Here is a 59,645-nt window from a genome sequence, read left to right as displayed (position 1 = left end):
TCACACTCCTTGATTAATCTCTACTTTTGTGCAATAAAACAATTCACTTCACCCTTTACAGTTGCTTTTACAATCAGCAACTTGTTCAGCCTGTTACGGTAAAAACAGTTATCTTCCCCAATCACTGGGATTCCCGTCAATAATCAGAAGAACACAAGTGTAACATTGCCACCTCCCACTTCAACTTTCCCTGTGTTACATTTTAGTAACCTGCCAATTCATGTTCCTGCTCTTTGAACCTCACTGTGCAACAGTCAGTAAAACCTTATCAAGGCCAATACACAATGTTGTCTTTTGTGGATATTTTCCTGTAAACTAACTGCGGGTGGGTCTCCAGACTTTGGCTTAGGAAGGTTGGATGAGGCTGAATGATCTCAATCTTTCCCTCCTTAAAAGGAGGGAATAACATAAGTCCCATCTGATTTCAAATTACTTGTACTTTTAGCGAAAGATAAAACGGTGCCATTCTGTTAATAATATTAATATTTAAATATAATGGAGTCCAATTTACACTGAATGAAAGCACTCAGAAAGATCGCAGTCTCAGCGAAGAGGAATTGATTGCTTCTCAATCCCTGTTAATTAGTGACTCTTTATTTGGTTTAGGTGTTACCTAAATGCTACATGATGGTGTATTCATTGGCTTTTGATTCATAAAATGAAGTTGAATTGCATTATTGTGGAGTCCTTCAGTGTAGTGGTTATGAGCACTCGCCTCACAAGCGAGAGGGCCGAGGTTTGATTCCCAGGTAGGGCGAAACATTGGGCAACTTTCCTGACTCGACATACTTCTGTCTACCAACCAGTAAGTTGAAGCAATTTAGTCAGTCGATCGGTGGATTGTTTTTCCGGGGATAAAAATTTTACAATTCTTTAAATTTTTTAACAAGAAATAAATTCTAGTCAGTCAATTCACGATTGTTTGTAGCATACTCTTTTGTGCAATTGGCTGCTGCATATCACCCACAAAATATATCGTCAATTTTTTCATATTTTGTGAAGAGCTTCGAAACATCTCAAAGACGTGATTAGGTGCTATATCAAATGCAAGGATTATTTTACGATTTCTTCACGGTTGTGGTCATTAAATTCATTTTACAGTACGTTCTGTGAAGCGATTTGAGACGTCTTGAAGATGGGATCAAATGCTACATCAAATGCAAGAATTGTGCTTTTTATACCCACGGGTTCCAATTCTTGTGCTGAGCCCTTCACCTCTGGTGTAACAGGTCTCCTGAGCTACACTAAGCTTAGCTGAAGGCAGCTGAGCTGAGGATAGCTGAGGGGAGTTGAGCTGAGGGAGGTAAGCTGAGGGAAGCTGAGCTATGGTGATCTGAGCTGAGGGGAGCTGAGCTGATGGGAGCTGAGCTGAGGGGAACTGAGCTGAGTGGAGCTGAGCTCAGCGGAGCTGAGGGGAGGTGAGCTGAGGGGAGCTGAGCTGAGGGGAGCTGAGCTATGGATAGCTGAGCCATGGAGAGCTGAGCTAAGGGGAACTGAGGTACGTAACACCGAGCCTAGAGAACTGAGCCGAGGGAAGTTGAGCTGCGTGGAGCTGAGCTGAAGGGAGCTTAGCTGAAGGGAGATGAGCTGCGTGGAGCTGAGCTGAAGGGAGCTTAGCTGAGGGGAGATAAGCTGAAGAGAGCTGAGCTCCGGGAAGCTGAGCTGAGGGGATCTGAGCAGAGAAGAGCTGTTCTGAGGGGAGCTGATCTGCGGGGACTTGAGTTGAGATGATCTGAGCTGAGGGGAGCTGATCTGAGGGCAGCTGAGCTGAGTGGAGCTGAGCTGAGAGAAGCTGAGCTGTGGGGAGCTGAGCTGAGGGAAGCTGAGCTATGGAGATCTGAGCGAGTGGCGCTGAGCTGAGGGGAACTGAGCTGAGTAGACCTGAGGTGCGGGGAGCTGATCTGAGCGGAGCTGATCAGTGGGGACTTTTGTTGAGATGGTCTGATCTGACGGGAGCTGATCTGCGAGGATTTGAGTTTAGATGATCTGAGCTGAGGGGAGCTGAGCAGACGTGAGCTGAGAGGAGCTGAGCTGAGGTTAGCTGAGCTGAAGGGAATTGAGTGGAGCTGAGAGGAGCTGAGCTGAGTGAAGCTGAGCTGAGCACAGCAGAACTGAGTGGAGCTGAGCTTAGCTGAGTGGAGCTGAGCTGAGTGGAGCTAAGCTGATGGTATCTGAGCTGAGGGAAGCTGAGCTTGAGGGAGCTGATCTGAGAGGAGCTTAGCTGCGGGGTTATATGGTGTGGGGAGCTGAGCTGCGGGGAGCTGAGCTTCGTGGAGCTGACCTAAATGGACCTGAGCTGCGGGGAGCTGAGCTGCGGGGAGCTGAGCTGAGGGAAGCTGAGCTATGGAGAGCTGAGCCAATGGGAGCTGAGCTGTGAGGAGCTGAGCTATGGAGAGCTGAACAATTAATTGCTGAGCTGAGTGGAGCTGAGCTGCGGAGAGCTTGGCTGTGGAGAGTTGAGCTGTGGAGTATTGAGCTGATGGGAGCTGAGCTGAGGGGAGCTGAGCTGAGAGGAGCTGAGCAGAGTGGAGCTGAGCTGAGTGGAGATGAGCTGAGTGGATCTAAGCTGATGGTATCTGAGTTGAGGGAAGCTGAGGTTGAAGGAGCTGATCTGAGAGGAGCTTAGCTGTGGGGTTATATGGTGTGGGGAGCTAAACTGCGGGAAGCTGAGCTACGTGGAACTGACTTAAATGGACCTAAGCTGCGGGGAGCTGAGCAGCGGGGAGCTGAGCTGATGGAAGTTGAGCTATGGAGAGCTGAGCCGATGAGAGCCGAGCTGTGAGGAGCTGAGCTATGGAGAGCTGAACAATTAGTTGCTGAGCTGAGGGGAGCTGAGCTGCGGAGAGCTTAGCTGTAGAGAGCTGAGCTGTGGAGTATTGAACTGTGTGGAGCTGAGCTGAGGGGAGCTGAGCTGAGGGGAGTTGAGCTGCGTGACCTGAGCTGAAGCGGGCTGAGCTGATGGGAGCTGAGCTATGGAGAGCTGAGCCATGGAGAGCTGAGCTGAGGGGTGCTGAGCAATGGAGAGCTGAGCTGTAGAGAGCTGAGCTATAGAGAGCTGAGCTGAGGGGAGCTGAGCTGCGGGGACCTCAGCTGAAGGGGGCTGAGATGATGGGAGCTGAGCTATGGAGAGCTGAGCCATGGAGAGCTGAGCTTAGGGGAACTGAGTTGCGGGATGCCGAGCCGAGAGAACTGAGCCGACGGAAGTTGAGCTGTGTGGAGCTGAGCTAAAGGGAGCTTAGCTGAGGGGAGATGAGATACGTGGAGCTGAGCTGAAGGGAGCTCAGCTGAGGGGAGATGAGCTGAAGAGAGCTGAGCTGAGGGAAGCTGAGCTGAGAGGAACTGAGCTGAGGGACGCTGAGCAGAGGGAAGCAGATCTGAGGGGAGCTTTGGGGAGCTGAGCTGAGAACAGCAGAGTTGAGGGGAGCTGAGCTGTGAGGAGCTGAGCTGAGGGGAGCTGAGTTGAGGGGAGCTGAGGTGCGGGGAGCTCAGGGGCGGGGAGCTGAGCTGAGAGGAGCTGAGCTAAATGAGTTGAGATGAGTGGTGCCCTGCATCATATACAAGGATTACTATTATTATTAACTCTGCAAGCCAAAGCAAAAGTGGGTAGTGTGTTCCTTGGGATTCGCCTCCCAGACAGTCTTTTCTACGATAAATTGTTTGGTTGTAGCTCGTTAGATTCCGGCAACGTGCTCTCACTTCCCGCCTGGATTACTCCAACGAACGTCGCACCTCTCCAGCTTCATCATTCACAAGATGCAACTCATTCACAAATCTCCTGCCCAAAGAAGGACCTGGACCAAGCTCCATACACACATCTCACCAGTTCTGGCTCAGGCTCCACTGCCTACCCTTCCTTGCAAGGATCGACTTCAAGATCTCACTTTCGTGTTCAAATCCGTTCAATCCCCAGCAGCTCCCTACCTATGCGAAACACCTCTGCTCGACTGGCACCGGCCTCCCAACAACAACAACAACAAGATTCCATTTATAAAGCGCCTTTCACGTCAGGAGGACGTCCCAAGGCGCTGCACAGTTGGGTCATGACCCGAGCAGGGGGGAAATGGTCAGGGTGAGGGGAGGGAAGGGAGCGAGCGAGGAGGGGGGAAATGGTCAGTGTGAGGGGAGGGAAGGGAGGGAGCGAGGAGGGGGAAGAGAGTCGAGAGCGGAGCTGAAGGCACGGTCAAAGAGAAAGGTTTTGAGAACGGCCTTCAAGGAGGAAATGGAGGAAGCAAGGCGAAGGCACTGGGGGATGGAGTTCCAGAGCCTGGGGGCTGAGAGGCTGAAGGCCCGACCACCGATGCTAGGGCGGTTGGGGCGGGGGACGTGTAGCAGACCGGAGCCAGAGGAACGGAGGGTACGGGCAGCTAGGTAGGGGGATAGTAGGTTGCAGAGGTAGGAGGGAGCAAGGCCGTGAATGGCCTTGTAGGTGAGTATCTTGAAATCAATCCTCTGGGGGATGGGGAACCAGTGGAGGCGAGCGAGGATGGGAGTGATGTGGTCCCGAAGCCTGGTGCGGGACAGTACACGAGCTGCAGAGTTCTGAATGACCTGCAGCTTGTGGAGGGAGGTGGCGGGAAGGCCGGCGAGGAGAGAGTTCCCGTAGTCCCACTCATCAATCGCACCACCCTCTGCCCCAACGTCGGAGGCCATGCTTTCAGCCACTGTGCAGCAAAACTATGAAATATTCTCCCTCAAGCTCTCTGCCTTGCCCCTTCTCTCCCCACTTTCAAGACCCACATGAAGACTTTCGTGTTCGACTGTGCTCAGGGCTAACTCACCCTTAGCTGAATTCGGAGTCAAACGCCGACGCTGTTAAGCGCTCTAACAGGCTAACCTAATACGCATGTAGGGCGCTATATAATTGCAAGCTGTTGTTGCTGTTGTTGGGGACTTCAAGCCTTGGCTCTTGAAAAACAATGCCAAGTGCTTTACCCGATCCCCTTCCTCAGTCCATCAGCCTTGCCACTCTTTACACTGATCACTTTTCTCTTGAACCGAGGCAATGGTCCCCTCCAATTTTCTCCAGCTCAATGTCAATCAGTGCTGTTGTTAAACATTCTGAGATGCGACTGTACAAATGGGCCGAATGTGCTTAATATCTGTGTTCCTTTTGCCTTCAGGTGTCTGTCCCTTCAAACAGCAGCTGGTCTGTGATCCCCACCCACAAAGCCACTTGTTGGTTTGGGTAAAGGTGAAAGTACCAAACAGAGCAAAGAGCTGATGGTGAAATGGCGTCTGTGCAGGAACTGAAGAACCTGAGATAGGAAATACTTGTTCAATCTGTCTGGAGTTTTACACGGATCCGTTGAATATAAGCTGCGGCCACAACTTCTGCAGAGACTGTATTTTATATTGTTGGGGCACAGGGCAAGAAAGTGTGTCCTGTCCACAGTGCAGGCAGCAGATTCTCCAGAGGGGTGTTCGGCCCAACAGAACTCTGTCTAACATGGTTCACTGTCTAACAGTGTTCAGAGACTGAGCTTGAATCAGAGGCTGGAAGAGATGGGAATCCAGTGCGAAGAGCATGAGGAGAAGCTGAAACTGTTTTGTGAAATGGATCAAAGAGAGATCTGTGAGGTCTGTGCGATGTCCCACGATCACAAGAATCACACAGTCATTCCCATTAAGGAAGCTGCTGAGCTCCACAAGTCGTGGAATTAACATTAATCCTGACATTTCACACAGCGTCGTGATGATGTCTGAAAGTGCTTCAGAATACATTGAAAACATAGGAACATAGGCATAAGAGGAGACTATTCAGACCTTCAAGCCTGTTTGCCATTCTTTTAGATCATGGCTGATCTGTACCTCAACTGTAACTCACCAACTTTGCTCCATATCCCTTGAAACCCTGACCTAACAAAAATCTATCCACATCAATATTAATCCACTGACTTTTGGGGGTAAATTTCCAGATTTCCACATCATTCGGTGTCGAAAAATATGCTTCCTGATTTCGCTTATGAAGGCCTATTTCTAACTGTAAATTTATGCTACTTTTTTTGGATTCCATCACCAGAAGAAATACTATCTCTGTAGCTGCTCTACTAAAATCCTGTATTATTTTAAACACCTCAATCAGATCACCCCTCAACCTTCAAAAGTAAGGGAATACCGGCCAGGTTTATGGAACCCTAAATTGACCTGACTGTGAGTATAGCTGCCGATTTGAACACAATGTCCCAAAACCTCCTGGCTCAGAGGCCACAATCTGTTCAACTGAACCACTTGTTGAATATGAAAGATTGGTTTGATGACCAAGTTAAAGTTTAGTCGACCAGATGAAACTTTGTCAGTGTGCAGTTACACTCTATGTGACATATTGGGAAAGACATGATATTGTGTACAGTTGGTCACGGAGCAGCAATCTCACTGGCCTCTGGGTCAGAATGTTGTGTTCCCAGAAACTTGCTGTGTTGATGGAGTGGAATGCAATATTACAGCCCTGTCACACATGTGGAATATGCTGAATTAGTAACAATGACTCTGTCCCTTCTCACTGTTAATTTACATTCACTTGCTTTCAGCAATAGCTGCAGGAAGCACTGGAAACTCTTCATAAACAGTTGGATTAAATGACCCAATGTCAGAGAGAAGAATGAGCTACTCAACTGGAAGTGGAGGTGAGGGGTTGGTATATCAATTCTGAGCCAATCCCATTGATATTGTTGTCTCCAGCCAGGAACACACTACCAGGTATGGCTTGATATTGCAGGGTTATCAGGAGATGAATAGATTTACTCACAGTGACTTGTGTGCCTATCCAGGTCCTGTCGATGAGCCAGGCTGGGCTGTGCTGTTATCAGCAGTGCCCTGGATACTGTGGACCGGCCTGGCTCAGGAACTGGACAAGAGACCGTCACAGAGTCCCTGCTCGATGCCGGCATTTCATTGCCAGGCAGTTCACCTTGGAGCCAGTTCAGTTCAGGAGACCTCACTACCCTCCCCCTCAGGAGGATATCACCAGGTTCACGGGCAATGTAACCGTGACTGACAGGCCGAGCCCCTGTTCTTGTGTCGGGTAACTTTAAACTTGTGTTTATTGTAACAGAGACAAGCCGAGCGTCTGAGGAAGAACATCGACGCTGAATTTGCTTAAAGTGACTCGCTGCTGACTGAGGAGCATCAAGACCTTATCACCAAACTCAGAGAGCAGGAGGAGGCCATCTTTGGACAAATACAAAACAATAAGAGTGACACTTCCAAGCAAATTACTTCTATTAACCAGAGAATAGCGCAAATCCAGACAAGACATCTACAGAACACCGAATTCCTGAAGGTGCATAGGCTGTGTGTCTGGTGTGATAGACAGACAGTGAGTGTGTTCATGCTGGTGTGTCTGGTGTGATAGAGAGACAGTGGGTATATGTTATTGCGATGTGTGTATGGTGTGATATTCAGACAATGAATGTGTTACTATTGGTGTGATGGGCAGACAGTGAATGTGTTAATGCTGGTGTGTGTCTGTTGTGATAGACCTATAGTTTATGGTGTTATAGCTGAATTTATAAAGATATATTGACGAGGGGGAAGGATGATTTTTGACGTGAAGTGATTGGGTTACTTAGTACAATCTGTGTGACTCACAAGAGAAATTTAGTTTTAATTCACGAAAACAGTACACTTCCGATAACACGACACTGGCTTAACATTCACGATCATTTAAGTCATCATGTTGTCATTATTCTGGCCACATTGCTTTATGTATTGATGCCTTACCCACCACTCCTGAGACCTGTTGCGTAGGAGGGATGAGTTATCAGTTTATCTCAACTTAACTCGAACCAAAACATCAATCCATCTAATACCCGTTTAAGGTCGTCTCGATCTGTGTACAAGATGGACTATCACTCTCCTTGTTTACATTTCCTTTGTAGGACATCAAATCCATCATTGACAGGTACGTAAACGTTTCTTGCATTCATCTTGTTCGTGACGTTACTAATCTCAGCATGTAACAGAACATGATATAAGTTACAGAGAAACATATGTGTGTGAGAGCTCATAATATTATATCTGTCCAGTCTATCTTCAAATTCTCTAGGAAATTGTGATGACGATAATAATCCTATCATTCCATAGATAACTTTATCGCAACGTTGAGATGTCTAAAAGCACTTAGTAGAATATACTACACCCTCCTCGCTCCCTCCCTTCCCTCCCCTCACCCTAACCATTTCCCCTCAGCTTGTGTCCTGACCCAACTGTACAGCGCCTTGGATCGTCCTCCCGACGTGAAAGGCGCTCTATAAATGGAATCTTGTTGTTGTTGTTGTGTACTGAAAAGGGAACTGACCGTATATTTTGAGGGACAAACACATCAGAAAATTTCGCCCTGCAGTGTCCCAACTCCATTTATTTTCATGCGATTATTACCGACGGAAAGTTGCTCCATCAATCGACTGGGAAACGGGTTACTACTTGCTCGGTGTAAGAATGAACGTACTGACGTGTAAACTAAGGAAACATACATAATGTTTCGTCCTACCCGGGAATTGAAACAGGGTCCTCTGGCTTGTCAGGCGAGTGCTCTAACTACTGAGCTATAGGATTCCACAATAGTGGCGATGGTGAAAATCTCCACTGTGTCATCGATGTTGAGTTTAACTAAACAAATCTCTATCTGTGCCCAGGTCTGGTGTTGACATCAAGAAACCCACAAAAGTGTCTGTTGATGTGGCTGAGAGGGACCTCATTGGGCCTCTGCAGAGCAAAGAGTGGAAACGGTTGTTAAAGGGCATCACTGCAGATAGCACTGGCTCTTACTGTGTTCCTGTGATCTGAGTCTGAATTTGGGAATAGATGTGGTGTAAATGTTTTGTTTTCATTCCTCATCCCTAAGTCGGGAATGCTAAATAAGATCATTGGGAGCTCAGCCCACCTCAGCCCTGCGGTGGCAGGGCCCCGGGTCACAGCCAGACATTACTGGTGTCCCACGTGTAACCTGAGACACACAGAGCAGGAATCCAAACCTCACTGAATGAACCATTGAAATATAATAATAATAAAATTATAATCCTTGCAGCTGGTGTAGCGCTTTTCACGTCGAGAGGACATCCCAAAGCGCTTCACAGAACACACTGTAAAGTGAATTGTCTGTATCTTTGTGGGCGAACGCGGCAGCCAATTGCGCAAAGCAATGTCCCACAAACAGTCGTGGATTGAAAATATAATGTCAACCGTTCAACACACGATCTCAAACATGTCAACCTTCTCTGTTTCAGCTCCAGCCTATCTGACTCTGGATCCAAACACAGCCCATCCTCTGCTCATCCTGTCTGAGGACCGGACCCGAGTGAGACATGGTTCAGAAATCAGCAGGTTCTTGACCATGGAGAGGATCAGTCACAGGCCCAGTGTACTGGGATCTGAGGGGTTCACATCAGGGAGACATTACTGGGAGGTGGCGGTGTGGAGCAGCACATACTGGTTAGTGGGGGTGGCCCGAGGATCTGTGCCCAGGAAGGAGAGTTTCACACCTGGAACTGAGAGTGGAGTCTGGGCTGTGGAGCTGTACAATGGGGAATATGAAGCTCTAACATCACCTCCTATCCCCCTCCCCCTGAGTGTGAGCCCCCGGGTGCTGGGCGTGTACCTGGACTATGCGGGAGGACAGGTGTCGCTATACGACGCCGACCACATGTCTCATCTCTTCACTTTCACCCACACGTTCACTGGGAAAATCTTCCCTTACTTTAGCACATGGCTGCGCACCGACCTGACACTGACCCCTGACAGGGGTGAGGGCGATCAATCAGAGAGAGCGTTCGGGGGTTACTGGGCAGAGAGTGGAGGTGACGTAGGAACATAGAAACAGGAGAAGGCCATTCAGCCCCTCGAGCCTGTTCGGCCTTTCTTTTAGGTCACCTCTGAGCCGTACCTCAACCCCATTTAACCGGCCTTTACCCCGTATCCCTTAACAACCCGACCTGACAAACATCTCACCACCTCCGTCCGGACCACGTGAATGGATCCAACCATAATCCGCAGCTGTTGGGGTAGAGAGTTCCAGGTTCCCATTGGCCTTTTAGTGAAAAACCGCTCCTAATTTCACCCCTAAATGTCCCGACTCTAATGTTAAGATGATGCCCCCCTTGTTCTGGATTCCCTCCAACAATGAATTAAGTTTCTCTCTGTCTACACTATCGAATGTCTTTATTATTTTGAAATCCTCAATTAGATCACCCCCCGTCCTTCTAAACTGACGCGAGTAGAGACCAAGTTTAAGTAACCTGTCCTCGTGATTTAACCCTTTATTACCCGGCACATCCTCCTGATGTGAAAGGCACTATATACAAATGTCATTTTGTTTGGTGTTGAGTTGGTATCACAATAAAATGGACGGATGTACAATCTCTCCGTGTGACATGTGAGCCTGTGATGTCAGGATTGGCTGTGATGAGATGTGAGACACGACACAGAATGAGGAGCAGATCCATGAGACTCCGGACTGCGGTGTCACAGGGCGGGACAGTCTACAAAGTTGTGTCACTTTTAATATCAGGTGTCTATACTGAGGTGTCTCTCTCCATATCTCTTTATTTCTGACTCTCTCTCTAACTGTTGTTCAGTATCTCTGTCTCTCTCTGTTACTATGTCTTTCAAGGTCTGTGTCACTGCCTCTCTCTCTGCTTCTCTGAGTCTCTCTCTCTCTGCCATTCTATGTTTCTCGTTCTATCTCAGGCACTCTGCCTCTCTATCTGCCTCTCCAGGTCTCTCTCTCACTCTCTGTCGCCTCGGTGGATGGTAGGGTCTCAGATGTTAATAGTGGTGGAGCTTGACTACAAGTCTGGCGGCCGGTAAGGGAGGTGGTCCTAAACGCTGTCGAAAAAGAAGGTTTTCGGGTGGAATTTGAAAAATGGGAGAGACGCGGCAAGATGAAGAGATTCAGGGAGAGCGTTCCAGAGTTATAATTATCATTATGTTGTTCTATGTCAGGTATGCGGCGCTATTGAAAAATAAGTTATTGTTCTTGTGTTGTTGTTAAATGTAGTGTTTGTTCAACTACTTTATTCTGTCGACCATTCTATTCTTCTCCACCATTCCTCTGAGCTCCAGTTTCACAGTTCTGTACTTACTTGTTACCATTCTTATGTATCCCAAGTCTACACATTATATCGGCCAATGGCTTCACTTCCTCACCCCGCACTGTCGTATGTGGCATATTTAGGACGCCATCAACTGCCCTATTCTCTTTAATATCTCCTGCTCAGTAATATCATCCGCAGGAATGGCAATAATTTCCGAGGTATAATAACCACGACCAGATATAAAAGGGTTCAGGAGGAACTTGGTTTTGCACCCAAAGCGTCATGTAAGATAATTGAAGAATCTTCCCCTCCCCTTCCACCTCCCCCAGCGTCGTGCTCCATCAGTGGCAAACACTTTGGGACGCTCCCTGTGTGAAGTGCACTATAGAAATATAAGTTGACCAAAAAATGTTGACCAAGGGCAAAGCAACATTTCTCCCAGAGAAAGTACTGATCACATGCGTAAGCACACAACCATTGTTAGCAAATCAGGTAAGAGACATTATCAAGGTAAAAGACAAGGCAGTATCAAGCCCCAATTCTCCCATTCGTTCTGATTCTGCTGCTCAACGCGCTGACAGTGAGGCACATAGTGGTGGCCATTCGAGCCCGCAGGAGATTGCGGGGACACAGTAATGGGGACAGGAATAGAGAAGCGAACCACAGTGATGTGGAGATGAAGAACCGAAAGAAATCCATCATTTTACTCTTTGCTATTTCCACCAGTTTTGTATTTTTATGGATTACGTATGTTGTATATTTCTTATACTGGAGGTTTTCAAAAACATATACCTCCACAGTCCCTATGTATATTGCGTGGCACACTGGTGACATGCTGAAGCTTTTGATTTCATTGGGTGACCCAGACGAAATTCAGGGAGGATCTAAGCAAAGTGGTGACATTTCCATTCATTCGAATTGTTAGTTTATTTCATTAACAAACGTTGCTGTCGACTCCGATAACATGTCAGATGCATGAAAATCTGGAAATGGTATAATGTCCGTCCACACTCCCAGATGAGGGAATAGATATAGTAAAATTCCCACTGCACTGTGTGTCCACAGTCTCGGGTCACAGTTGGAGACAGAATAGAGCGCTTTGGACACATTCCCTCTACAGTCCCGGGTAAGCGAGGTTTCGGGAGATATTGTGAGAGGATTAATCCATATGTCTGCAAATGTATGTCTCTCTCTTCGCGTGTTCTGTGTGCTTGAGTACAGCTTTAAGTTTGTGTCTCTTGCACACTGTGTGTGAGAGTGTCTGTGTTTTTGTATAGCTCAGTTGTGTGTGTTTGACTTTCTGTGTCGCTGTGTGTGCGCATGTGTTGGAAATTGGAGCCCTCGATGTTTGCTCACTCTTACCACTATTGCTTGAATATCAGCAGTGCTAATATCACATGTATTTGCGTGCGTGTATCTTTCATTCTCTCTCTCTGTCTACCACCATTCACACTTGCATCACTCCCCACTCACCAACGCCTCCACATCCACCAGGCTGTTGTCATATGAACGAATCTATACAATTATTAACTGTTAAAGAAAAAAATTAAGCACTGTTTTTCATTCACTGCAACAAAATCTATGAGGATTTATTCAAAAATATCCGATAGCAAATCAAATATTTTGCAATATTAATAATTATATTATTAATAATTCTTGCATTTGATATAACCTATCAGCTTGTTGAGACGTTTCAATGCACTTCAAAGAATATATTATGAAGTGGATTGACGGTATATTTTATCGGCGAAGCGTGACAGACAATTGTGCACAGCAGTGCCTCACAACCAGTTGTCGACAAAATGACCAAGGTATTATTATTAACAAAAACAGTCTAGATGTGATGAATGCGTGGATGATGGTTTCAGCGGCCTGATGGTTGAAGCAGAGCTGGAGCCTCAATACCGTTATTTGTGTACAAGCTGTTTTATTAGGATCAATATTTTGTTTTCAGATTTTGGCAACTAATGGGCCAAATATTGCCACATATTGATAAATGGTGAAAGTCACGGTTAACCATACAGAAATTGTGGATGCAGCAGAAAACAGGATCATTGTGAGTTAACACAGAGAAATGATGGACGTGAACATATTTGAGAAGCAATCAGGAAATATGCAACTGCCAATCAACCACTGACATGGCCACCAGATAGAGTGAGATACTTTTGGAGAGACCGCACCATCCCCGAATCAGATCACAATTGGCACTAAGCTATCTACAGAGAGCGAGAAAGGGAATGACCTGTTTCTCATGAAAAATGATCTATTCGTACATTTGATTTAATGTGAAAACTGTGGACATTTTGCTGGCACAAGGGTGGAGGTGGCCAGATAGAGTTTGGAGTCTTCCACAACGATAGGGAAATTGACTCCATGCCTGCGGATGACATCCCAGACCGGGAGACGAAATCATAGCGACGTAAACAACGAGACAGATAGATACAGGAACATAGCAAGAGAGAGATACAGAGAGAGACTCAGTGAAAAATACACACATACACACAGACGGAGAAACATACACAGTCAAAAAGATATGCACGGACAGAGAGAGGTAGAAACAACAGCAAGATTGGAGAGAGGTGTCTAGCACTTCACTGGAGTATCCAAAATTAGAGCTTCAACCCATAGTCTTTTGACTTTATATATTGTGTCTGAAACCGCAATTAATATCACAATGTATGGAGTGAAGGGAAATCATATTGGAATTGCATGTTTCGCTCACAAAATGTACACTCAAATCACTTGGCAATATATTCTGTGAAGCATTTGAAGACGTCTCAAAGATGTGATAACTTGCCACATCCAATGCAAGTATTATTATTATGGGTGTTATTCTCTGTTGCAAACATTTACTGATTAGCTGTTTAATATCCAACAGGACCTCAGCGCACATAGTGGGGTCCCAAAGCATTGGTCCCAGATGTCCTGTACCCAATACTCTCCAGATTTAGTTAAGTCAGAGAATGAGCCTTTATTCCAGTTTCGAGGTAATGGCTACAAATATGGATCATCTCATTCTGGTTTTGATATTTTAACAACAATATATTGCAATAATTTCGTGCCCTCCACGCAGGGTAGCCTTCTGCGGGTTGAAATCACGGCGATGGGTTTCTGAAAGGATGAGGCAACAAGCTGGCAAAAAAAAATAATTGAGTTACTTCGCATGGCTCAGGAGAGTTCATGTTTTCCACATCGCTGAAACTCATCCATGTTCGTGCAGCAAATCTGCTCAATGAAGTGTCCACGTTTGTATAAATCACACTGTGTGTTTTACTCTTGGATATCATCTGTCAGTGTGAGCTGCTGTGTGTACCAACAGGAGGCATCATCAGTTCTCTGCGAGGATGGCAATTGCGCCAATTCACAGGATGCAACAAATTTATTATCCGGTTCTCGCCGCATTTGGAGTTCCTGGCGAGTGGTTTAACCATTTCATTAGTGAGATAATTTTGCAGTAAAGTTTGTTGCCTGATTTAGCCGGAAGCACTTTCCCCTCTCAATCAGGGAGGCGTGTATTCCAGCCACATGTCGGGATATTGACCCTGGTTGAATGAGACGTGATTTGAATAAGAAATTAATAACAAAAGTCCGACTTGCCTCTTTAGACATTAAAGGACTTACGGCACAATACACAAAGAAACGGAAATCCTTTGGGTGTGTGGGGCAGCAATCTCCGAGATAAAATTGATAAATCACTTCCTGGCAGTTTGTGCACCATTTAGCTGCCGCGTTTGGCAATCAATATACTCTTTGCCATGAAATGCTTTAAGATGTTTGGATGACGCCAGATGTCGCAATATGAAATGTTAGTTAGTCTGTGTAGTGCTATTAATATGCATATATACATATATATATACAGGTGTTAATAGACTGCTGCAGCTCAGTGGTTAGAATACTATCAATTTGCTTTATAGGATGTTTTGTAGTCACTTTGAGGCTTCACAACAACTTGTGAAGGCACTGAATCCGTCTGCATGTGTTTCTGTATCACTCTCGGTCTCTATGTCTCTGCATCTCTTTCTCTGTCTTTGTATGTCTCTGTATCGCTCTGTCTCTATGTGTCTCTGTTTGTGGGTGTCTGCGTGTGTCTCTGTGTATTTCTCTCTTTCTCTCTTTGTTTGTGTATCTCTCTGTCTCCATGTGCCTGTGTATCTCGGTGTCTGTGCGTGTCTTTGTATTTCTCTGTCTGTCAGTGTCTTTTGCTGTATGTATCTCTTTCACTGTCTGTGGTGTTCTCTGTGCCCCTCTCTTCGCCTTTGTATGTCTCTGTATTTCAGTTTCTTTCCCTCTATCGCTCTGTATCATTGTATGTTTCTATGTCTATCACTCGCTCTTGCTGTGTGTCCCTTTTTATCTGTCTCTCTCTCTATCTCTCTCTTTCTCTTCCTGCACGAATATTTCTTTCTCCCACTGTATCTGTATCTCTCTCGCTGTGTGTATGTCTATCTGTGAGTATCTCTCTGGTCTCTCCGTCTCTGTTTTTGTGTATCTCTCCCTCTCTGAAGTTCACTCTTTGTATCTCTCTCTCTCTCTCTCTCTCTCGGTCTCTCTCTGCATCTCACTCTGCCTTTGTTTATCTCACTCTGTCAATGTATCTCTCTCTCTCTCTGCAGCTGAATCTATTTTTGTGTCTGTGTTTCTCTTTATCTTTCTTCCAATCTGTGTATACTTAGCTGTCTGTGTATCTCACTGTATGACTCTATGTTTTTATGTATCTCACTATTTTTGTATCTCCCTGTCTGTCTGCCAGTCTGTGTGTATTTTTCTGTATCTCCCTCTGTTTCTTTGGATTTCACTCTCTCTCTCTCTCTCTCACACACACCACTCTCTCTGTCTCTCTGGCTCTCTGCCAGTCTGTGTGTATTTACCTGCGTACCTCACTTGCTCTGTGTTTCTTCGTATCTCTGTCTTTAGGACGTTTTCTCATCGTGAAAGGCGATATTCGTTCGAAATGCCTTGTCGTATTACTGTCTCTCTGTGTATAACTTTCTGTGTATTTCTCTCTTTCTGTCGAAATGTACCTCTCTCCGTGTGTTTCAGTGTACCTCTCTATTTGTGTCTCTGTGTCTCTATTTGTGTGTATATCTGTCTCTTTCTGATTGTGTTTATCCCTATGTATGAGTTTATCTCTGTCTCTGTGAATCTCTCCATGTGTTTCTGTCTCTATCTGTATTGTCTATATCTCTGTGTTTCTGTTGCTGTCTTTCTAAGTCTTTTTCCCCTGTGTGCGTGTAAGTTTATCTCACTTTGTGTCTGTGTACGTGTGAATCTCTCTCCTGTTGCTGGTTTGAAAGTGATTGGCAATATTTCCTGCTAATATTTTGCCCTCGGGTTCATACCAGGCCTGGAATACAACTGCAAAAACAACAACTACTCAGATTTATATAGCGCCCTCCACGCCGGATGGCGTCTCAGAGCGCTTCACAGTAACAGATCCCGGGGCCGAGCCAAGGGGAGGGGGAGGAAGGTGAAAGGTGCGGTCGAAAGAAAGTTCTTCAGCATGGAACTGAAAATAGAAAGAGAGGAGATGAGCCAAAGGGATTGAGGAAGGCAGTCCCAGAGCTTCGGGGCATAATGGCTGAAGGCACGGCCGCCGAGGGCGGAGCAGAGGACTACATCCAAACATACATACAAACAGTGTGGGAGGGCAGCGTGAGCATAAGCCTTCTCATCTGACGTTGTGTAACTGCAATTGGTTGCAGTTCTTGTATCTGTATTCTCTCTTTGTCTTTCTGTTTCTCTGTATAGTGCTTCCGTTTGTGTGTATCTGTATCTGACTCTCTCTCTCTTTCCCTATCTCTGTATCTTTCTATCTGTGTGTATCTGTATCTGTCTCTCTCTCTCTGTTTTCCTGTTATTGGGTCTTTGCGAGGCAGGTTTGGAGACGCCTCGCTTTGAATGCAAAAGATTAGGATTTGAGCTGGGACAGATTTTGCCAGCAGGAAGTCCAGTGCGTTCGATTTACATTATGTCAACTGTAGTAATGGATTCAGTGAATGCAAGTTGTTGAATTGTGATGGTTAGCTCTCTTTCTTTCTCTCCGTAGCGAACCTCGTGTCGATTGTGATCCTGTCTCGAAGGCGCTGTGGTCTCTCCAAATGTATCACTCACTATCTGGTGGCCATGTCAGTGGCTGATCTGATGGTGATCATCACATCAGTGATTCTCTTTCGAGTTATTCCTTCTTATTTCCGAATTTCGTTCGTGTCCATCACACCTGTGTGTCGAGTACTGATGGTCCTGGCTGCTTCAGCAACGTCAATTTCTGTTTGGTTAACTGCAGCTTTTACCTTTGATCGATATGTGGCCATCTGTTGCCAAATACTGAAAACAAAATATTGTTCCAAAAAAACTTCTGGTACAGTGGTAGCGATATTGAGTGTGATTTCCTTTGTGGTGAACATTCCCTGGGGTTTTATAGTTGAGCCACAGTACATAGTTAACAATATACCATGGGGGTGCAAACCTAAACCAAACTATTTCACTTCTCACACATGGGCAGCGTTTGACACACTTAATCATATTTTAACCCCAATTCTCCCATTCATTATGATTCTGCTGCTCAACACCCTGACTGTCAGGCATATACTGGTGGCCAGCCGAGCCCGCAGGAGATTGCGTGGACACAGTAATGGGGACAGGAATAGAGATGTGAGCGACAGTGATCCAGAGATGAAGAACCGCAGGAAATCCATCATTTTACTTTTTGCTGTTTCCACCAGTTTCATATTTTTATGGATGACATATGTTTTATTTTTCATATATTGGAGGATTTCAAAAACATATAATAACAAAGGCCCAAATGATCCTTTTTATATTTGCCGACAAACTGGTTACATGCTGCAGCTTTTGAGTTCCTGCACAAACACTTGTATTTACGCGGTCATCCAGACAAAATTCAGGGAGGAGGTTAGCAAAGTGGTCACATTTCCATTCATTCTAATTGTTAGATTATTTCATTGATAAACGTTGACATCGACTATTATAACCTGTCGGATGCGTAGAAATCTGGAAATGGTAGACTTTCCATACACATTCCCAGGGCAGGGTCAAAGACATAGTAAAGCTTTCTCTACACTGTGCGTCAACACTCTCGGGACACATTTGGAGATAGCATAGAACTCATTCTGCACTGTCGCTCTACAGTCCCGGGTTAGGGAGTGTTGGCAAGATGATTTGAGAGGGTTAATCCCATATGTCTGCAATTGTCTGACTCCCTGTTCACATATTTGTTGTGATTGAGTACGGTATTATCTTGTCTCTCTTTCCACCTGTGTGAGTGTGTTCTGTTTGTATTCTTTACAGTTCAGTGTGTGTATGTTTGACTTTATATATGTGTGTATGGGTGTGTTTGTGTGCTTGACGTTGTGTATCACTGTGTGTGCGTGTGTTGGATACTGTAGCCGTCGCCATTTGCTCACTCTTGAATATCAGCAGTGGAAATATCACCGGTATCTGTGTCAGTATATCTTTAATTCACTCTCTCGGTCTACCACCATCCCCCTCCCGACCACCCTTCCCCACCCACCAGGACTGATCGTATGAACGAATCTATACAATTATTAACGGTTAAAGAATGGAAAAAAACAACATTTTAACTCACGATATCAAAATCTGCACGATTTACAACAACACCAACAACAACAAGATTCCATTTATAGAGCGCCTTTCACGTCGGGAGGACGTCCCAAGGCACTGTACAGTTGGGTCAGGACCCGAGCAGGGGGGAAATGGTCAGGGTGAGGGGAGGGAAAGGAGGGAGCGAGGAGTGAGTAGAGAGTCGAGGGGGAGCTGAGGCACGATCAAAGAGAAAGGTCTTGAGACCGGCCTTGAAGTAGGAAAGGGAGGAAGCGGCGAAGGCACTGGGGGATACAGTTCCAGAGCCTCTGGACTGAGAGGCTGAAGGCCCTGCCACCGATGGTAGGGCGGTTGGGGCGGGGGAAGTGGAGCAGACCGGAACCAGAGGAATGGAGGGTACGGACGGGCAGGCCCACACCTGGCTTTTCAGTGAGCGGAGGTGGGTGGTGAACCAGGGGAAGGAACGAGAGTAGGAGACAGTACGGGAGTCGATGGTGGCAAGAGTACCGAGTGTGGAGGAGAGGCTGTTGTGAAGGAGGGTGAGAGGAGAAGAGGGGTCAGTGAGGTTTGAAGGCCAGAGGGAGATGAGTTCAGAGGACTCCAAGGCAGCGGTTAGAGATTGTGGTGGTAACTTCTTCCAGGGGCGGTAGAAGATGGTGGTGGGTCTGGTGGAGGTGGGGAGGGGGGTGGAGGTGGTTAAGGAGATGAAGTGTTGGTCGGAGACGGCCTTGTCGGTAATAGTGACATCAGAGCCACTGAGGCCCCGTGTGATCACCAAGTCGAATGGGTGGCCGTGACTGTGAGTGGTGGAGTTGACGTGGAGGGAGAGGTTGAGCGAGGAGAGCAGGGAAGAGACGTCTGAGGAGATGGAGCAGGAGGGGGTGAAGTGCAGGTTGAAGTCGCCCTGGATGATGAGGCGATCAGAGCAGTGGCAGCGAGATGTAAGAAGTGTCGAAATATCGGAGATGAAGGTGGGGCAGGTTTTAGGTGGCCGGTAGAGGAGGAGGATTTTGAGCGAGAGGAACGAGGGGTGGGAGATGGTGAGGTGCTCGAAAGAGGAAAAGAGCCAGAGGAGTAGGGGGATAAGGCAAGTCGTGTCCTTGAGATAAGGCATACACCAACGCCACGGCGGTTGGGGCGAGGGATGTGGTGGAAGGTGTAGGCGGGTGGTGTGGCCTCCGTGAGGGGGAAGGTGTCGCCTGGGGTGAGCCAGGTTTCCGTTAAGGCCATGATGGCAACGCTCTCATCAAGGATGAGATCGTTGATGACCAGGGCCTTGTTACAGAGGGAGCAGACGTTTTGTAGTCCGATGTGGAGGGAGCGGTTGACAAAAGGGTGTGTGGGAGGGGAGGGGGATCCAGGTTGTGAAGCAGGGGTGGGGGAAATGGGGATAAGGGAGGAGAGTTTGGTTCCCCGGGTCTGTGTCCGGGTGGCTGGCGAGTGAGGTGGGGAATGGGGCATTCGTTGTGGCTGCTGCTGGACAGCCAACGCCGAGTGCCACGGTATGTCCGGCGGAGGATTCCAAGGCTGGAACAGAGGCAGGTTGTGGGAGGGTCAAGTGGGCATAGAAGGCGAGAGGGACGGAGAGAGAGGAGGGCAGAGCGGGAGAGATGGAGAGGGTGGAGGGTTTGTGGGCAGAGAGGAGGGGGGAGGGAGTGAGGGGGTGAGGGGGTGATGGGGCTCGGGTCAATGCGGCAGCCATAGTGAGCATGCGGGGACCGGTAGCGAGCGGTCAGGTGGATGGCATTATCCCATTAGCAATTCTTGCATTTCTTATAGCCTCCTATAGGTTGTTGAGAATTCTCGAGGCATATAACAGAATATACGATGAAGTGGATATTTGATGGGTGAAACGTTGCAGCCACCAATACCCCGTAAACAGTCGTTGACCAATTTAGTATTATTATTAACAAAAGCAGGGATTGCAAGGAACACTCAGCAGGTCTCTCGTCTATGGAGAAAGGAAAGGGGGTCAAGGTTTCATGTCCATGACCCTTCTTCAGAAATTCGCTAGTTCATCTTAGTTGACCCACTTCAGAATTCCAGCATCCGCAATATTTTGCGTTAAGTTTATTTTTTTTATATCTGGAGGAATTATTCCCCCCTGAAAATTATCCATCAATCCACTAACAACCGTTTCCGAGTTGTGCTCGGGAAACAGAGGCATGTGTGTAGAGTAAGGAAACTTTCCTAAAATATCGCCCAGTACTACCTGAGAATCAAACTCGAGTCCTCTCGCTCGCAAGGCAAACAGTCGAACCACTAAAATACAGGACTCCAGCAATCGTGGTTGAATTAGCTTCAATCAAAAGTAGTGGTTTAATTTTAAAAGAACCTTTCGATCATCCCAATTCAATTTAAAAGTAATCATAAAACATGCCAATAATATTGCAAATTTCACCCATTTTAAAACCTACAACCATTTGTAACATAATTGCATTAAGTACTTTTCTGTGCCAAGTCAAACTAAGAAAGGATTCAATAATAATAATAATAATCCTTGACATTTGGTACAGTGTCTTATCACACCGTCGAGATATCTGAAAGCACTTCACAGAATGTGCTGTCAAGTTAATTGACTATATATTTTGCGGGCGAAGTGCAGTTTTAAAAATATTCTTGTACATAAAGACTTCAGCAAATTTGGGGTTCATACGATGAGGACAAATGACCTTCACATGGGTCAGTGACTTGGATCATCAGACAGCGGCACGGTTTGGCACAGGGTTGGTGGAAATAACGACAGGGAGGTGACAGGCAGTGCAGGCAATAGCAGATTAACTCTGCCGTTAACTTGACCTACTAGAGAAGGAATTCCAAGCATTTCCAGAGACTTGAGATGCTTGAGTTGACCAACGAAAAATCACTGAGACTCATGGGTCTGATTCCTTCAGGAAAGACGCAGTTGGGAACAGTGAAAGCATTCTTACAGAAAACAAAGTTTCAACGTCATCGTTGATAAAACGTTGTTCTTTATTAAACAATGGTCGTAGATTCTGTGATACTCAGACTTGATTAAAACAAACTGTTGGAATCATGATAAAGGCGAGTGGATGTTGACAACTATTGGATATTGGTAACACAAGCAGTCGATTGACTGTAAATCTGATTTATTGGAGTTGAATGCCATTTGTCTTTACAAGCTCAATGAGTCTCTATAAAGGGAGAAGAGCTGACTTTGGGAGAAGAGCTGAGCTGTTGGAATGGGGTACCTGACCACAAATAATTTGAAGGCAAGAGGGATATACTACAATCAACTTGGATCAACAAACCGATTCTTCATTAAAGCGATCGTGTTTGTCTGATCAATTTATTCACGTGAATTTTTTTAATCTGTCACTGGGAATAATTTGATTTGTTGAAATGATTAATTTTGATATGAATTTGTTTACTAATTCATATTAATAAATATCAATTGAATTAAGAATTTTAGTCGGCCCGCCCTTTACCATACTGTCCCGAATTCAAATAACTCTGACAGAATTGGTCGGTAATCATAGGACACTAAAGATAATTGGTAAAATAACCAGAGAAGAGATTGGTATCATGTCCTTTAGCCAGAGAGCTGTGAGCATCTAGAATCCACTGACTGAAAGAGTGGTGGAAGCAGATTCGATAATAGCTTTCAAAACGGAACTGGATATGTAGTTAAAAAGTAAAATTTGCACAGCTATGGGGTAAGAGTGTGAGTTCCTTGGTAGGGACGGGTCGGTAGCTCAACAAGCCAGATAGACCGAATGGTTTCCTCTTTCCTCTACGGTTTTATGATTCCATGCATATCAGAAAAGGAAATTGAAGCAACAATCAATCCGGCACCTGGAACAACAAAGGCAGGTTGGAGATGGGATGGGATTTTGAGAACGTGGATATGTCAAGACAGGGTTTTATTTCCAATGGCAGGAGAGGTTTACAACATGGCTACCAGCTAACATGTGTCAAGGAAGTGAAGCTTTGAGTGAGGAGATGGATGGTGCTGGATCAAAAAAGACCCTGTGTATTTTTGTAGGAGATTGTGGAGGAGAGAGATGGTGGAGAGACAGGTTGAAAGTGTTTATAGATTTGGGTTGGGGGGATGTTTCAGCTGCAATTTGGAAGTGGGAGACGATGGCGGTGGCAGAGGCAGCAGAACAGATCTTCTCGATATGCGACGTGAGGAAATCTATCATCTCCTTGCATTTGGAGGACTGGAAGCATCGGAAGAAGGAAAATGGGTGTGGGGTGTGGGGTTTGCTCCTTTTCTAGGAAAACGCTCACCATTGTCGATGGAAATATCAACATTCTTGCCCTCACCAAATCCAGGTCACCGGAGTCGCAACTTTCCTCCTGCCTCAGGCCACACAATCCGGCGACAGGGTACATCATAAGTCATGACAATAAAAGCTGTGGCGGAGATGTGGCTCCCATCTCCAGTTCCACACTCGGCCTATCCCCTCACTCCTCCGAAATCTTCCCTTCCGTTGAGCACCTTAACCTCCATCATCTCTCCAAGTATTCCCACAAAACCCTCTTTATTTACTGTTCACTCTGAACACTCGCCCACATTTCTTTCGGACATCTACACACTTCTATATTCCCTCCGCCTCTTCCCCGAATGCCTCCTTTTCCTCAGCAACCTCAACCTACACTTAACCACCTCCTGCTCTGTCTCCATTGACTGATTCTCACTTCTCTCCTCTCATAGCCATTCCATCCTTGTCCACTTCGCCACCTATATTCATGGCCACACGCTTGACCTGGTGATCACACGGGGTTTCCACTACTAGAACCTCATCGTCACCAACAAAGCCATCTCAGATCATTACAACATCTCCCTTAATTCCTCAACCCTCTACACACGGTTACCCAACCCATCTCCATCGCCTACGACCCGTGGAAAACGCATCCCCCTCACTGCCTTGGGTCATTTGAAATCCTCCCACTCTGGGGTTCCTCTTGCAATGACCTATGCTCCATGGTCAATCTCTTCCACTACTTCCTCTCCATATCTCGCTCGAGGCTTTGCTTTCCTCACTTCCCGAAATGTCTCCTACTCACTGAGTTCACGCAAGTACTGCAGCCACCACCATTCTCTCACGACAAATTTGCATGCCGCCTAATGCTCCCTGCTCAAATCCAACTTAACAGTCCGTCAGCAAGACCATCAGCAGATCTAAATCTTATCAAAATTAATTGTTCAGCCCTCGCCTACCAAAATCATGCTTCTATTCCAAGGCAATATTGGAGACCAAGGAGAATCCCAGGCTCCCTATTCCCCATCACCAACCGTGTCCTCCGCCCATCCTCGCGCCCCGATCCTATCTCCAACACCATCTGCAAGGCGATGCTGGACTTCCTTGAAATCAACATTGGGGAGATCACTCAGCTTACTCTGACCTTTGAAATGCTATCCTGTTTCCACCTTCCCCTCACACCACGGCCCATCCCTATCTTGAAACCATCTAACCCGTCCCTCCTTCCTGTCTCACAGCCAACCCGTAGCTCAGTCCTGTAGCTCAGTGGTTAGAGCACTCGCTTTGCAAGTGAGAGACATGAGTTCAATTCCAGGCAGAGGGCGAAACCTTGGGCAAGTTTCCTTACTCCACACAGAGCCTAATAATAATCCCTCCAAAACCAAAAACAATAATAAATTGGTCATTTTCAATCTACGACTGTTTGTGGGACATTGCTGTGCGCATTTGGCTGCCGCGTTCGCCCACAAATATACAGTCAATTGACTTTACTGTATATTCTGTGAAGCGCTTTGGGACGTCCTCCCGACGTGAAAAGCGCTATATCAAATGCAAGGATTATTATTATTATTATTAACCTCATCCTCCTTGACATTTCTGCTGCCTTCGATACCATTGACCACTCTATAACGTTTGACCGCCTCACCTCTCAAATCAAGCAAAAGCTTCTTTCCATGACTCGTTCAAATCTTACCAGACACTTCGTCTGCACTTCATATCCACAAGCTCACCATCGTGTCGTTCCAATACCGTCTCGTACGGGCTTTGGCTTTGGCGCCTACCTACCCAATTTCGATGTTTGCCTCACCCTCCAAATCTCTGCGACCTGCTGACCGCATATCCTATTGTATGATTCCTTCAAGAAGCAGGCACTGCAAGTATATCAAAGTGAGTCGCCTGCATCAAATATTGTGATGTAGAGACACAGTGTCCGTGTGAGCAATTGACGGTCTGCATAGTGTCGTGATATTAGACACACGGTCCTGTGACATCTACTCGAGAGTTTGTGACGCTGATGGAATGGGAGTCAGTGACAATCATTCCAACTCAGAGAGCGACGGTAATCCAGACCCCCAACTCGGTGACTAACCAACCAGATTACTTACCCAGTCACTAACCTGATGCACCGATCACTTACCCAGGAAATAACCAGATGTAGAGGTCATTTATCCAGTAACCAACCAGAAAACCAGTTCACTTACCCAATATCTAACTGAATGATAACTCACTAACCCAGTAAGTAACCAGATGCCCAGGTCACTTACTCAGTAACTAAGCAGATTGCCAGGTCACTTATCCAGCAACTAAACGACTGAACAGTTTGCGCATTGACTAATCCGCCAACCAGTTGACTGACAAACCCAGTGTTCTGTGCCTTTCACTGGGGGATTGTTGCCTCATTCACTGGGAGAAAGAATCTCTCTTCTCTTTTCCAAGCGCGCTACGGGATCTTTAACTTCCACATGAACATTCAGATGGGAGCCGAGTTTAATATCTCATGCCAAAGATGGCGTCTCTATCAATGCAGCTTCCCCCGTAGCACTGAGCTGGAACATCTTCTTACACTGTGTGATTCAAATTCCTCGACTGCGGAGTGACCACTGAGCCAAGCTGACACTCCACACTTGTGGAATCCTGTAGCTCAGTGGTTAGAGCACTCGCGAGAGACCTGAGTTCAATTCCAAGCAGGGCCAAACCCTGGGCAAGTTTCCTTACTCCACACGCCCAATAATAATCCCTCCAAAGCCAAAAACATTAATAAATTGGTAATTTATATCTACGACTGTTTGTGGGACATTGCTGTGCGCAATTGGCTGCCGCGTTCGCCCACAAATATACAGTCAATTCACTTTACAGTGTGTTCTGTGAAGCCCTTCGTGAAGTATTCCCGACGTGAAAAGCGCTATATCAAGTGCAAGGATTATTATTATTATTATTATGGTTACCCACTCATCTCCCTCCCCTGTGTGACTGTTTGGGGGCTACACTTTGCTCAGCGTGGCTCAATCCCTCAACTCCTTTGCTCCTTTCCACCTTCCGTACTTCTCCATGCATCTATCTCCTTCTGAAATCTCTTACTCTGCTTTTGCCCACGCTGTCTGTCACCTCAATGTCACTCTTTCCACTGATGCTGTGTCAAACCGTGCCACTGTCTGATACTCCAGGAAATCTGCACCATACGAATCCCAGTCTTCCTCATCGCTCACGCCCCAAATTTAGATTCATCGAATCATAGAATCGTACAGCACAAAAAGACACCATTCGGCCCATCGAGTCTGAACCGGCTCTTTGAAAATAGCAACGTAATGTCAACCCCACTCCGCAGCCTTTTCCCATGACCCTGCAAACTCATCCTCCTCAAATATCCGTCCACAGGGATTTTAAAAGTAGCTGTCGAATCGGCCTCGACCGCCCTTTCAGGCAATGCGTTCCAGATTTGAAAAACTCGCTGCATGAAACCATTTCTTCGCACCTCCCCTCTGCTTCTTTTAAAGACTAGTTTCAATCCGTGAAATCGAGTCATTGACACATCCACCAGTGGAAACAGTTTTTCCTTTTCTAACTTATTCCTAGTACCATCCTCGTAAAGCTACTCTACACCCTTTCCATAGCCTTAACAACCTTCCTATAGTATGATGCCCAGAACTGGGCACAGTATTCTAACTGAGACCTAACCAGTTAATATATCCACGATTGTTGGAGTACTGTATGTCACTAGTTTGAGCATTTGCCACGCAAGTGGGAGGACTTGGGTTCAATTCCCATGAGGAACAGGACGATACCGTAGGCAAGTTTCTTTAAACTACACACATACATATATATGTTGCCTGAACAGTAAGTTGGAAAACGGTTAACAGTGGATTGGAGAATCAACTAAGTGAACAGATGAATTTCCGACAAATGGTCATGGAAGTGAAATGTTGACCTACTTTTCCTTCTGCCGAGGTACTGCCTGACATACTGAGCGTTCTTTACGATCTCTGTTTTGGTTAATAATAATAAATTGTTTATTCAGTCAACATCTCTTTATGGGGCACAATTGGCTGCCGCATTTTAACCTGAAAATACACACTCATTCTGCATCATGGTATATTGTGTGAAGTGCTTTGATAATTCTCAACAACCTGATAGGAGGCTACAAGAAATGAAAGAATTATTAATTTTATTTTTATTAAAATAGCAACATATTTGATTTACTTCCAGGATACGCTCACATTTGAATAATTCCTGCAAATTTCGATACAGTGAATGAAAATATTTTTATAGTTTTTTCCATACTTTAACCTTTAATAATTGTACAGTTTCCTTCATATGAAACCAGTCCTGTTCGGTGGGGAGTTGGCTGTGGTGTTTGGGGGGCTGGGTAAGGGGGGGTGGTGTGTTGGTGGTGGGGGCATGTAGACAGAGAGAGAGAGTGAAAGATACACTCACACAGATACAGATGGTATTACCACTGTTGATATTCAAACAAGAGTCGTAAGAGCGAACGAATTACGATGGCTCCCTCTGTCCAACACACGCAAACACACTAACACACAAAGTCAAACAAATACAAACACATACTCACAAACATTCACGCACATAAGTCAAGCTAACACACACTGACATACGCATAAATACAAACAAACACAATCACACATGGTGAAAGAGAAACACAAATACAAAAGCGTACTCAAGCACCACCAACACTCGAAGAGACCGGCAGACACTTGCAGAGATGAGGAATTAACCCTCTCACAACATCTCCCCAAACCTCTCTCACCCGGGATAGTAGAGGGACGGTATAGAAGGAGCAGTACTCTGTCTCCAAGCATCAACACAGAGTGTGGACGCAGAGCATAGAGGGAGTTTTACTATGATTTTCTACCTGACCTTGAAGTATGGACGGATGTTATACCATTTTCAGATTTCTACGCATCCAACAGTTTATCATATTCGAGAGCAACGTTTGTCAATGAAATAATCTAACAAGTAGAACGATTGGAAATTTCACCACCTTGCTTAGATCCTCCCTGAATTTCGTCTGCGTCACCGCGAAAATACAGGTCTTTGTGCAGGAACTCAAAAGCTGCAGCATGTAACCAGTGCACCAGGCAATATACCTCGGGTCATTAGGGGCTGGGTTTATATACGCTTTTGCAATCCTCCAATATACGAAATATAGAACGTATGTAATCCACAATAATATAAAACTGATAGAAATAGCAAAGAGTAAAATAGTAAAATAACTTAGGCAAAATAATGGTAGGTTTGTTTGCAGCCTTTGTTTAAGTTGACTAGGAGATGACATGACTTGGATGATTGCCCTTAAGCAAAAGGCCGACAGGCCATCCTGCTTAACTGTGTTTGGTTTGTGGAAGAGAAGAGATAACGTTTTACAGCTTGTGCAAAACGTATCCCAATTGCGACACTTAAAATTATATAAACCAGCTATACAAAGCTTCCGTGGACGAAGGGAGTGCACGGTATTGTTAGTGACCAAGGTTGTTCCCGTCATAGCTGTAACACCTGATGAAGGAGCCAACACACTACAGTTAGGATTGCCTATGCTGAAGACAGCACTGTAGTAGCACGCGATTAGACGAAGATGACGAGACTTGTCTCGCTGTGTACTCTGCTATCGAGGGTCGGAGATGTGGGTAATATGGTTCCATTTTCTTTGAGTCTCTAATTTTTTATTGAAATTGAATCTGTCTATAACGAATACATGTGGCATACAACTGATTGTCAGGCTATTGAGATTCTAAAACTGCCTCTGCCTCCAGGTCTTCCTTTACCTCTCTGCTGCCTTCGACACCGTTGACCTCTATATCCACATCCACCGCCTCTGCTGTCAGCTCAACCTTCATTTCTCTATCCTTGACTTGTTGAGATCCTACCGCTCCATCCGCCACCACTTCTTCTCCACAAATCATGTAGCGTCTATCCCCCACATCATCTTGTTTGGTAATCCTCAGGGCTCTGATCTTTAACGCCGCCTGTACAATATACATATGCTCCCTATTGTGGACATCTTCCACAGACATGGGTGTCAAATTCCACATGTATGCGGATGACAAACAAATGTAACACTCTGCCTGTAACCTTGACTCCAGCACCAATGCTGTCCTGACAGAATGTCTGTCAGCATTAAGTCGTGGATGAGAGGCAACTTTCTTCAGTTGAAAGTCAACAAGACCAAGGCTCTCCTGATTGGTTCCCCTCAGTGGGTCCCTCCCCAAAAATGCACTGACACCGTCACCATTAATAGATGCACACTCCATCTTGCTAAGCCAGTCCGAAACCTTGGCGTGTTGTTGGACCGTCAAAATGCCCTTTCTACCCCACATAATTGCCATAACCCGATCTGCTTTCCACCATTTCTTTAACATTGTCCATCTCCGCCAATGTCTCATACCACGGCAGCCCAATCCCTCATACACACATTCATAACACCGATGCTTAGCTATAAGCTAGCTTTCTGTCACACAGAAGATAAAGTTCAAGATACTGGTCCTCTCCTTCAAATCCCTCCATGGTCTTGCTCCCCGTAATCTCTGCGACCTCTTAACCACCTACCTTCATGCCGGCTCCGTCTACTCAGGGGGCTCTGCCCTGCTTGGTGGGCGGGTTTTCTGCCTCTCTGTCCCCACCAATGGGACTTCATCTCGCAGTCCTTCTGCAGCATGCCCTCCCTTGATACCTTCAAGTCCCATATCCACTTCGACCATCTTTTCGCTCACCCTCCTTCCCCCCAGCCCTCCTTGCTCCCCAATCCCGACCCTCCACTCGGGACCCAATCTCCGATTGCCCAGCGACTTGTGACATTGCACTGGCGTGAAAGGCCCTGTGTAAATGTAATTTGTTTTTGTTGTTGTTCTGCGAAGATTCGTAACATTAGCCACATGTGTCTGTAGCATCTACACGACTGTCGTTGATGCTGATGGGATGGGGTCAGTGACGATCTCGTCATCGGTGACTGATTGCAGCTCAGAGAGTGACAGTAAAGCATGTCCCATACCCGTTGACTAACCAACCAGGTCACTTATCCAGTAACTAACCAGATAATCAGGTCACTTTCCCAGTAACTAATCAGATAACCAGGTGTCTTATGCAGTAGCTAAACAGATGACCAGGTCATACGCTCACATATCCTCCAGCCAGCTAACTAGCAAACCCGCTGTCCTATATCTTTCGCCCGGGGATCGCTGGTTAGGTCACTGGGAAAAATAAACTCCCTTCTTGATTCCAATTGCGCCGCAGTAACTTTAATTTCTACTTGAACGTGCAGACGGGAGCTGGCTTTAACATTTCGTGCAAAAGACGGCATCTGAGAAAATGCATTAATCCCCATCCTCCACTCCCCCGACACACCCAGCACTGTGCTGGATACCATCTTGGACTTTGTGATTCAAACTCGCCGAAAGTGAGGCGAGGCGACCACTAAGTCAGGCTGACAAACGGTTGCTCTATCATGTCGCTCCCCTGTGTGACTGTGTGGGGATCACACTTCGCTCAGCGTGGCTCAGTTCCTCAGCCCCCATTGCTTGTTTCCCCCTCCCTTACTTCTCCATCTGAAATCTTTCTCCTTCAGAAATACCAGTTTATCTGCTTTATTCCTCCGCTGCCTGTCACCTCCTTGACTCTCTTTCCCGTGGCTCTGTGTTAAACCGTGCGGCTGTCCTTTGCTCCAAGTTGCTGCACCGTAGAACTCCAGTCGCCCCATCGCAACAGCCAAAATTTGCTGAAGCCTTTGTGTACAAAGAGCTTTTTAAAAAAATGCGCTCCACCCAGAAAAATGTAGAGTCAATTCGCTTTACAACATATTATATGAAGCATTTTCAAACGCCTCAAAGACGTGAAAAGGCGTTGTATCAAATGCAAGGATTATTATTATTCATTCCCTAATACAACTTATCACAGAAAAGTTTTTAATGTGGTTTAAAATGGGTGCAGTTTGCAATATTACTGGCATGTGTTAAGGTTATTTTTAGATTGATTTGGGATGATCGAAACGTTTATTTATAACTAAAGCTATACTTTTGATTTAGTCTAATTGTTCCACGATTTCTGCAGTTATATATCTCAGTGGTTAGAGCGTTCACCTCACAAGTGAGAAGACCCGGGTTCAATTCTCAGATGAGAATGGACAGCGCGAAACCTTAGGCACGTTTCATTACTACACAAACATGCTTCTAATTTCCAAGCAGTAAGTCCGATACGAGTTGTTATTCGATTAATCTATCATTTTCTGGGCTAGTAATCACTTCAGAAATAAAGAAACAACTATAAATGAACCTTGAGATATTGCAAGTCCTTGAAATCTGAAACAAAAGAGAGATCCCTGGGAATACTCAACAGGTCAGGCAACATTGATGGAGAAAGGAGAATGTGTCAACGAAGATGGTCTGACAAGTTTCTGACGAAGCGTCACGGACCCGAAACATTGACCTATTTTTTACAATCTCCGAAGGTGCTCCTGACCTGCTGAGTGTTCTTAGAGATCTCTGTTTTTGTTAATAATAATACATTGGTCATTCAGTCGATAACCGGTTGTGAGGCACTGCTGTGCACAATTGGCTGCCAACATTCGCCCATAAAATGTACCGTCAATCCACTTCATAAAATATTCTTTGAAGATCCTTGGGACGTCTCAACAAGCTGAAAGGAGATTATATCATATGCAAGAATTATTAATAATAATATTATTAAAATTACATATTTTTGTTTCTTTCGGAATGTTCTACTGTTTGAATAAATCCACGTAGATTTTGAAGCAGTGAATGAAAAATCGTGTTTTATTTCCGTTCTGTAACAGTTAATAATTGTATAGATTCGACCATATGGTACCAGCCTGGTGGGTGTGGAGGGGTTGGTATGTGGGGAGGGATGGATTGTGAATGGTGGTAGACAGAGTGAGAGAATGAAAGATAAACTCACGCAAATACACGTGATATTAGCACTGTTGATATTCAAGCAAGAGTGGTACGAGTGAGCGCACAGCGATGGCTGCAGTTTCCAATGCATGTGCACACAGAGTAACACAGAAAGTCAAACACATATGAGCTATAAAAAACATAGCCACTCTCACACACAGTGTGTAAGAGACACAAACAAAAGCTGTACTCAACCACACCGAACACTCGAAGAGAGTAACATACACTTGCAGACATGTGGATTATCCATTCCACAACATCTCCCCAAACTTCGCTTACACAGGACTGTGGAGGGATGGTGTCCAAAGCACTCAACTCTGTCTGCAACTGTGACTCGAGATTGTGGACGCACATTGCAGAGGGAGATTTACTATATCTACTCCCTGACCTGGGAGTATATGGACATTATAGAATTTCCAAATTTTTATGCATCCAACATGTTATCGTAGTCGACAGCAACGTTTGTTAATTAGATAAACTAACAATTTGAATGAATGGAAATGTCACCACTTTGCTTAGATCCTCCCTGAATTTCGTTTGGGTCACCGCGTAAATAAATGTGTTTGTACAGGAACTCAAAAGCTGCAGCATGTCACCAGTGTGCCGCGCAATGTCCATAGGGACTGTGGAGGAATATGTGTTTGAAACCCTCCAGTATAAGAAATATAGAACATATGTAACCCATAATAATACAAAACTGGTGGAAATAGCAAAGAGTAAAATGATGGATTTATTTCGCTTCTTCATCTCTGGATCACGTTCGCTCACATCTCCATTCCTGTCCACATTACTGTGTCCCCGCAATCTCTTGCGGGCTCGACTGGCCACCAGTATGTGCCTGACAGTCAGGGCGTTGAGCAGCAGAATCATAACGAATGGGAGAATTGGGGTTAAAGTGTAATTAAGCGTATCAAACGCTGCCCATGCCCGAGAAGTGAAATAGCTTGGTTTTGGTTTGCACCCCCATGGCATATTATTAAATATATACAGTGGTTCAACTACAAAACCCCAGGGAATGTTTACCACAAAGGAAATCACACTCAATATCGCTATCACTGTTGCAGAAGTTTTTTCGGAACAATATTTTGCTTTCAAATTTTGGCAACAGATGGCCACATATCGATCAAAGGTAAAAGCCACAGTTAACCAGACAGAAATTGATGAAGCTGACGCAGCCAGGGCCATTAATGTTCCACACACAGGTGTGATCAACACGAACGAAATTCGGAAATAAAAAGGAACAACTCGATAAAAAATGACTGATATGATAATCACCATCAGATCAGCCACTGACATGGCCACCAGATAGTGAGTGATACATTTGGAGAGACCGCACCGCCCTCGAAACAGGATCACAATCGACACGAGGTTCGCTACAGAGAGAAAGAGAAATAACCATCACAATGCAACAACTTGTATTTAATCCATTGCTACAATTGACATAGTGTAAATCGGAAGCAATGGACTTGGTGCTGGCAAAATCTCTCCCAGCTCAAATCCTAAACTTTTGGATTCAAAGCGAGAAATCTGCCTCGCAAAGACTCAAATACAGTAAAACAGAGAGAGAGAGACAGATACAGATACACATAAACAGAAAGATACAGAGACAAATAGACAGTCACAGAAACACATACTGAGAGAGGAGAGAGAGAGATACGGAGACAAGCATAGAGAGACTGAAAGATAAAGAGACAAACAGACAGGAAAACAAATTCAGAGAAACAGATGGACAGAGAAGTAAAGACAGATATAGCAACTGGAAAAACAACAACAAAAAAATTATAGAGCCTTCATCAGGAAGTAGGGCCAGTTGGTATACCGAAGAAAGGTAGGGTGAGGAGGAAGGAGGAGGAAAGGTCGGTGAGGGAAGGGGAGGAGGAGGAAAGAGTCGAGAGCTGAACGTCAAGAGAAGGGAGACGGAAGGAAAGGGAAGCAGCGAAGCATGGGGATGAGTCAGAGCTGGGCTGAGAGCTGAAGCGACACGATAGTGGGGGGCGGGAGCAGACCGGAGCAGAGACGAGGTGGAGTAGTAGTTGAGAGTGAGGAGCAAGCCTGAATGCTTGTATAAGTTGCATTCATATAGCGCCCTTTGCGCCGGATGCAATGCTTATTCTTATACAGCCCTTGAACACAGCGCTATGTGTATGTTGTCCAGGTCTGATGTAAACCCAACGGAAAATAGTAGAGCAAGGTTAGCAAGAGAAATTGTCAATACTTTCAAACCAACAACAGGGGATACATTCACACCAACACAGACACAAAGAGAGATAAGGACACACGAAAACTGACGATAAAACACTCAGAAATACACAGGGAGATACACAGCGCAGATAGAGAGACAGAGACCCTGGGAGAAACAGAAAGATTCATAGAGACAGAGATGAACTCGCACAAAGGGATAAACACACTCAGAAAGAGACAGATATTCACACAGATAGAGAGGCAGAGACACAGACAGAGAGGTACACTCACACCAACAGAGAGGGGTACATATAGACAGCAAGGGAGAAATACACAGAAAGGGTTACACGGAGAGACAGAACCACTCAACGACAACATTTCAAACGAATAGTGCCTTTCACACCGAGAGAATGCCCTAAACACAGAGAGAGAAACGGAGATATACAGAGACGGAGTGAGATAGGCAGATCAATACACTCGGACTGGCAGAGAGACAGAGAGATCCAGAAATACTTGCATGCGATTCAATGCCATAAAATGTTGTTGTGACGTCTCTAAATGGTTCACAAAATATCCTGTAAATTCACAGTGCTCTAACCACTGAGCTACAGTAGTGTATTACTGTATATATATACAGGAATATATAGACTGACCAACATAAGATACAACGCCATCCGGCGACTTCCAATCATTTCAAATCATTTGACTAGGTTTCATGGCAACGACCATAATTGTGGGAAAAGGCGACAGCTGATCTGTGCAGCAACAGCCAAGGAGTGATTTATCAAGTTTATCTCGGAGATTGCGGCCCCACACACCCCATGAAATTCCTTTTCTTTTCGTATTGTGCAGCAAGTCCTTTAATATCTAAAGAGTAAAGTCGGAGTTTTCTTATTAAGTTCCTATTCAAATCATGACTCCTCCAACAAGGGTCAATATCCCGATATGTGTCTGGGACCCACGCCTTTCTGATTGAGAGGGGAAAGTGCTACCAGCGAAATCAGGGAACAAGCTTAACTTTACTGCTCACTCATCTCACTAATGTATTGGGTAAATCACTTGCCAGGAACTCCAAATGCGGCGAGAATCGGATAGTAAATTTGTTGTATCCTGTGTATTAGCGCAGTTGCCATCCTCACAGAGAACTCCTCTCGGTACACACAGGAGCTCACACTAACAAGATGATATTCTTTGACAAAACATACAGTGGGATTTATACCAACGTGAACACTTCATTGAGCAGATTTACTGCACGAATATGGCTGAGTTTCAGTGATGTGGAAAACGTGAACTCTCCTGAGCCGTGCAACGTAACTCAGTCATTTATTTATAGCCAAATTATTGCTTGTTGTATCATCCATGCGGAAAAACCATCGCCATGGTTTCAAATCCGGAAATGCTATGCTGCATAAAGTGTACTACACGAATTCTAATTCATAGAATCATAGAATGTTACAGCGCAGAAGGAGGCCATTCGGCCCATCGAGTCTGTGCGGCTCTTTGACAGAGCAACTGATTTTTATCAACCGCACTCACCAGCTTTCTCCCCATAACCCTGCAAACCTGTCTTCTCCAGATACCTATCCAGTTCTCTCTTAAAAGCTGTTTTCGAATCGGACTTCACTGCCCTTTCAGATCATTCCAAATTCTAACAGCTCGCTGAGTGAAAAAAATTCTTCTAACCTCCCCTCTGCTTCTTTTGGTAGATATCTTAAGACTGTGACCACGAGTCACAGATACACCTACTAGTGGAAACAGCTTCTCCCTATCTCGCCTGTCGAAACCTTTCATGATCTTGAAGACCTCTATCAGATCTCCGCGTAATCTTCTCTGTTCTAATGGGAAAAGTCCTGACTTTTCCAGCCTGTCCTCATAGCTAAACTTCCCCATTTCTGGTATCATTCTCGTGAATCTCCTCTGCCCCCTTTCCAGTGCCTTAATATCCTTCCCGAGGTAAGGTGCCCAGAACTGGACGCAGTACTCCAGCTGAGGTCCAACCAGTGTTTTGTACAGATTAAGCATAACCTCCTTACTCTTATACTCTTTGCCCCCAATAATGAAGCTCAGTACAAAAATGCCCTTTTTACTGCCTTATCTACCTGCTCTGCCACCTTCAATGAATCGCTTACTTGAACGCCTAGATCTCTCTGTACATTCACCCCCCTTAAGATTGAGCTACCAAGCCTATATTGCCTCCTATCATTTTTCCTACCTAAGTGTATCACCTCACACTTATCTACATTGAATTCCATCTGCCACATGTCATCCCATTCCACCATTCTGTGTATGTCTGCCTGCAGTTCGTCACAATCTTCTTCACTATTTACTACCGAACTTGGTATCATCTGCAAGCTTGGAAATAGTGCTCCCTATGCCCAAGTCCAGATCATCAATATATATTAGAAAGAGGAGTGGTCCCAATACCGATCCCTGGGGGACACCGCTGCACACCGCCTTCCATTGCGAGAAGCACCCATTAACCACCACCGTCTGCATTCTCTCACTCAGCCAGTTCCTTATCCAAACGGCTACTATCCCCTTAATACCGTGGGCCTCCAGTTTTTTTTATTAACCTCTTATGCGGTACTGTGTCAAAAGCCTTTTTAAAATCCATGTAAATAATGTCCACCACATTTCCCTCATCATCCCTTTGTCTTTAACAAATCCATGCTGGCTGTCTCTAATTACCTCGTGTTCCTCAAAATAGAGATTTATTTTGTCCCGGATTACAGTTTCCAGTAGCTTTCCTATTACCGAAGTTAGGCTGACTGGCCTGTAATTTCCGGGCTTGACTTTCTGCCCCTTTTTGTGGAGTGGGGTAACATTAGTTACTCTCCAGACTCTTGGCACCACTCCTGTGTCCAATGATGATTGAAATAGAATGGCCAAAGCCTCCGCTATTTGAACCCGTATCACCCACAGCAACCTTGGATGAAACCCATCTGGTCCTGGTGACTTATCAATTTTGAGCCAAGTCAATTTTTTTATACCCTCCTCCCCACCATCGGAAGTAGTATCTTCAGTTACCATGCCCCAAACTCTGGAACTTTCTCCCTCAATTTCTCTACCTTGTTCCGTCTCTCCATTTATAGAGCCCCTTTCACGCCGGGAGGACGTCCCAAGGCGCTGTGCAGTTGGGTCAGCAGGGAGGAGTTAGACAGGGTGAGGGGAAGGAAGTGAGGGAGCGAGGAGGGGGTGGTATATTCTACTAAGTGCTTTTAGACATCTCAACGTTGCGATAAAGTTCCCTATGAAATGATAGGATTATTATCGTCATCACAATTTCCCGGAGAATTTGAAGATAGACTGGACAGTTTTATTGTTATGAGCTCTCACACGCATGTTTCTCTGTAACTTTTATCACTTTCTGTTACACACTGGGATAAGGGAATGTCACGAACTAGATGTATGTAAGAAAAGATTACATACCTGTCAATGATGGATTTGATGTCCTACAAAGGAAATGGAAACAAGAAGAGTGAGAGTCCATCTTGCACACAGATCGAGACGACCTTAAACGGGTATTAGATGGATTGTAGCTGTGATTCGTGTTAAATTGAGATAAACTGATAACTCATCCCTCCTGCGCAACAGGTCTCTGGAGTGGTGAGTTAGGCATCAATACATAAAGCAATGTGGCCAGAATATTGACAACATGATGACGTACGTTGTCGTGAATGTTAAGCCAGTGTCGTGTTATCGGAAGTGTACTGTTTTATTGAACTAAAACTAAATTTCTGATGTGAGTCACACAGATTATATTAAGTAACCCAATCACTTCACGTCAAAAATTATCCTCTCCCCTCGTCCATATAGCTTTATAAGTTCAGCTTTAACAACATAAACTATAGGTCTATCACACCAGACACACACCAGCATTAATACACTCACTGTCGGTCCATCACACCAATAGTAATACATTCATTGTCTGTCCATCACACCAGACACACATCGCATTAACATATACTCACTGTCTGTCTATCACAACAGACACACAGCCTATGTACCTTCAAGAATTCGGTGTTCTGTAGAGTCAGTCTTGTCTGGATTTCCGCTATTCTCTGGTTAATAGAAGTAATTTGCTTGGAAATGTCACTCTTATTGTTTTCTATTTGTCCTAAGATTGTGTCCTCCTGCTCTCCGAGTTTGGTGATAAGGTCTTGATGCTCCTCAGTCAGCAGCGAGTCACGTTGAGCAAATTCAGCATCGATGTTCTTCCTCAGACGCTCGGCTTGTGTCTGTAACAATAAACACAAGTTTAAAGTTACCCGACACAAGAACAGGGGCTCGGCCTGTCAGTCACGGTTACATTGCCCGTGAACCTGGTGATATCCTCCTGAGGGGGACGGTAGCGAGGTCTCCTGAACTGAACAGGCTCCAAGGTGACCCGCCTGGCAATGAAATGCCGGCATCGAGCCAAGCCCCGGTGACAGTCTCTTGTCCAGTTCCTGAGACAGGCCTGTCCACAGTATCCCAGGCACTGCTGATAACAGCACAGCCCAGACTGGCTCATCGACAGGACCTGGATAGGCAGACGAGTCACTGTTGTCAGTGAGTAAACCTACTCATCTCCTGATAACCCTGCAATATCAAACCGTAACTGGTAGGGTGTTCCTGGCTGGAGACAGCAATATCAATGGGATGGGCTAAGAAATGATATAACAACCCCTCATCCCCACTTCCAGTTGAGTAGCTCCTTCTTCTCTCTGACACTGTGTCATTTCATGCAACTGTTTATGAAGAGTTTCCAGTGCTTCCTGCAGCTTCTGCTGAAAGAAAGTGAACGTAAATTAACAGGGAGATGGGACAGAGTCATTGTTACTAATTCAGCATATTCCACATGTGTGACAGGGCTGCAATATTCCATTCCACTCCATCAACACAGCAAGATTCTGGGAACACAACCTTCTGACCCAGAGGCCGGTAAGATTGCTGCTCCGTGACCAACTGTACACAATATCAAGTCTTTACTAATATGTCACATAGAGTGTAACAGCACATTGACAAAGCTTCAACTGCAGACTAAACTTTAACTTGGTCATCAAACCAATCTTACATATTCAACAACTGGTTCAGTTGATCAGATTGTGGCCTCTGAGTCAGGAGGTTTCTGAACATTGTGTGCAAATAGGCAGCTATGCTCACAGTCAGTTCACTTTAGGGTTCCATAAACCTGGTCTGTATTCCCTTACTTTGGAAGGTTGAGGGGTGATCTGATTGAGGTGTTTAAAATAATACAGGATTTCAGTAGATTAGCTACAGAGACAGTATTTCTTCTGGTGATGGAATCCAGAAAAAAGTGGCATAACATTGCAGTTAGAAATAGGCCTTCATAAGAGAAATCAGGAAGCATATTTTTCGACACTGAATGATGCGGAAATCTGGAAACTTATCTCCAAAAGTCATTGGATTAATATTGAGGTGGATAGATTTTTGTTAGGTCAGGGTTTCAAGGGATATGGGGCAAAGGTGGTGAGTTACAGTTGAGGTACAGATCAGCCATGATCTAATAGAATGGCAAACAGGCTTCAATGTCTGAATCGTCTCCTCTTGTGCCTATGTTTATAGTGTATTTTGAAGCACTTTCAGACATCCTCCCGACGCTGTGTGAAATGTCCGGACTAATATCAATTCCACGACTTGTGGAGCTCAGCAGCTTCCTTAATGGGAATGAATGTGTGATCATTGTGATCACGGGATATCGTACAGACCTCACAGATCGCTCTTTGATCCATTTCACAAAACAGTTCCAGCTTCTCCTCATGCTCTTCCTACTAGATTCCCACATCTTCCAGTCCCGGATCCAGGCTCAGTTTCCGAACACTCTCCACCATGTTAGACAGAGTTCTGTTGGGACAAACACGCCTCTGGAGAATCTGCTGCCTGCACTGTGCACAGCACACACTTCCTTGTCCTGTGCCCCAACACTATAAAATACAGTCTCTGCAGAACTTGTGGCCGCAGCCTATATTCCGCGGATCCGTGTAAAACTCCAGAGAGATTGAACAAGGTATTTCCTATCTCAGATTCTTCAGTTACTGCACAGACTCCATTTCACCATCAGCTCTTTGCTCTGTTTGGGACTTTCACTTTTACCCAAATCAACAAGTGGCTCTGTGGGTGGGGATCACAGACCAGCTGCTGTTTGAAGGGACAAACACCTGAATGCAAAAAGAAAACAAATGTTAAGAACATTCGGCCCATTTGTACAGTCGCATCTCAGAATGTTTAACAGTAGCACTGATAGACATTGAGCTGAGGAAAATGGGAGCGGACCATCAGTTCAGTTCAAAAGGAAAGTGTTCCGTGTAAAGAGTGGCAAGGCTGTTGGACTGAGGAAGTGGATCGTGTAAAGTACTTGGCATTGTTTTTCAAGAGTCAAGGCTTGAAGTCCCCAACAACAGCAACAACAGCTTGCAATTATATAGGGCCCAACATGCATATTTGGTTAGCCTGTAAGAGCGCTTAACAGCAGCGGAGTTTGACTCCGAATTCAGGGAAGGGTGAGGTGGCCCGAAGCACAGTCGAACACGAAAGTCTTCATGTGGGTCTTGAAAGTGGGGAGAGAAGGGGCAAGGCAGAGGGCTTGAGGGAGAATATTCCATAGTTTTGCTGCACAGTGGCTGAAAGCACGACCTCCGATTGTGGGGCAGAGCGTGGTGCGAATGATGAGTGGGAGGCCCATGGCAGTCGAGCAGCAGTGTTTCACATAGGTAGGGAGGTGCTGGGGATTGAATGGATTTGAACACGAAAGTGAGATCTTGAACTCGATCCTTTCGAATAAGGGGAGGCAGTGGGGCCTGGGCCAGAACTGGTGAGATGTGTGTATGGAGCTTGGTCCAGGTCCTTCTTTGGACAGGAGATTTGTGAATGAGTTGCATCTTGTGAATGATGGAGCTGGAGAAGTGAGACGTGCGTGGGAGTAATCCAGGCGGCAAGTGAGAGCATGTTGCCGGAATCTAACCGGCTACAACCAGACAATTTATCGTAGAAAAGACTGTCTGGGAAGCGAATCCCCAGGACTACACTACCCACTTTGGCTTTGGCTTGCAGAGTTAATAATAATAGTAATACTTGTAGATGATACAGGCCTCCTCAGCACAACTCATTCACCTCAGCTCCTCTCAGCTCAGCTCCCCGCAACTCAGCTCCCCGCACCTCAGCTCCCCGGATCCTCAGCTCCCGCAACTCAGATCCACTCAGCTCAGCTTCACACAACTCAGTTCCACTCAGCTCAGCTCCTTTCTGCTCACTTCCCCACAGCTCTGCTGTTCCACTCAGCTCAGCTCACCTGAGCTCAGCTCCCCACAGTTCACCTCAGCTCCTCTCAGCTGAGCTCCCCTCAGCTCAGTTCCACACGGCTCAACTCACTTCAGCTCAGCTCCCCTCAGCTCTGCTGCTCTCAGCTCAACTCCCCAAAGCTCGCATCAGATCTGCTTCCCTCTGCTCAGCTTCCCTCAGCTCAGCTCCACTTAGCTCGGCTTCCCTGAGCTCAGCTCCCTTCAGCTCATCTCCCCTCAGCTAAGCTCCCTTCAGCTCAGCTCCACGCAACTCAACTTCCCTCGGCTTAGTTCCCTCGGCTCGGCACTCAGCATCTCAGTTCCCCTCAGCTCAGCTCTCCATGGCTCAGCTCTCCATAGCTCAGCTCCCATCAGCTCAGCCCCCTTCAGCTCAGCTCCCCTCAGCTCAACTCCCATCAGCTCAGCTCTCCATAGCTCAGCTCTCCATAGGTCAGCTCCCTCAGCTCAGCTCCCCTCAGCCCTGCTCCCTTCAGCTCAGGTCCCGCAGATCAGCTCCCCTCAGGTCAGCTCCCATCAGCTCAATACTCCACAGCTCAGCTCTCCATAGCTAAGCTCTCCGCAGCTCAGCTCCACTCAGCTCAGCTCTCAATTGTTCAGCTCTCCATAGCTCAGCTCCTCAAAGCTCAGCTCTCAATTGTTCAGTCTCCATAGCTCAGCTCCCCTCAGCTCAGCTCCCCGAAGCTCAGCTCCCCGCAGCTCAGGTCCCCTTAGGTCTGTTCCACGTAGCTCAGATCCCCGTAACTCAGCTCCCCAAACAATATCCCCCGGCATCTAAGCTCCGCTCAGCTAAGCTCCCCTCAGATCCGATCCCTCAAGCTCAGCTTCCATCAGTTCAGATACCATCAGCTTAGCTCCACTCAGCTCAGCTCCACACAGCCCTGTTCCATTCAGTTCTGCTGTGCTCAGCTCAGCTCCCCTCACCTCAGATCCCCACAGCTCCTCTCAGCTCAGCTTCCCTCAGCTCAGCTCCTCTTAGCTCCCCTCAACTCCCCTCAGCTCAGCTAACCTCAGCTCAGCACCTCTCAGCTCACGTCCCCTTAGCTCAGCTCCCATTAGCTCAGATCATCTAAATTCAAATAACCGCAGATCAGCTCCCCTCAGATCAGATCATCTCAATAATAATCCCCTCTGATCAGCTCCGCTCAGATCAGATCCCGTCACCTCAGGTCTACTCATCTCAGTTCCCCTCAGCTCAGCTCCCCTCAGCTCAGCTCCCCACAGCTCAGCTCACCGCAGATCAGATCTTCGTCGCTCAGATCCCCAAAGCTCAGCACTCCACAGATCAGCACTCCACAGCTCAGCTACCCTCAGCTCAGCTCCACTCAGCTCACCTCCACTCAGCTCAGCTCCACTCAGCTCAGCTCCACTCAGCTCAGCTCTCTTCAGCTCCGCGCAGCTCACTCACCTCAGATCAGCTCCTCTCTTCTCACGTCCCCTCTGCTCAGCTTCCCTCAACTCAGCTCCCCTCAGCTCAGCTCCACTCAGCTCATTTCCCCTCAGCTCAGCTCCACTCAATTCAGCGACGCTCAGCTCAGATCCCCAAAGCCCAGCTTCCTTCAGCTCAGCCTCCCTCAGCTCAGCTCCCCTCATCTCAGCTCCCCTCAGCTCAGCTACCCTCAGCTCAGCAACACTCAGCTCAGCTACTGTCAGCTCAGGTCACATCAGCTCAGGTCGCCGCAGCTCAGCTTCATTCAGCTCAGCGGCCATAGCTCAGCTCTCCATAGCTCAGCTCTCCATAGCTCAGCTCAGCTCCCCTCAGCTCAGGGTCCCGCAGCTCACCTGCCCTCAGCTCAGCTCTCCATAGTTCTGCTTTTCATAGCTCAGCACCCCTCTGCTCAGCTCCCCTCAGCTCAGCTCCCCTTAGCTCAGATCATCTCAACAAAAGTCCCCACAGATCAGCTCCGCTCAGATCAGCTCCTACCAGCTCAGTTCCCCACAGCTCAGCTCCCTTCAGCTCAGATATCCATAGCCCAGCTTCCCTCAGATCAGCTCCCCTCAGCTCAACTCCTCTCAGATCAGCTCCCCTCAGCTCAGCTCCCCTCAGCTCAGATCTCCATAGCCAGCTTTCCTCACCTGAGCTTCACTCAACTCAGCTCTTCTCAGCACCCATCAGCTCAGTTCCCCTCAGCTCAGCTCCCCTCAGCTCAGCTCCCCTCAGCTCAGCTCCATTCAGCTCAGCTCCCTTCAACTCAGCTACGCTCAGCTCAGATCTCCAGAGCACAGCTTCCCTTAGCTCAGCTTCCCTCAGGTCAGCTCCTCTTAGCTCCCCTCAGCTCAGCTCTCCTCAGCTCAGCTCCCTTCAGCTCAGCTCCCCTCAGCTTAGCTCCTCTCAGCTCAGCTCCCCTCAGCTCACCTCCCTCAACTCAGCTCAGCTCTCCATAGTTCTGCTCTCCAAAGCAAAGCACCCCTCAGCTCAGCTCCCCTCAGCTCAGCTCTCCTCAGCTCAGCTCTCCATAGCTCAGGTCTCCATAGCTCAGGTTCCCTCAGCTCAGCTCCCCACAGCTCCTCTCAGCTCAGCTCCCCACAGCTCAGCTCTCCTCAGCTCAGCTCCACTCAGTTCAGCTCATCTCCCCTCAGCTCCCTCAGCTCAGCTCCCCTCAGCTCAGATCTCCATAGCCAGCTTTCCTCACCTGAGCTTCACTCAACTCAGCTCTTCTCAGCACCCATCAGCTCAGTTCCCCTCAGCTCAGCTCCCCTCAGCTCAGCTCCCCTCAGCTCAGCTCCACTCAGCTCAGCTCCCTTCAACTCAGCTACGCTCAGCTCAGATCTCCAGAGCACAGCTTCCCTTAGCTCAGCTTCCCTCAGGTCAGCTCCTCTTAGCTCCCCTCAGCTCAGCTCTCCTCAGCTCAGCTCCCTTCAGCTCAGCTCCCCTCAGCTTAGCTCCTCTCAGCTCAGCTCCCCTCAGCTCACCTCCCCTCAACTCAGCTCAGCTCTCCATAGTTCTGCTCTCCAAAGCAAAGCACCCCTCAGCTCAGCTCCCCTCAGCTCAGCTCTCCTCAGCTCAGCTCTCCATAGCTCAGGTCTCCATAGCTCAGGTTCCCTCAGCTCAGCTCCCCACAGCTCCTCTCAGCTCAGCTCCCCACAGCTCAGCTCTCCTCAGCTCAGCTCCACTCAGTTCAGCTCAGCTCCCCTCAGCTTCCCTCAGCTCAGCTCCACTCAGCTCAGCTCCCCTCAGCTCAGCTTCCATCAGCTCAGCTCCCCTCAGCTCAATTCCCGTCAGCTCAGGTCCCTTCAGCTCAGCTCCCCTCAGCTCAGCTCCCCTCACCTCAACGCCTCTCAGCTCAGCTCCTCACAACTCAGCTCAGCTCCGCTCAGCTCCCCTCAGCTCAGCTAACCTCAGCTCAGCTCATGTCCCCTCAGCTCAGCTCCCCTCAACTCAGATAATCTCAGCTCAGCTCCCCTCAGTTCAGCTCCCCTCAGCTCAGATCTCCACAGCTCAGGTTCCCTTTGCTTACCTCCCTCAGCTCAGCTCCCCTCAGCTATGCTCAGCTCAGCTTCCTTCAGCTCAGCTTAGTGTAGCTCAGGAGACCTGATATACCAGAGATGAAGGGCTCAGCACAAGAACTGGAAACCGTGGGTATAAAAAGCACAATCCTTGCATTTGATGTAGCATTTGATCACATCTTCAAGACGTCTCAAATCGCTTCACGGAACGTACTGTAAAATGAATTTAATGACCACAACCGCGAATAAATCGTAATAATAATCCTTGCATGTGATATAGCACCTAATCACATCTTTGAGATGTTTCAAAGCTCTTCACAAAATATGAAATAAATTGACGATATATTTTCTGGGTGATATGTAGCAGCCAATTGCACACAACAGTATTCTACAAACAATCGTGAATTGACTGACTAGATTTTATTTATTGTTAAAAATTTTAATAAATTGCAAAGATTTATATCCGCGGAAAAACAATCCACCGATCGAGTAACTAAATTGTTTCCACTTACTGGTCGGTAGACAGAAGTATGTCGAGTCAGGAAACTTGCCCAATGTTTCGCCCTACCTGGGATTCAAACACAGACCCTCTCGCTTGTGAGGCGAGTGCTCATAACCACCACACTGAAGGACTCCACAATAATGCAATTCAACTTCATTTTATGAATCAACAGCCAATGAATGCAGCATCATGTAGCTTTAAGGAAAATCTAAAGCAAATAAGGAGTCACTAATTAACAGGGATTGAGAAGCAATCAATTCCTCTTCGATGAGACTGGAATATTTCTGAATGCTTTCATTCAGTGTAAATTGGACTCCATTATATTTAAGTATTAATATTATTAACCGAATGGCACCATTTTATCCTTACCTAAAATTACAAGTAATTTGAAATAAGATGGTCTTATGTTATTCCCTCCTTTTAAGGAGGGAACGATTGAGATCAATCAACGTCATCCAACCTTCCTGAGCCAAAGTCTGGAGACCAAACCGCAGTTAGGTTACAGGAAAATATCCACAAGAAACAACGTTGTATTTTGGCCTTGATAAGGTTTTACTGACTGTTGCACAGTGAGGTTCAAAGAGTAGGAACATGAATTGGCAGGTTACTAAAATGTAACACAGGGAAAGTTGAAGTGGGAGGTGGTAATGTCACACTTGTGTTGGTTTGAGGATTGATGGGAAGCCATCAATGTGGAGTCCTGTAGCTCAGTGGTTGAGCACTCGCTTTGCAAGTGAGAGACCTGAGTTCAATTCCAGGCAGGGTGAAACCTTGGGCAAGTTTCCTTACTCCACACGCCTAATAATAATCCCTCCAAAACCCAAAACAATAATTAAATTGGTCATTTTCAATCTACGACTGTTTGTGGGACATTGCTGTGCGCAATTGGCTGCCGCGTTCGCCCACAAATATACAGTCAATTCACTTTACAGTGTGTTCTGTGAAGCGCTTTGGGACGTCCTCCCGACGTGAAAAGCGCTATATCAAATGCAAGGATTATTATTATTATTATTAAGCCCAGAGATTGGGGAAGATAACTGTTTAGACAGTAACAGGCTGAACAAGTTGCTGACTGTAAGAGCAACTGTAAAGGGTGAAGTGAATTGTTTTATTGCACAAAAGTAGAGATTATTCAAGGAGTGTCAGCACAGTCTGAACGCTGCAGGGCCAGGTGCAGAATGTGACAGCCTGGCTCAGTGCTAGTCCTCTCCACCATATCAGAAGGCTATGCGTTCAACCCTAAGTCAGAATCTGAACATATACGCTGTAAACTGATATAGCAATGGGAGAGCAAGAGGTGTGTTTCATTGTCAGACGTGTAAAAAGTGGAGCGGAGGGGGCGAGTTTAGTGGAACTCCGTTAAATTCAGGAGTTTTTACACTATTTATAGTTTCTGTGCATGAATAAAGTTTGCGGTACCAATATTGGGGAAAAAAGCAATAACAATAATTTTACATTGATATTGTCATGACTCAAATCACTGGGATCCGTTGCTGATTTGGGGGAGGAGGGTGGGGGGGAGGGCGGAGGGGCGGAATACAAAATGGGGGACATTGAAACTGACTGAAAGTTCATTCAAACGGAAAGTTCTTGGGTGGGTTTAAAGGTGGTGAAGAGGCAGAGCGACTCCAGGATAAATTTCCAGAGCTGGGGAAGAGTGGTTCAATTGACTGTATATTTTGTGGGTGATATGCAACAGCCAATTGCACACAGCAGTGTCCAAGAAACAATCGTGGATTGAGTAATCGGATTTTGTTTATTTTTAAGATTTTAAAAAAATTGTAGAATTTATTACCCCCAGAAAAGTGATCCACTGATCAATTAACAAACGTGTTCCTCCTTACTGCTCGGTAAACGGATGTGTATTGAGTAAGGAGACTTGCCTAATGTTTCGCCCTGCGTGGGAATCGAACCGAGGTCTTCTCGCTTGTGAAATGTGAAAGCCACTGTTAACCAGACAGAGCTGTCAGAAGCTGTGGCAATCAGAAAGGCCCGAAAGCACATAAAGGAGTCAAATGCAGAAACCCAACAGGAAAATACAGATAATTAATCTGAGTTATTATCACATCACTGATAACCACCAGCAGATCCGGCATTGCCATAGAAACCGGGTAACGAGTGACCCAGGTAGAGTGACCACACTTTCCACGAGACAGGATCACAATCGCCAGTAAGTTACCTGTAGAATGATAATTATTGGTCAGACTCCACATTATTTCTGGCACATACTCATACTGAAATGCATTTAAACTAGATTGAGAATTCTGCATGTACATTTACCATGGAATACACACTCTCTTCCTACAGTAACACACCTCAGTATCAGTCACAGTTTGCTGAACAAAAGCTTGGGTACCAATTACTGAAGCTTTGTTAACTACAACTGCACACAGCTTGTCAATTGCGTGCATTGCCTGGACGATATCTATGTTTTGGTCAGCTGGTACTGTTCGTGTTGGAGGTTTGGCTTTGCCATTGTTGGACTGAGGAAGTGGATCGTGTAAAGTACTTGGCATTGTTTTTCAAGAGTCAAGGCTTGAAGTCCCCAACAACAGCACAACAGCTTGCAATTATATAGGGCCCAACATGCATATTTGGTTAGCCTGTAAGAGCGCTTAACAGCAGCGGAGTTTGACTCCGAATTCAGGGAAGGGTGAGGTGGCCCGAAGCACAGTCGAACACGAAAGTCTTCATGTGGGTCTTGAAAGTGGGGAGAGAAGGGGCAAGGCAGAGGGCTTGAGGGAGAATATTCCATAGTTTTGCTGCACAGTGGCTGAAAGCACGACCTCCGATTGTGGGGCAGAGCGTGGTGCGAATGATGAGTGGGAGGCCCATGGCAGTCGAGCAGCAGTGTTTCACATAGGTAGGGAGGTGCTGGGGATTGAATGGATTTGAACACGAAAGTGAGATCTTGAACTCGATCCTTTCGAATAAGGGGAGGCAGTGGGGCCTGGGCCAGAACTGGTGAGATGTGTGTATGGAGCTTGGTCCAGGTCCTTCTTTGGACAGGAGATTTGTGAATGAGTTGCATCTTGTGAATGATGGAGCTGGAGAAGTGAGACGTGCGTGGGAGTAATCCAGGCGGCAAGTGAGAGCATGTTGCCGGAATCTAACCGGCTACAACCAGACAATTTATCGTAGAAAAGACTGTCTGGGAAGCGAATCCCCAGGACTACACTACCCACTTTGGCTTTGGCTTGCAGAGTTAATAATAATAGTAATACTTGTAGATGATACAGGCCTCCCCTCAGCACAACTCATTCAGCTCAGCTCCTCTCAGCTCAGCTCCCCGCAACTCAGCTCCCCGCACCTCAGCTCCACGGATCCTCAGCTCCCGCAACTCAGATCCACTCAGCTCAGCTTCCCACAGCTCAGCTCCACTCAGCTCAGCTCCTTTCTGCTCACTTCCCCACAGCTCTGCTGTTCCACTCAGCTCAGCTCACCTGAGCTCAGCTCCCCACAGTTCACCTCAGCTCCTCTCAGCTGAGCTCCCCTCAGCTCAGTTCCACACGGCTCAACTCACTTCAGCTCAGCTCCCCTCAGCTCTGCTGTTCTCAGCTCAACTCCCCTCAGCTCTGCTGCTCTCAGCTCCCCAAAGCTCCCCTCAGATCTGCTTCCCTCTGCTCAGCTTCCCTCAGCTCAGCTCCACTCAGCTCGGCTTCGCTGAGCTCAGCTCCCTTCAGCACATCTCCCCTCAGCTTATCTCCCTTCAGCTCAGCTCCACGCAACTCAACTTCCCTCGGCTTAGTTCCCTCGGCTCGGCACTCAGCATCTCAGTTCCCCTCAGCTCAGCTCTCCATGGCTCAGCTCTCCATAGCTCAGCTCCCATCAGCTCAGCCACCTTCAGCTCAGCTCCCCTCAGCTCAGTTCCCATCAGCTCAGCTCTCCATAGCTCAGCTCTCCATAGCTCAGCTCTCCAAAGATCAGCTCCCCTCAGCTCAGCTCCCTTCAGCTCAGGTCCCGCAGATCAGCTCCCCTCAGGTCAGCTCCCATCAGCTCAATACTCCACAGCTCAGCTCTCCATAGCTAAGCTCTCCGCAGCTCAGCTCCACTCAGCTCAGCTCTCAATTGTTCAGCTCTCCATAGCTCAGCTCCTCACAGCTCAGCTCTCAATTGTTCAGTCTCCATAGCTCAGCTCCCCTCAGCTCAGCTCCCCGAAGCTCAGCTCCCCGCAGCTCACCCCCGGCAGCTAAGCTCCGCTCAGCTAAGCTCCCTCAGATCCGATCCCTCAAGCTCAGCTTCCATCAGTTCAGATACCATCAGCTTAGCTCCACTCAGCTCAGCTCCACTCAGCCCTGTTCCATTCAGTTCTGCTGTGCTCAGCTCAGCTTCACTCAGCTCAGCTCCTCTTAGCTCCCCTCAACTCCCCTCAGCTCAGCTAACCTCAGCTCAGCACCTCTCAGCTCACGTCCCCTTAGCTCAGCTCCCATTAGCTCAGATCATCTAAATTCAAATACCCGCAGATCAGCTCCCCTCAGATCAGATCATCTCAATAATAATCCCCTCTGATCAGCTCCGCTCAGATCAGATCCCGTCACCTCAGGTCTACTCATCTCAGTTCCCCTCAGCTCAGCTCCCCTCAGCTCAGCTCCCCACAGCTCAGCTCACCGCAGATCAGATCTTCGTCGCTCAGATCCCCACAGCTCAGCACTCCACAGATCAGCACTCCACAGCTCAGCTACCCTCAGCTCAGCTCCACTCAGCTCACCTCCACTCAGCTCAGCTCTCTTCAGCTCCGCGCAGCTCACTCACCTCAGATCAGCTCCTCTCTTCTCACGTCCCCTCTGCTCAGCTTCCCTCAACTCAGCTCCCCTCAGCTCAGCTCCACTCAGCTCATTTCCCCTCAGCTCAGCTCCACTCAATTCAGCGACGCTCAGCTCAGATCCCCAAAGCCCAGCTTCCTTCAGCTCAGCCTCCCTCAGCTCAGCTCCCCTCATCTCAGCTCCCCTCAGCTCAGCTACCCTCAGCTCAGCAACACTCAGCTCAGCTACTGTCAGCTCAGGTCACATCAGCTCAGGTCGCCGCAGCTCAGCTTCATTCAGCTCAGCGGCCATAGCTCAGCTCTCCATAGCTCAGCTCTCCATAGCTCAGCTCAGCTCCCCTCAGCTCAGGGTCCCGCAGCTCACCTGCCCTCAGCTCAGCTCTCCATAGTTCTGCTTTTCATAGCTCAGCACCCCTCTGCTCAGCTCCCCTCAGCTCAGCTCCCCTTAGCTCAGATCATCTCAGCAAAAGTCCCCACAGATCAGCTCCGCTCAGATCAGCTCCTACCAGCTCAGTTCCCCACAGCTCAGCTCCCCTCAGCTCAGATATCCATAGCCCAGCTTCCCTCAGCTCAGCTCCCCACAGCTCCTCTCAGCTCAGCTCCCCACAGCTCAGCTCTCCTCAGCTCAGCTCCTCTCAGATCAGCTACCCTCAGCTCCCCTCAGCTCCCCTCAGCTCAGCTCCCCTCAGCTCAGATCTCCATAGCCAGCTTTCCTCACCTGAGCTTCACTCAACTCAGCTCTTCTCAGCACCCATCAGCTCAGTTCCCCTCACTCAGCTCCCCTCAGCTCAGCTCCCCTCAGCTCAGCTCCACTCAGCTCAGCTCCCTTCAACTCAGCTACGCTCAGCTCAGATCTCCAGAGCACAGCTTCCCTTAGCTCAGCTTCCCTCAGGTCAGCTCCTCTTAGCTCCCCTCAGCTCAGCTCTCCTCAGCTCAGCTCCCTTCAGCTCAGCTCCCCTCAGCTTAGCTCCTCTCAGCTCAGCTCCCCTCAGCTCACCTCCCCTCAACTCAGCTCAGCTCTCCATAGTTCTGCTCTCCAAAGCAAAGCACCCCTCAGCTCAGCTCCGCTCAGCTCAGCTCTCCTCAGCTCAGCTCTCCATAGCTCAGGTCTCCATAGCTCAGGTTCCCTCAGCTCAGCTCCCCACAGCTCCTCTCAGCTCAGCTCCCCACAGCTCAGCTCTCCTCAGCTCAGCTCCACTCAGTTCAGCTCAGCTCCCCTCAGCTTCCCTCAGCTCAGCACCACTCAGCTCAGCTCCCATCAGCTCAGCTCCTCTCAAATCAGCTACCCTCAGCTCTGCTCCCCTCCCCTCAGCTCAGCTCCCCTCAGCTCAGCTCCCCTCACCTCAACGCCTCTCAGCTCAGCTCCTCACAACTCAGCTCAGCTCCGCTCAGCTCCCCTCAGCTCAGCTAACCTCAGCTCAGCTCATGTCCCCTCAGCTCAGCTCCCCTCAACTCAGATAATCTCAGCTCAGCTCCCCTCAGTTCAGCTCCCCTCAGCTCAGATCTCCACAGCTCAGGTTCCCTTTGCTTACCTCCCTCAGCTCAGCTCCCCTCAGCTATGCTCAGCTCAGCTTCCTTCAGCTCAGCTTAGTGTAGCTCAGGAGACCTGATATACCAGAGATGAAGGGCTCAGCACAAGAACTGGAAACCGTGGGTATAAAAAGCACAATCCTTGCATTTGATGTAGCATTTGATCACATCTTCAAGACGTCTCAAATCGCTTCACGGAACATACTGTAAAATGAATTTAATGACCACAACCGCGAATAAATCGTAATAATAACCCTTGCATGTGATATAGCACCTAATCACATCTTTGAGATGTTTCAAAGCTCTTCACAAAATATGAAATAAATTGACGATATATTTTCTGGGTGATATGTAGCAGCCAATTGCACACAACAGTATTCTACAAACAATCGTGAATTGACTGACTAGATTTTATTTATTGTTAAAATTTTTTAAAAATTGCAAAGATTTGTATCCGCGGAAAAACAATCCACCGATCGAGTAACTAAATTGTTTCCACTTACTGGTCGGTAGACAGAAGTATGTCGAGTCAGGAAACTTGCCCAATGTTTCGCCCGTCTATAACACCAGACACACACCAGCATTAACACACTCACTGTCTGCTGTCTGAACCAGACACACAGCCTATGTACCTTCAGGAATTCGGTGTTCTGGAGAGTCAGTCTTGTCTGGATTTCCGCTATTCTCTGGTTAATAGAAGTAATTTGCTTGGAAATGTCACTCTTATTGTTTTCTATTTGTCCTAAGATGGCTCCTCCTGCTGTCTGAGTTTGTTGATCATGTCTCTGCTCCTCGGTCAGCACCTGGTGACGTTTCAGCAAATTCAGCTCGATGTTCTTCCTCAGACGCTCGGCTTGTCTCTGTCACAATAAACACAACTTTAACATTATCCGGCACAAGAACAGGAGCTCGGCCTGTCAGTCACGGTTACATTTCCCGTGAACCTGGTGATATCCTCCTGAGGGGGTGGGTTGCGAGGTCTCCTGAACTGAACTGAACTGACTCCAAGGTGACCTGCCTGGCAATGGAATGGCGGCATCGAGAGAGGCCTCTGTGATGGTATCTTGTCCAGTTCCTGAGTCAGTCTGGTCCACAGTATCCCAGGGCACTGCTAATAACGGCACAGCCCAGACTGGCTCATCGACAGGACGTGGATAGGCAGACGAGTCACTTTGGGCAGTGATTAAACAGACTCATCTCCTGAAAACCCTGCGATATCAAGCCCTAACCTGTAGGGTGGTCTGGCTGGAAACAGCGGGAAAGCTTGTCGCACAGCAATATCAATGGAATGGGATATATCAGAGCTGATGTACAAACGCCTCACCTTCACTTCCAGTTGAGTGGTTCCTTCTTCATTCTGACACTGAAACATTTCATTCAACTGTTTCTGAAGGGTGTCCAGTGCTTTCTGCAGCTTTTGCTGAACCAAAGTGAATGTAAATAAACAGGAAGAAGGGACAGAGTCATTATTATTGGTTTAGTACATTCTACTTGTGTGACAGAGCTGTAATATTCCATTCCACTCGATCGACACAGTCAGATGGTGAGGCCTAAGAACTTCTGGATTTACCTGACATGCCATCAGCAAGCAGGCAACACCAGGGCTTGAACACACAACCGTGTGACCCAGAGGCCGGCGAGATTGCTGCTCAGTGACCGGCTGTGCACAATATCATCTATTTACTAATATGTTACACAGAGTGTAACAGCACATTGACAATGCTTCATCTGCTCGACTAAACTTTAACTTGGTCATCAAACCAATCTTACATAATAAACACCTGGTTCATTTGATCAGATTGTGTCCTCTGAGTCAGGAAGTTGTGGGACATTGCTGTGTGCAAATCGGCAGCTGTGCTCACAGTCAGGTCACTTTAGGGCTCCATAAACCTGGTCTGTATTCCCTTCAGTTTAGAAGGTTGAGGGCTGATCTGATTGAGGTGTTTAAAATAATAAAGGATTTCGATAGAGCAGCAACAGAGACAGTATTTCTTCTGGTGACAGAATCCAGAACAACGGGAATAATATTAGAGTTAGAACAAGGCCTTCATCAGTGAAATCAGGAAGTATATTTTCCGACATAAAAGTTTGTGGAAATCTGGAACTGTCTCCCCAAAATTCCATGGATTAAGAGATATTTGGATAGATTTTTGTTAACTCGGGGTATCAAGGGATATGGGGCAAAGGTGGGGATTTTCAGTTGAGGTACAGATCAGCCATGATCTAACTGAATGGCAAACAGGCTTCAAGGCCTGAATGGTCTCCACCTGTGCCTATGTTCCTGTTGCTATGTTTACAGTGTATTCTGAAGCACTTTGAGACGTCTTCACGGCGTTCTATGAAATTTCAATATTAATATCAATTCCATACCTTGCGGAGCTCAGCAGCTTCCTGAATGGGAATGACTGTGTGATACTTGTGATCATGGGACATCGCACAGACCACACAGATCGCTCTTTGATCCATTTCACAAAACAGTTTCAGCTTCTCCTCATGCTCTCCACACTGGATTCCCACCTCTTCCAGCCTCGGATTCAGGAATAGTCTCTGAAGACTCTCTACAACGTTAGACAGAGTTCTGTTGAGCCGAACACTCCACTGAGGAATCTGCTGCCTACACTGTGGACAGGACACACTTCCTTGCCCTGTGCCCCAACACTGTAAAATACAGTCTCTGCAGAAGTTGTGGCCACAGCCAAGAGACACCGGATCCGTATAAAACTCCAGACAGATTGAACAAGTGGCTTCATTTCTCAGGTTCTCCAGTTCCTGTGCAGACGCCATTTCACCATCAGCGCTTTGCGCTATTTGGGACTTTCACTTTCCCCCAAACCAGGAAGTGGCTGTGCGGGTGGGGATCACAGACCAACTGCTGTTTAAAGGGACAGACACCTGAAGACAAAAGGAAGACTGATGTTTAGCACATTTGGCCATTCGTAAGGTCACGTCTCAGAATGTTTAACAATAGCATTGATGGACATTGCACTGAGGAGAAATTGGAGGTGACAATAGGTTCAAGAGGAAAGTGATCCGGGTAAACGGGGGGCAAGGCCGAGGGACTGAGACATAGGGTAAGGTAATATACAAGGAGTTGTTTTGCAAGAGCCAAGGCTCAAGGTCTGGAAATTTATTCCTGTGACCATTCTACCCATAGGGCTTTGGCTTGCAGCGTTAATAATAATAATAATCTTTGCATTTGATATCGTGCTCCCCCCCCTCCCCTGAGCACAGCTCCCCTCAGCTCACGTACCCCATGTCACCTCAACTTCCCTCAGCAGCTCACCAACCCTCACCTCATCTCAACTCCCCTCAGCTCACCTCCACTTAGCTCCCCTCAGCAGCTCCCCTCCCTCACATCCCCACAGCTACCCTCCCCTCACATTCCCTCAGCTCCTCTCACATCCCCTCAGCCACCCCTCCCCTCACATTCCCTCAGCTCCCCTCACATCCCATCAGCTCCTCTCACATCCCCTCAGCTCCCATCTCCTCAGCTCCCCTCACATCCCCTCAGCTCCCATCCCCTCAGCTCCTCTCATATCCCCTCAGCCCCCCCTCCCCTCACATTCCCTCAGCTCCCCTCACATCCCATCAGCTCCTTTCACATCCCCTCAGCTCCCATCCCCTCATCTCCCCTCACATCCCCTCAGCTTCCCTCCCTTCACATCCCCTCAGCTCCCTGCAGCTCCCATCACAGACCCTCACATCCCCTCAGCTCCCCTCACATACCCTCAGCTCCCCTCTCACCCCCTCAGCCCACTCCCCTCACATCCTCTCAGCTACCCTCCCCTCACATCCCCTCAGTACCCCCCCTCACACCCTCTCATCTACCCTCCCCTCACATCTCCACAGCTCTCCTCCCCTCACATCCCCTCAGCTCCCCCCCCCCACACCCTCAGCTCTCCCCCTCACATCCCCTCAGCTACCCCCCTCACATCCCCTCAGCTACCCCCCTCACATCTACTCAGTTCCCCTCAGCTCCCCTCACATACCCTCAGCTCACTTCGCATCCCCTCAGTTCACTTCGCATCCCCTCAGCTCCCCTCACATCCCCACAGCTCCCCTCACATCCCCTCAGCTCCCCTCACATCCCCTCAGCTCCCCTCACATCCCTCAGTCCCCTCATCCCCTCAGCTCCCCTCACATCCCTTCAGCTCCCCTCACATACCCTCAGCTCACCTCACATCCCCTCAGCTCACCTCCCCTCACATCCCCTCAGCTCACCTCACATCCCCTCAGCTCACCTCCCCTCAGCTCCCCTCACATCCCCTCAGCTCACCTCCCCTCATATTGAGTTGAGACGCACTGAGTTTCAAACTGCCCGCCCATAGGGCTTTGGCTTGCAGCGTTAATAATAATAATCTTTGCATTTGATATCGTGCTACCCCCGCATTCCCTGAGCTCAGCTCCCCTCAGCTCACGTAACCCATGTCACCTCAACTTCCCTCAGGTCAGCTCAACTCAGCAGCTCACCAACCCTCACATCATCTCAACTCCCCTCAGCAGCTCCCCTCCCCTCACATCCCCTCAGCTCCCTTTCCCTCATATCCCCTCAGCTTCCCTCACATTCCCTCAGCCACCCTCACATCTCCACAGCTCTCCTCCCCTCACATCCCCTCAGCTCCCCTTCCCCGTCAGCTCATATCCCCTCATATTGAGTTGAGACGCACTGAGTTTCAAACTGCCCGCCCTCTGGCCAGCAGCCCGCTGATTGGTTGAGGTGCATCCGCGTCATAATGGGATCCTCCAGCTGGGAGACACGCTGCCGCTGATTGGCTGAGGCGCTATGAACCCGACGTTCCATTTGGAGAAATTATATTTTATGGCGGGAATTTGTTCTTAAACCGTAACAGCGCTCGTCTCTGTACAACAGTCCTGGTCTCTGTACAACAGTCCTGGTCTCTGTACAACAGCCCCGGTCTCTGGACAACAGTCCCGATCTCTGGACAACAGCCGCGGTCTCTGGACAACAGCCCCGGTCTCTGGACAACCCCGGTCTGGACAACCGCCGGTCTCTGGACAACAGCCCTGGTCTCTGGACAACAGCCCTGGTCTCTGGACAACATCCCTGGTCTCTGGACAACAGCCCTGGTCTCTGGACAACAGCCCTGGTCTCTGTATAACAGCTTTGGTCTCTGTGCAGCAGCCCTGGTCTCCCTCCACAAGCTGCAGGTCATTCGGAACTCTGCAGCTCGTGTACTGTCCCGCACCAGGCTTCGGGACCATATCACCCCAACCTCGCCCTCGCTCGCCTCCACTGGTTCCCAATCCCCCTGAGGATCGAATTCAATAATAATAATAATAATAATCCTTGCATTTGATATAGCGCTTTTCACGTCGGGAGGAAGTCCCAAAGCGCTTCACAGAATATACTGCAAAGTGAATTGACTGTATATTTGTGGGCGAACGCGGCAGCCAATTGCGCACAGCAATATCCCCAAAACAGTCGTAGATTGCAAATGACCAATTTATTATTGTTTTTGGTTTTGGAGGGATTATTATTATGCGTGTGGAGGAAGGAAACTTGCCCAAGGTTTCGCCCTGCCTGTAATTGAACTCAGGTCTCTCGCTTGCAAAGCGAGTGCTCTAACCACTGAGCTACAGGATTCTACAGGAATTCAAGATCCTCATCCTCACCTACAAGGCCATTCACGGCTTTGCTCCCTCCTACCTCTCCGACCTACTATCCCCCTACTTACCTGCCTGTACCCTCCATTCCTCTGGCTCTGGTCTGCTCCACATCCCCCGCCCCAACCGCCCTACCATCGGTGGCCGGGCCTTCAGCCTCTCAGCCCCTAGGCTCTGGAACTCTATCCCCCAAGTGCCTTTGCCTTGCTTCCTCCCTTTCCTCCTTCAAGGCCGGTCTCAAGACCTTTCTCGTTGTCCGTGCCTTCAGCTCCTCTCTCGACTCTCTACCCCCTGCTCGCCCCCTCGCTTCCCTCCCCCTGACCATTTCCCCCCTCCTCGCTCCCTCCCTTCCCTCCCTTGGTCCTGACCATTTCCCCCCTGCTCGGGTCCTGACCCAACTGTCCAGCGCGTTGGGCCGTCCTCCCGATGTGAAAGGTGCTCCATAAATGGAATCTTGTTGTTGTTGTAAAGTAGCCCTGGTCTCTGTACAACAGCCCTGGTCTCTGCACAACAGTCCTGGTCTCTGTACAACAGCCCTGGTCTCTGTACCACAGCCCTGGTCTCTGTACCACAGCCCTGGTCTCTGTTCCACAGCCCTGGTCTCTGTTCCACAGCCCTGGTTTCTGTACTACAGCCCTGGTCTCTGTACAACAGCCCTGGTCTCTGTACAGCAGTCCTGGTCTCTGTACAACAGTCCTGGTCTCTGTACAACAGGCCTGGTCTCAGGACAATAGGCCTGGTCTCCAAATAACAGCTCTGGTCTCTGTATAACAGGTCCGGTCTCTGTACATCGGGTACGATCTCTGTATAACGGGCCTGATCTCTGTATAACAGCCCTAGTTTCTGTGTAACAACCCTGGTCTCTGTATAATATCTTGCTATATCGGTGTCAGTCAGTCAGTCTGGCTCGACCGGATGCTCTCACCTCAGAGTCACTGGTTCCAGATCCGCATCGGGGGCACTTCCAGCTCACAGTCCAGTCTGATCCTCCAGTGCAGGGGATTCCTCTTTCCCTCTTACCGTTCCTGGTAGTTGGGCTGCTCTCTATCGCTAACTGTCCTGTGGAGGGGTTGGAGGGCTCCTCTTTCCTTCTAACTGTCCCTGTGGTAGGAGCTCTTCCCTCTCTCTAATTGTCCCTATCGGGGGGGGGGGGGGGGGCTCCCGCTCTCTCTCCAGCTGTCCCTGTGTGGTGGTGGGTGGGTGGGTTCTCCTCCGTCTTTCTCTAACTGTCCCTGTGTGGTGTGGGGGGTGTGGGGCTCCTTTCTCTCTCTAATTGTCCCTGTGGTGGGGGTGGTCTTTCCTTGGCTCCCCACTCCTCTTTCTGATCTATATGCTCCCTCATGGAGATCTCATCCGCAGACATGGGGTACATGTATGCAGATAACAACCACCTCTCTTTGCGCCCCCCCAGTCCCTGATGCTCTGCCTGTCAGATCTCAGGTGTTGGATAAGCGCAAACTTCCTTCAGCTGAATGTTGACAAGACGGAACCCATAATCTTCGGCTCTTGTCAACGTCTAAAATCTCATGGTTCTCACCTCCTCCACCTGCCTGACCTCCCTCTCAAACTCTCTGAACCCGTACGCAACCTATACGTCAGGTTCAACCCCCAATTATCCTTTCTCCCCCACATCCGGTCCTTCACCAGCACCGCCTTTTTCCAACTCCGTCGCATCGCCCGGCTCCGCAAATACCTCTCCCAAAAGCCGATGAAAATCTGGTCGCTATATAAATCCAGTTGTTGTTACAGATCTGTGTCCTTATGTGTTAATGTGCATATGTGTGTGTCTATCTGTGTATGTGGGTGTCTTCATGTGCGAGTGTGTATGTCTGTGTGTGAGTTTCAACGTTTGTATGTGTATATGTGTCTGTTTTGTGGATTGAATGACTAATTTGTTTAAGAAAGGAATTATTAACGACAGAAAGTGATCTAACACCTGGGTTCCAACTTACTGCTGAACAGAGGGGTGTGTGTGGAATAAGGAAACTTGTCCAACTTTTTGCCTGGCTCAGGCATCGAACCATGGTCCTCTCGCTTTCAGCTACAGGACTACAAAACAGGAGCTGAGTCTGTTCCTCCCAGTCCTGCTGAGCCAGGCTGGGCCGCGCTGTGGCCAACAGTGACTGCAGCCCAACCTGACTCAGGGACTGGAGCGACACAGAGAGAGAGCGACAGAGAGAGAGAGCGACAGAGAGAGAGAGAATAAGAGTACCAGAGATAAAGAAACAAAGAAAGGCAGAGAGACACAGAAGCAGAGTGAGGCAGCGACAGAGACCTTGAGAGACAGAGATACTGAACAACACATAGAGAGAGACAGAAATAAAGGGATACAGAGACAGAACTCTATGTAGTCTGATGTTAATAGTAACACCTCTATATAGTCTGATATTAACAGTGACAACTCCATATAGACTGTCCCGCCCTGTGACACCGCAGTCTGGAGTCTCCTGTATCTGCTCCTCATTCTCGTGTCTCACGGCAGCATAGGTTTTGCCTTGTGGGCGGCACAGTGCTCGAAACTGAGAACCCCGTTGGAGAATTGAGCTAC

At 47.5% G+C, this 59,645-nt stretch overlaps 2 protein-coding genes and 2 long non-coding RNA genes across 4 annotated transcripts; 2 read left to right on the top strand and 2 right to left on the bottom strand.

The window, feature by feature from the left end:
* Positions 1 to 7,253: 7,253 nt before the first annotated feature.
* Positions 7,254 to 8,734, top strand: LOC103171795. The gene is made up of 3 exons (XR_006085846.1): positions 7,254 to 7,279; positions 7,878 to 7,900; positions 8,634 to 8,734. It is a non-coding gene; the product is annotated as an uncharacterized LOC103171795 (long non-coding RNA).
* Positions 8,735 to 9,202: 468 nt separating this feature from the next.
* On the top strand, positions 9,203 to 9,846 carry LOC121848038 (E3 ubiquitin-protein ligase TRIM39-like). The gene has a single exon (XM_042344765.1). It carries the CDS (start codon positions 9,203 to 9,205, stop codon positions 9,809 to 9,811), a length of 609 nt encoding a protein of 202 aa, XP_042200699.1. The 3' UTR covers positions 9,812 to 9,846.
* A 28,108-nt stretch (positions 9,847 to 37,954) lies between these two features.
* On the bottom strand, positions 37,955 to 39,921 carry LOC103173082. The gene is made up of 3 exons (XR_006085854.1): positions 39,645 to 39,921; positions 38,535 to 38,699; positions 37,955 to 38,171 (listed from the first exon to the last, which is right to left on the bottom strand). It is a non-coding gene; the product is annotated as an uncharacterized LOC103173082 (long non-coding RNA).
* A 7,208-nt stretch (positions 39,922 to 47,129) lies between these two features.
* LOC103173714 (E3 ubiquitin-protein ligase TRIM39-like) lies at positions 47,130 to 54,362 on the bottom strand. The gene is made up of 4 exons (XM_042344764.1): positions 53,843 to 54,362; positions 52,797 to 52,892; positions 52,105 to 52,332; positions 47,130 to 47,153 (listed from the first exon to the last, which is right to left on the bottom strand). The coding sequence occupies exons 1-4, from the start codon at positions 54,254 to 54,256 to the stop codon at positions 47,130 to 47,132; spliced, it is 762 nt and encodes a 253-aa protein (XP_042200698.1). The 5' UTR covers positions 54,257 to 54,362.
* Positions 54,363 to 59,645: the final 5,283 nt, after the last annotated feature.

This window comes from Callorhinchus milii, unplaced genomic scaffold (genome assembly GCF_018977255.1).
Source record: "Callorhinchus milii isolate IMCB2004 unplaced genomic scaffold, IMCB_Cmil_1.0 Scaffold30, whole genome shotgun sequence".
In the NCBI taxonomy this organism is placed as follows: domain Eukaryota; kingdom Metazoa; phylum Chordata; class Chondrichthyes; order Chimaeriformes; family Callorhinchidae; genus Callorhinchus; species Callorhinchus milii.
This window is presented reverse-complemented; position numbering and strand designations above follow the sequence as displayed.

What these genes read in the sequence shown, in the direction of transcription:
- LOC121848038 (XM_042344765.1), top strand. Translation starts at nt 9,203, where the DNA reads ATGTCAACCTTCTCTGTTTCAGCTCCAGCCTATCTGACTCTGGATCCA.
- LOC103173714 (XM_042344764.1), bottom strand. Translation starts at nt 54,256, where the DNA reads ATGGCGTCTGCACAGGAACTGGAGAACCTGAGAAATGAAGCCACTTGT. An exon ending in AAGCTGCTGAGCTCCGCAAG is followed by an intron (nt 52,893 to 53,842) that starts GTATGGAATTGA and finishes ACTTTGGTTCAG; the next exon opens with CAAAAGCTGCAGAAAGCACT. An exon ending in CCACTCAACTGGAAGTGAAG is followed by an intron (nt 52,333 to 52,796) that starts GTGAGGCGTTTG and finishes TTATTGTGACAG; the next exon opens with AGACAAGCCGAGCGTCTGAG.